We start from the raw sequence: 71,389 nt of genomic DNA, 5'->3' as shown, positions 1-71,389 counted from the left end.
AAGAAGAAGAAAAGGGTGGCTTCCCCCTCAGCCCCAAGTGCAGCCGTAACCCGGATGGTGTTTACCGTAAGTCAAAAGAAGCAGAAGAAGACAACAGCAGCGGCATTACCCCCACTCCCTTCCAGCGGCATTACCATAAATAGAGGCCTCCCACCCCTCATCCAGGTCAGTTCAACGGTAGCAGCTGCAGGACGGCCACCATCGTCATGTCTGCATCGCGTTTAAAAGCCATACTAAAGAAGCGCCTGTCATGTGTAGTCCTTCTGGCGACACCAGCCATGGCTTATTGCGGCTATTTTAGAAACAGACCCCATCGGAACTGATTCAAGCCATCTGTGAATGCGCGCAGAATTTGCATGGAGGGTAACATCCCATGACAGCACACAGAAAAATCAGCGTTAACAAAGCATGGGTCACTGATGCATACGTTGATGAAAAAGAAGGTGTCTGTGTCCAAGAGAGCAGCAACTATTACCTTGAGAAAGGAAGAGATTTCAGGTCTTCTTGTCTGCCTTGGCATCAGTGGTGGGTCCCTTTGGTGTCTCGTCTGTTGGGTAGATGATCCTCAAGGAAGATCCTCAAAGGGAGAGATCATAAATAGAGGACGCATCCCTAGATTGGAGTTAGTTTGCATCTGCACCGTCCTACCACCGCAAGATGAAGCATGCACGGAAGATGGTGATGGTCCCAGAAGAGGTATGGCAAAGTCTGCAAGAAGAAAAAGAAACGTCAACAACATTTGCTCAGAGGTCCAACCTGTTTATTCTTGGAACAGAAGTAGCTGATACCTGCAGCTTCCGCGATAGCGGATAATTCTCGTCCGTGATGACCGCAGTTCCCTTAGGGGACCGAGAGCAACGATATAACACCTTGCTGCAACACACCTTGGCATTTCAAGACCAAGCCGCCGTCAAACCACGACCTTTGTAGGCCAGAGGGCACACTCCCAGGGTGGGCACTCCCAGGCCGGCGTCGGCCCCAGGACTGGACTCTCAGCTCACCGTGCGTCACAGTTCCACTTGCTGAGTCGTGCATCTGCATGTCTCCGCTGGCGTGAGGTCGCCTTCCTAAGAAGGAGAGTCCGCGGACGGTCGGGTCGAAGCAGTGGCTCATGGTTTGTTGTTCTTTTGTTTCAGAATCCGAGGATGTCGGCCATTCTGAATGAAGTCGCAAACGGTTCCCAAAACGCTACAGACCAAGGCCGGAGCAGTTTGATGCCCATTAATTCGCGGCTCATCCCGACTTGGGTTGGAATGAGACGGGTCAATTCGTGGTGGAAGGGGACCCATGCCTGGGACGCATATGGTGGATCTCATATCACGATCTTGTTCGAACCACGCACTAAAATCAGGCCTCCACGGGGTTGGAATATTCTGGGTCAGTATCACCGGCTTCCAGCAACGCACCCCATGAACTGATTGGTAACCCTCTACGTTGGTCCTGGATGATGAAAACCAAAGGGTCATCCAACCAGCTCCTCTCCTGACACCCGTGAAGCGTCCACACATCCACCCGCTAGCTTGTTTTGACACCCCGCATCCAACCTTCCTTCTGGAACCCCAGAAGAAGCAAGAAAGCTGCAGAGTCCCCTCTCCTCCCTCCTCTCAACCGGGTTCGTCAGTGGATCTTCACTTTTAATAAAAGGGAGCAGAGGGTGATGCCAATGACAGTGTCACTCATGAGACGTCCAAAGAGACAACAACAACATTAGCAAAGCACGGCGATTAGCATCATCTCCTGCATGGACACGATGGCTCCACCCTACACCTATTACGATCCCAAACACTCCAGCAGGCTATGGAGGGTGGCTTTGCCTTGTGGCAAGCAGCAGGCCGTCGCTTCAAAGCCAAAGCAGGAGGACTCCAGGAAGGTGGACCCGGGAGTCCCAAGAATGGGGACCAAAGGCCCACCTAACGTCATCAAGGTTCGTCAATGGTTGAAAACTCCAGGACACATTACACCTTGCACAAACCAGCCCGACGCTCGTTTCCCAGGATCATTACCGTGTGGGTGGCGTGGATGAACTGTGGCAAGCCGATCTGGAGGATCTCCTTGCGTATCAGAAAGAGAACCAAGGCAACCGGTATTTGCTGTGCTGTCATCGATGTTTTTTCCAAAATGGCTTGGGTGCAGCCCATGAAAGCCAAGACGGGTACCACTTTGATAGAGGCCTTTCAACGGATCCTGAAACAAGCCAAAGGACGTGCCATCCCAGTTACAGACAGACAAAGGGACTGAATTTGTCAATGCACCTTTTCAAGCCTTCCTCAAGAAACGGGGTATTCATTTCTACACCAGTCAAAACCCAGAAACCAAAGCCTCTGTGGTGGAACGTTTTCAAAGGACGTTGAAAACCGTATGTGGCGTTATTTCACCCAACAGGGAACACGCCACTACCTGAAGGCCTTACCCCAACTGATGCATTCCTACAGTAATCACTTAGCGTCCATCGTACGATTGACAACGGCCCGTGGATGTACGTCCTAACGCCCCTACGATGAAATTCAGGTGTTGGATCACATGGAACGACAGAAGAAGCTGAAGCAGCGCCAACTCAAGACAAAGAAGAAGAAGAAGAAGCACCTCTCTTGTTACCCGGGACCCGTGTTCGTTTGAACAAGACCAAGGGCACGTTTGACAAAGGGTACCTTCCCAACTGGACCACCGAACTGTTCACCGTGGATCGGTGGTGAAAGGGCGTGTTCCTCCTGTCTACCAAGTGAAAGATGATCATGGAGAAGTGCTGCAAGGCACCTTTTACCCACAAGAACTGCAACCCATTCAGAAAACGGATGACGTGTACAAAGTGGATCAGGTCCTGAAACGACGACGTCGTCAAAGAAAGGATGAAGTGTTGGTGAGATGGTCAGGATACCCTGCCAGCTTTGATTCATGGATCCCTGCGGCTCATCTGGTCTTTAAATAGCCTGGCCTCCACTCTCCCACCGTCAGTGGAGCCCCCACCATCATGCAGAGTGAACCGATCTCAAGGTGTAAGGAGGGCGGCAAGTCATCCTCACGCTGGTGCTGCTTTGGCATGGACTTGCCACGAAGTGAAGTGGTGTTTTTCTCCCAAGTGTTTCTGATATATGGCGTGGTCATCATGAGCATGGTTCAGTTGACATTGGACCACGGTGAGAAACAGTTGTGGACAGCCTTGTTGGCCAGTGGCTTGGGGTACTTGCTCCCACAACCCACGTTGGTGTCGTCGTCGTCGTCGTCATCATCTCCGTTGCCTCCCTCCTCGACTACATCTCCAACCCCCTCTGTATCCAGCCTGGTTCCCTAAGAGAGAGAGAGCTAGAAAAGATGTCGGTGTCTGTGTTTTCCAAGCGGGACTTTTACGTGACCTTACCCAGCGATGCGTCCATGGATATTCATCCCAACAACAGAGTGAATCATTACGAAGTCAAACTACCCTTTCCCATTCAAGTGAATCGCCAAGAGTGGGAAGTCGGCGTCAGTGAACTTCATTTTCCCATGACATGGTACAATGTGTCATACCCCTTCAACTGGTTTGTCCTTCATGTGAACTTGGAACGCATGACCCGGACTTACAGTTCAACAGAACAGGATGCGACCGTGACAGAAGAGAACCCAGGCATCATCAGAGCCGTCAGCAAAAGGTCATTATTCCAGAAGGAGTGTATTCCAGTCGCCAACTGGTCCAGAGACTGAACATCCTGCTTCAACACACCTGTGCACGGCTGTTGGAAAAGCATGCGCAAGATGTTTACCAACAGGATGCTCGATGATCGAGGTCGTTTCACCGTCGCCGTGAACTACCCCAAAGAAGACCTCCGATTTGAAATGCGTGGCAAAACGCATGTTAACTTTTATGCTCCCACCCCGAAAGACATGTGCAGAGCCATCACTGGTTCCTCCTGCAAAACCGCAAGCCAACCTGACCACGATGCCTTCAGGTCTGCCTACACCACCCGATTGGTGTTGCCTGCTCCTTTAGTACGTATGCTGGGATTCATACAGCTCCCCATGGTGGACGAAGCAGAAGGAATAAGCCAAGTCTCTGCTCAGCCTGTCCAGGTGGCTGTGTTTGATCGTCCTCTCGTCGTGGGTGAACAGGAAGCACACCATCTGGCTGGTTTTGATACCGTGTACGTCTACTCGGATGCGGTGGAAGATCAAATCGTCCGGGGATACCATGGCTCCCTTTACTGATGTATGTTCCGATGTCGCGCCAGATGATGGAAGACAGCGTCGTGATCAAAACCCCACAGCACCTACGCTTTACATGGGTTTGCGTCAGGGAACCACGGATGCCATTCGAATCTATTTAACGGATGGCGTGGGACGTCTTCGTGCCATTCCAGACTGGGAAGACCATCGTGACACTTCATTTCCGTCCGCGTCGCCTGGGTAATACTGAGACTCCAACATGGTAGGCCACCGGTGTATCAGACACCGCAGCAGCAGCGGCTTGGGTGGACAGCAGCGAGGAGGCAGCTTAACCGTGTACCGAGGACGTATTCATCAAGCGAGGGAGAGGTTTTGGTAACATCTTGGGAAACTTGGGACGTTCAGCTCTCCATCCTCAAGACGGTGGGAAAATCAGCTCTCAAATCAGGCGTCAAGATGTTGCGGGATTGGTGAAAGATATCAGTTCAGGACACGAAGTGTGAGGACAGTTTGAAACATCATGGAAAACAAGCCTTACTCGCCACCTTGCGACAGCAGCACTACCACCACCAGGATCACCCGCTCGCAAACGAAAACGGAAGCAGCCCGTAGGATTCACCAAGAAACGTAAACCCTTGTTTTGAGAGAAAGAGATAAAGACCTGCCCCGATGGGAAAGGAGTTCAGTTCAACACCAGACACCGTACGGTCAAGACCTGTTGTGCAGACCTGTTGTCCAGATCAGCTGTCAAGATGATGCGCCGAGATGCCTGCGAATGTTCCAAGGCCCAACTGGATCTCTTTTCGGTGCCCCCTGTGGTGACGTCCGTCCAAGAAGGTCAGTGGATTCGATACAGCCCTCTGGCACCCCCTTCGGTCGCAGGCCCCCTCCAATTTAACATTGCTAACCCTGTGAATGCCTACATCGATTTGAGCCAGTGTTACCTCCGCATCTGCCTCAAAATCAAGAATACAGATGGTACGGATGCAGTTCGTGATGGCGATGGCGCACTAGCCGTGTCCACGGTGAACAACATGATGCATTCCCTCTTTCGTGAAGTGCGTGTGCAAGTGGGACACAACCAACTGGAAATTACTCCTTCCATGGGTACCTACTCCTACCGAGCCTATTTGGAAACATTGCTGAGTGGGAAAGCAGCCAAAGGGACCCATCTCCAGTGTCCAGGATGGTACACCGATGAAGCTGGAAAAATGGATCACTTTAATGCTGTCACCCAGAATGCCAACGCCGGACTTGTCGCACGACGAGGGGTCATTCTACCCACCCGAGACGTGGAACTGACAGGACGTCTCCACTGTGACCTGTTTCTCCAAGACCGGTACCTGGTGGATGGAGTCCCCATGAAACTAGAACTGATTCGCAGCCCGAATGATTTCTACTTGATGAGTGCTGGAGATGTCGAGTGCCGATTTGAACTGACCAAAGCCGAGTTTTACGTGCGCCAAGTCAACATTGATCCTGCCATGCAGGGAACAACACGCGTGAAACACATGTCACCAGGAGTCACGGCCAAATATCCTTTGACTCGAGTCCAAGTCACAGCCCACGACATCTCAGGAGGAGGACGCGATTTCCACAAAGATCAACTGATTGGAGGCCAACTGCCCAAACGAGTGGTGTTGGGATTAGTGGACAATGATGCTTTTGCTGGCAGCAAGGAAAAGAACCCCTACCATTTCAAGCACAACAACGTGACCAGCCTCAAGCTGAAACTCAATGGGCAAGAAGTGCATGGCACCGAAATCAAAAGCGACTTTCAAAACAACAGTGCCTCGCTCAAACAGTTGTACATGAACCTGTTCCGCAACACGGGACACCTGTGGCAAGAACATCCCTGCAACCTCACCCTGGACCAATTCAGGAACGGATTCACCGTGTGGGTAGTGGATCTGACGGCAGATCTTGGCGCAGATGAAGGGTATAACTACCCACGACAGACGGGCAAGTTGGGACTTGAACTTCAGTTTGCAGAACCCCTACCACGCCCGTCACGCTCGTCTGCTACGAGGAATACGAAAGCGTTTTGGAAATTGATCGGTTCCATAGCGCTCTGATGGTCTAAGGATGGACGACGACGACAGTGGGTTGACGACCAAACACTTGAACGCCTACGTACAACAGGATCCCCTGCTGCGACCCCTCTACCAAGGTACCTTTGCCCGAGATCACTTTGCCACCACCGTGCTGTGTGAACAGCAGGAGGACATTATCCTAAAGCCTACATTGTCAATACGGACCCCAGCCATCTCCCAGGACAACACTGGGTGTGCGTGTATCGCCCAGTACCAGGTGCCATGGACTACTTTGACAGTTATGGACTCCATCCCTATCAACAGCATCCAGACTTTCGGAATGTCATGACCTTCGCCGGATGGCTCCAACAACAGTGGAATGGCCAGTCACTTCAACCCTGGTTCAGTGCCTCTTGTGGGATGTACTGTTTGTATGTACTGGCTCATCGTGCCCGTGGATGGTCTTTTGACGAAGTGATGGAACAGTTTGATCCCTACGATATCCTCGTCAATGAAGAACGTGTAAGACGTTGGTTTCAACCCACACGCCTGACAGACAACAACAACGCTGACCATGATCCACACCCCTGCCAAAGGACACAACCTTATCGTTCTGATGTTCTGATGTTACAGTTCTGATGTTACAGTTATGATGTTACAGTTATGATGTTACAGTTCATACCGTTTGTAAACAAAAGATCAGGGACGCCCCTAATCCTGTCTCTTTTGTCAAAGTGTTCTTGTTAGCGGGGGGAAATAAAACGTTTGAAAAAAGTCAACCTAGTGTTGTTATTATTGTTGTTGGCATTGAAACGAACCTTTCTTTTGGGAGAGATGGATGGCCCTGAAAAGGGCCGTTTTTTTAGAGTGTACCTCACTCAAGGGACCAGAGCTGGCACCTACATTGACAGGGATGAATGGCCATCTTTGTTTTTACGGGGCACTTGCTCCCATGAGTTAAACGCCTGATGTATGTGTCCTTCAAGACAGTGCCACAGTAGACACATTGAAAGGTACCATTGTACTCAATGGAGCCATTGGCGTAGACAGGTAAACAACCATAACATTGCTGACACTGCCATGCCGGTAAGGGGGTTGGTGATGGTGTCTCCAACGACATGAGTTCCAGATCCCAGTTTTCTCCAGACATGATTGCTGATTGTAACACTGCTTCCGCCACCCCCTCTCATCCTATATAGTGAGAGCTCAGCCAATCGAAGACCATGGGGGTGCCACCACCTCACGATCATGACGTCACCGGTGCCACGTCATTACCCTCACGCGCGATCATGACGTCATCGATACCACGTCATCGATACCACGTCATCGACGACACGTCATCGCTGTCTCGTCGCCCATATATAAACTCCAGCATGGATCAGTGAGGGCTATCTTCATGCAACATGGACACAAGAAAAGTGGAAGTCATGCGACCGGCGCCTTACCGGAAAAACTGTGGTAGACGGCTATGTTTGCGGTGCAGCCCTACTTTACAAGGGAAGGCTGACATCAAAATGGAAGAGGCAGCAACAACGGCAGCCTCACCACCACCACCACCACCTATGGCAACAGAAGCAGCGGCAGTCCCACCACCACCACCACCTATGGCAACAGAAGCAGCGGCAGTCCCACCACCACCACCCCCAACAACAACGGCAGCAGGAGACACGGTAGCGCCACCACCACCAGCAATGGCAGCGAAAACATTACCCAAATGGTCATCCAAATGGCAACTGATTATTTGTCCTACCTGTTTTAAAGCGTATCCTTCAAATCGCTTTGATGTCGTGCCAGGAGCAGACTTCTACATATGTCAAGAGAGGGCAGCAACAACACGATGATGTGTGCCCCGGAAAATTTATTTTTCGGGGTCTCCAGCTCCTCTGTGAATGCTAACCTGGCTGACTGATTCACATACCAACGGCCCTTTTCAGGGCCACCCACCTGGCTCGAAAGAATGCTACATCCAATGTTTTTTAACCACACACACACACACTAACACTTGCCTAGCCACGCCATCGTGTCCGCCTCACCCCCTCTCCCTCCTTCCCTCTCCTTTCCTCTCCCTTCCCTTCCCTCTCCGTCCCGTCCCGTCCCGTCCGCCGCTCGCCCGTTCCGCCATCTTGAAAGGCGTCTACGCTCGCGAGATCCCGCGAGACTCCACGAGATCCCGCGAGATCTCACGCGATCCCACCGGATGGGCCCGCCCTCTTGAAACGCGTCCGCCATCTTGGCCCGGAGGTGACGTCATCGTCATGCGCGCGCACACGCCGGAACCGGTCGTGACGTCATCGCGATGCGTACGCACACGCCGGAACCGGAACCCGAGTGATCTCCCCCTGACCGGAAGTGACCGGATCCAAGATGGCGGCGCCCAAGGGGACCGGATGTGCCGCCATCTTGAAAAGGACCCCAGGGTGACATGGCATACTACTGTCAGGGGACATACGAGATGACACTTGACATTATGTTGTCCTTGATGCTTTACGTTTGTGACTGTCCTCCAAACATTTACAATATTTGTACTAACACTCCGGATGTTATAAACCTGGTGAAACGGACTCAAAATCTCCCAAGAATGAGCATGCACAATCTAACCTCAAACGTTGAGGTCTATGAAGCGACATACCTTCCCAGTAGCGAGTGTGTCCACCTTGTGCACCGATACAGGCCTAGCACCTTGGCCTGACTGACTACACTAAGCGTTTATGTGACTTTCGGGGAACATCATTCCATTTCCGAGGACAGATTTGGCGGAGTTTCCTGCAGCACTTTTGGTGGATTCGGATGGTGTCGTAAACGTCGCTCCATTTTATCCGTGGGTGATAAATCAGGGTATCTTGGGGGCCAAGGTTGACCATGTTTTGATTAAGACTTGACCTTGACACTGTACTGCTACACGACTCCATCGTGTGGTCAGGCGCCATCGTGATGAAACGTCAATCAAGGGCCGTTCAGTTGCAAAAACGGTAAAGCAGCCATTTGCAAAATTTGGTCTCCGAACCTCACAACATTCAGGTTTTCGTCTAATACAATCATTGGCGTCCTAGCTGTTGTCAACCCATCCCAGATCATAACGGCTCCACCTCCAAAACGATCCTTTCCAGAAACTACGGTCTCTAGTAGCATGTGTATCTGCTGACACGTGCTCTTCATTACATCTGCTCAACTGAAGGCGTCGACGTCAATGTGCAAAATGTAGTTATTGTGATAAACTATGCATTCAATCTGTTTTAGAGATACGACAGACACCAACAGAGACGGTGTCCAAATACGCCAAGATGAACACAGAAACTCTACACATGATTACTGTGATGTTGAAGAGGGCGAGAGTGGTCCAGTAATAGTGTTCCTCTAGAAGGGGGTCGAGTAAGCCTGGAAACTGAAGCTGAACCGCCCCACATCATGACACTACCGACACACACCATGACAACACACACCATGACACTACCGACACACGCCATGACACTACCGACACACCATGACACTACCGACATACACCATGACACTACCACCACACCATGACAACTCACACCATGACACTACCACCACACACCATGACAACACACACCATGACACTACCGACACACCATGACAACACACACCATGACACTACCGACACACTATGACGACACACACCATGACACTACCGACACACACCATGACACTACCACCACACACCATGACAACCCACACCATGACACTACCGACACACCATGACAACACACACCATGACACTACCGACACACCATGACAACACACACCATGACACTACCGACACACTATGACGACACACACCATGACACTACCGACACACACCATGACAACACACACCATGACACTACCGACACACCATGACAACACACACCATGACACACCGACACTATGACACACACCATGACACACACCGACATACACCATGACAACACACACCATGACACTACCGACACACTATGACCACACACACCATGACACTACCGACACACTATGACGACACACACCATGACACTACCACCACACACCATTACACTACCGACACACTATGACAACACACACCATGACACTACCGACACACCATGACAACACACACCATGACACTACCGAGACACCACCACACACCATTACACTACCGACACACCATGACAACACACACCATGACACTACCGACACACCATGACAACACACACCATGACACTACCGACACACTATGACGACACACACCATGACACTACTCGACCGACACACTATGACGGCCACACACCATGACACTACCACCATGACACACCATGACACTACCGACGCACACCATGACACTACCTGACACACTATGACGCACCATGACACTACCGACCGACACACCATGACAACACACACCATGACACTACCGACACACTATGACGACACACACCATGACACTACCGACACACTATGACGACACACACCATGACACTACCACCACACACCATTACACTACCGACACACTATGACGACACACACCATGACACTACCGACACACACCATGATGTTACCGACCAAACACCGCATGACACTACCGACAATACACCATGATGTTACCGACAAACACCATTACACTACCGACACAATATGACGACACACACCATCACACTACCGACACACACCATGACACTACCGACATACACCATGACAACTCACACCATGACACTACCGACATACACCATGACAACTCACACCATGACACTACCACCACACACCATTACACTACCGACACACTATGACGACACACACCATGACACTACCGACACACACCATGATGTTACCGACAAACACCATGACACTACCGACACACACCATGATGTTACCGACAAACACCATTACACTACCGACACAATATGACGACACACACCATCACACTACCGACACACACCATGACACTACCGACATACACCATGACAACTCACACCATGACACTACCGACATACACCATGACAACTCACACCATGACACTACCACCACACACCATTACACTACCGACACACTATGACGACACACACCATGACACTACCGACACACACCATGATGTTACCGACAAACACCATGACACTACCGACACACACCATGATGTTACCGACAAACACCATTACACTACCGACACAATATGACGACACACACCATCACACTACCGACACACACCATGACACTACCGACATACACCATGACGACACACACCATGACACTACCACCACACACCATTACACTACCGACACAATATGACGACACACACCATCACACTACCGACACACACCATGACACTACCGACATACTCCATGACGACACACACCATGACACTACCACCACACGCCATGACACTACAGACACACACCATGACCATGACACTACCGACACATACCATGACACTACCAACACACACATTGACACCATCGACACACACCATGACACTACCGACACATACCATGACACTACCGACACACACCATGACACTACCAACATACAACATGACAATACCGACACACCATGACAATACACATCATGACACTATCGACACACACCATGACACTACCGACACACATCATGACCCGATTGACACACCATTACAATATCGACACATACCATGACACTACCGACACCAGCATGACACTACCGACACATACCATTACACTACCGACACATACCATGACACTACCGACACATACCATGACACTACCGACACATACCATTACACTACCGACACACACCATGACACTACCGACACATACCATGACACTACCGACACACACCATGACACTACCGACACACACCATGACGCTACCAACATACACCATGACACTACCGACACACCATGACTACCAAATACACATCATGACACTACCGACACACACCATGACCCGATTGACACACCATTACAATATCGACACACAACATGACCCTACTGATACATACCATGACACTACTAACACGCACCATGATACTACCGACCCACACTTTGACACTTCCGACACACACCATGACACTACCGACACACACCATGAGACTACCGACACACATCATGACACTACCGACATATCCATGACACTACCGACACATACCATGACACTACCGACACATACCATGACACCATCGACACACACCATGGCAATACCGACACACATCATGACACTATCGACACACACCATGGCACTACTGACACATACCATTACACTACTGACACATACCATGACACTACCGACACATACCATGACACTACCGACACACACAATGACACTACCGACACATACCATGACACTACCGACACACACCATGACACTACCGACACATACCATTACAATATCGACACATACCATGACACTACCGACACACACCATGACACTACCGACACATACCATGACACTACTGACACATACCATGACACCATCGACACACACCATGACACTACCGACACATACCATGACACGACCGACACACACCATGACACTACCGACACATACCATGACACTACTGACACATACCATGACACCATCGACACACACCATGACACTACCGACACATACCATGACACTACCGACACACCATTACAATACCGACACATACCATGACACTACCGACACACACCATGACACTACCGACACATACCATGACACTACCGACACATACCATGACAATACCGACACATACCATGACAATACCGACACATACCATGACACCATCGACACACACCATGACACTACCGACACACACCATGACACCATCGACACACACCATGACACTACCGACACATACCATTACACTACCGACACATACCATGACACTACCGACACATACCATTACACTACCGACACATACCATGACACTACCGACAGACGGCATGACTCTACCGACACACAACATGACCCTACTGATACATACCATGACACTACCGACACATACCATGACAATACCGACACATACCATGACAATACCGACACATACCATGACACCATCGACACACACCATGACACTACCGACACACACCATGAGACTACCGACACACATCATGACACTACCGACATATCCATGACACTACCGACACATACCATGACACTACCGACACATACCATGACACCATCGACACACTACCATGGATACCGACACACATCATGACTATCGACGCACACACCATGGCATCTACTGACACATACCATGACTCTACTGATACATACCATGACACTACCGACACATACCATGACTACCGACACATACAATGACACTACCGACACATACCATGACACTACCGACACACACCATGACACTACCGACACATACCATTACAATATCGACACATACCATGACACTACCGACACACACCATGACACCATCGACACACACCATGACACTACCGACACATACCATTACACTACCGACACATACCATGACACTACCGACACATACCATTACACTACCGACACATACCATGACACTACCGACAGACGGCATGACTCTACCGACACACAACATGACCCTACTGATACATACCATGACACTACTAACACGCACCATGATACTACCGACCCACACTTTGACACTTCCGACACACACCATGACACTACCGACACACACCATGAGACTACCGACACACATCATGACAATACCGACACATACCATGACACTACCGACACATACCATGACACTACCGACACATACCATGACACCATCGACACACACCATGGCAATACCGACACACATCATGACACTATCGACACACACCATGGCACTACTGACACATACCATTACACTACTGACACAGATCGTGATACTACCGACACACACCGACACAAACAATCACACTACCTACATACATCATGACTCTACCGACCAACACAATGACACTACCGAGACACACCGTCACACTACCAGAGGGTGTGGTCATTCTTTAAGCATGTAACTAGCTCAACTGCATTACTGGTTGTGACTTGTAATGGTTTTGTTTTTTTTGTTGGTCTTGTCAAATAATGACAAAAAACAGTTGTATATTAATAAAGAGATGAATTATCACTGCCTGTAATGTTGTGTTGTATGACAATGATACACATTGTTTCAGCATGTCCCAGCATGGTTACATTGGAGTGTCTCAGTGGGTGTAACAAACCCAGGCCTTCGGTATGATGAGCCAACGTTATAAACAACATGCTATTCCGCCGAACCCACCTTGAAGTGGACTGGTAGCCATTCGACGAAATACATCACACAAATACATTCACATATGATCAACCAGAGAAAATTATCTGTGTCTATAATATTCAAAACCACAAAAGTCCAATCTACCTAAAAGAAATAATTCCTCAGTGCGTGGGCTCTAAGACGAATTATAATTTAAGAAATTCCGGCAATATCTGCTGGCCAAAAACAAGAATTAAAGTTTCTCACGAGTCGTTCTAGATTGCGGAGCAATGTATCTACAGAAGTAACAATTTGTACTTCTCTATCAACATTCATATTGAACATAAAAATATCCTATAACTCAGGAACCTTATAACACTCCATACGCTAATACGTCATAGAGCTAGCAGATTAAGATACGATCTGTACAGAGTAGGGCTAACCACAGGTCACTCATACGCTAATACGTCATAGAGCTAGCAGATTAAGATACGATCTGTACAGAGTAGGGCTAACCACAGGTCACTCATACGCTAATAGGTCATAGAGCTAGCAGATTAAGATACGATCTGTACAGAGTAGGGCTAACCACAGGTCACTCATACGCTAATACGTCATAGCGCTAGCAGATTAAGATACGATCTGTACAGAGTAGGGCTAACCACAGGTCACTCATGCGCTAATACGTCATAGAGCTAGCAGATTAAGATACGATCTGTACAGAGTAGGGCTAAACACAGGTCACTCATGCGCTAATACGTCATAGAGCTAGCAGATTAAGATACGATCTGTACAGAGTAGGGCTAAACACAGGTCATTCAGAAGTGAGGAAGTGGAGAAAAGCTAAATTAGTTGTACATCGTCAGATATATCAGTCACTTCGCAATAAGGTCTCAAAGACGATAGAGCAGAGTAAGAAAGAATTCTACAGACAGAAAATCTCCAGTCTCCAAGGCAAACCACGTGAACTTCAAAAAGTTCTGAATTCTATTCTGGGCAAAAAAGGTGAAGATATACTTCCAGATATATTAGATCCTGTTACTCTCGCCGAGTCGTGTAATGAGTTCTTTAAAGACAAGATCCTGGATATCAGAGGACGTCTGTCCTGTCGTGTCACCGATCAGCTGCAAGACCGACAACCTGTGTTCCAAGGATCGACTCTCCTTGATTTTCAACCCTTTTCTTCATCTGATGTGAGATCCCTTATCATGGAATCCGATAAGACCACTTGTGCCTCTGACCCTATGCCAACGCGGCTTGTTGTGGATCATTTAGATTGTCTACTTCCTGTCGTCACAGATATCATAAACTCAAGTATTTCAACTGGCACATTTTCTCAATTTTTGAAAAATGCAATAATCAAGCCTCTGATTAAGAACAACAAATTGGATAGTTCAGAACTGAAAAGCTACCGACCTGTGCCGAATTTTTTATCATTTCTGTCGAAACTCATTGAAAAGGCTGTAGCAAAGAGGCTGATGAAACACCTCTCATCACATGACCTACTCAATAGATTCCAGTCGGCATATCGTCCACATCATTCCACAGAAACCCTTCTCCTAAGATTGATAAATGACTTGAGAAATATTCTGGACTCCGGGAATTTGGCTGCCCTTGTGTTGATCGATTTGAGTGCAGCGTTTGACACTGTAGATCACGAACAGCTATTAGAAATCCTAGATTTGCAGTTTGGAGTGAGAGGAATTGCTTTGAGATGGTTCCAGTTATATCTGAGTAGTCGGAGCCAAGAAGTGTCAGTTAAGGGTGTTACTTCATCAAAACTTGAGTTAACCTATGGAGTTCCTCAAGGGTCGGTCCTTGGACCGATTCTGTTCCTGCTTTATGCGAACTCACTACCAGCAGTTATCAGCAAGCATGGTTGCAGCCACTATGGATATGCAGATGACACCCAGCTCACTACCATCTTGAAACGGAGCTCACTTCTGACAGACATTCAGATTGTGGATGACTGTGTGTCTGACATAAAGAGATGGATGACGTCTAGAATGCTGAAGCTCCATGACAGTAAGACTGAACTGTTGATAGCCGGCAGCCATAGGCACCTGCAGGGAGTTTCAGTCTCTGGTGTCAAGGTGGCATCCTCTGTCCTTCAACCTTGCTCTGTTGCCAAGGACCTTGGTGTGTACATAGACTCTAATCTCTCACTTGATGCCCACATTAACCATCTACGTAAGGTCTGCCACCACCATCTCAGAATCATTAGCTCAATCCGTAGGATCTCTTGTCCTTTCTAGACTTGACTATTGCTTGACAGTGGCCCTTCCCACAGCGGCCCTTCCCACAGTGGCCCTTCCCACAGCGGCCCTTCCCACAGCGGCCCTTCCCACAGCGGCCCTTCCCACAGTGGCCCTTCCCACAGTGGCCCTTCCCACAGCGGCCCTTCCCACAGCGGCCCTTCCCACAGCGGCCCTTCCCACAGTGGCCCTTCCCACAGCGGCCCTTCCCACAGCGGCCCTTCCCACAGTGGCCCCTGAACACTTAAGTGTTCCCACACTGGCTTCTCTTAATCCAATCAGCTTAATTACCAACAGTGTTGGACTAATTACGGACTCATGATGCTTTGAAACAGTTCTGAATACCATGATGAAAAAGCAACACAACAAACCAAAGACTGTTTTACAATACATTTACATTATTCATGTCCACGGCTTTACACATACATATCAAGTCATATCACAAGTCACATATCACGTGTCAATACACATTGCCACTTGATCCACAAGCTAACAAATGGGAAGCCATGTCCCTCTCGCACATCATGTATGCTGGTCCAAGCTGGTAAATCTGATTGTTCACTCCTGTAACACGTCGACGTGTTAAGCCTGTTGATGTCCACCTTGGAGAAGATATGTTTGTTTGAGCGTTCTTCTTTGAAGAGTAGGGTCATTTCATACAGGTTCTGGTGTGGTTCCATGCCCATTTACTCACAGTAGCAGATTAACGCTTTGTTTTGACAACTTATAAGTTGTCCCACACTGGTCCCCACAGACAGAGGGGCAACTCTGCGAATACACCGTTTATAACGGTTGCCACCGGTGGAGCACGATACGTTTCATAGTGATTCATAAACACATGCCCTGTCATCGTATCGCATGGCGACAAACAAGGGATTATCTGGTCCAGACTCGATTTGTTTACAAACAACATCGTACAGTAACACTCCTGGAACAAATATCTGCACATGATATAACCTCAATTGAACAATCGACTCTGCATTTAGCAGAGGTTTCTTGGGGATGTGGGAAGAGTTTTGTCGCTTTTATTCTATACACCGTTAGTATGATATCATTTCCAATTTTCCTCTAGGTCTGTTTCCAATGATTGCTTCTGCTAAAAATGTTATCATAAATATCCTTGGACAGGTTTTTTTAAAGTTGTAATTTGTAACTTTGTGAACAAAATCGTCAGGACTAAAAGTTAGCGATCTAACCCACTCAGCCAACGTGGCTTCCACAAAACTGAAAATCTGACAACTGAACTAGCGGGCAAAAGAAAGTATAGGTCCTCTTTCAGTATCACTAAAAGACAAACGAAAGCCGATATATTGGTGAAGTGAAGGTGATTTTATCCAGTCATAAAAAGACAATAATCAACACAAAGAAACACCATTGGATTGTTTCAACATCAGTCATAACTTTGAATGAAACGTAACGGATTGATGAATTCATTTTTACTCTATGGTCACTGTTGGTAACACGGTGCACGACCATAAAGCTCTACTATTGTTAATAACGTGTGTGACCTCCTGCCACGTCAACACAGGCCCGGACACGTCTCCTCATCGACGCGGTCAAAAGTCGAATGACGTCAACAGGTATGCGGTTCCATTCCTCTCTGAGCGCACGTCCCAGCTCTTGACGGTCATGTGGAATGGGTATGCGGCGCCTGATTTGCCAGTTCAAGTGATCCCATAAGTGCTCAATGGGATTCATATTCGGAGAACGGGCAGGCCACGGCAGAACATGAACGTTGTTTTGCTGCAAGACGTTGATTGTTGCTTTTGTTGTGTGGGGCCTCGCGTTATCATGCTGGAATATGACACCCTGTGGCTGAGTTTGCAAGAATGGCAAGACAACGGGCTGCAGAACCTGTTGAATGTACTGATGTGCATTCAGATGTCCATTTATCAGCACCATTGGAGGTTTTTCCGTCACCACAGATACCGCCCCATACCATCACACCCCCACCAACTTAAGGATGAACTTCTTGGATGCATAAACGTTCACCACGACGTCGTTACACACGCTGTCTGCCATCATTACGGTACAGGCTGAATCGGCTTTCGTCTGTGAATAGGACTCGTCGCCAATTCCGTATTTGCCACCTGTAAACTTGTCGTGCCCACTGCAGTCGATTACGCCGATGGTGAGGGGTCAAGGCCATGCCACGGAAGGGCGAGTATGCTCCGAATTCCTGCTGCAAGCAATCTTCTCGACACTGTACGTCGACTGATACCATGACCCAGTGCCGTTTCCGTTGTTGCCGTTTCTGTCATAAAACGGTTGCGCAGGTGAATCGTCCGGATGTAGCTGTCTTCTTGCGGCGTTGTGACACATCGTCTTCCACTCCTGGGTCTGTCTTTGGTCCGACCAGTCTGCCTATACCGTTGTAAAAGCCTGGACACTGTCAATGGTGTGCAGCGGAACGTTTGGGCAATATGAGCTTGGGTAGCTCCCATTTCGGCCATTTCAATGGCTCTCTCTTTCTTCGTGGGTCAGTCGTGGCATTCCTGTACTGTGTTTTCACTTGCTGTGATACTGCAGCATTCGGCAACCCCATTAAAACCACATTTCTGTACGTGCATTTCATGGAATTGAACTTAACCACGATTCACACTGTTTCCGCGTTTTAGACCTCCAGCACCACAAGAGGCGTGTCTGTGATATGTACAATACTTTTGGAACGTATGCAGCCATGTCTATAACAACTCACATTTGGTTTTCTCAAAAAACGCTCACTTCATAAGAATTTGAAAAACCTATACTTTCTTTTGCCCGCTAGTGTAGTAATCTCGTTCACGTACATTGTGTAAATGGGCAGGGCTCCTATAGCCGAATCTTTAGAGAGTAAGCCAAACTTATTGACTGCTGATGTATATCCCTGTATTATTATTAATGGTGATATGTTTGGCTTACACAATAGATAAATAATCGCTTGTTATGTAAAGGTTGTAGATTTTATTAGTAAAGTAAACCTTGTTATAGTCACGATGTGGATGAAACACTAAGATGTGACTTTAAATATTCAATATTGAACAAACTTTATGGATAACAGCTTCTTGTATTTCGTCTTGGTCGTTGTCGAGCAGGAATGTAACATGATGATGATGATGATGATATTTGCCAGAAGTTGTAGGGGGATATTTGTCTTATGTTAGCACTAGTTGTCTATGTGGGATTACAAGCGATCTAAAAGGCCAGTTGTGATAAGAGACATGCCTCAGGCTTTGACGGTTTGGGTGTTATTTAGTGGTCTTAGAACTGTCTGTTGTGTTAGGTGTGTGGAAATGTCCACTGAACTCTGGAGCACCATTCTGTGTTCTTGGTGTTGTATGCAGTGTAGCAGGGTGTGTTCGGGCGTGTCTGTTTGCTTCCCGTGTGCCCGTTTGTCTGTTTACTGTTTTTTTTACAGATGGGAATTTAAATTTGTGTGACCTGTTTATAATTTGGTTATCGCTCTGTCAATATTGTTGGATATATAGGACGTTTTAGTCTTTTTGTAGCTTTTGGAGTATATGTTTTAGTTTAGAATATGAATTTTGGTAGTTACTTTGCCACTTTTGGAAGTATTTATTATTTTGATAGGCATTGTATTTCGTTTTAAGATAAGGGTATGTTTAAGTTAACTTCTGGGGATTTTAGTGCCGCTTTGGCTGCTTGGCCGGCATGTTCGTGCTTGCCTTCAGTAAGTCCTATCCAGCAGCTTCTAAACAGACAGCATTACAAGTATTCTATACCACGGTGCCAGTACTCTGTCGCCTGTAGCATGAACCGCTAACCGCTCAGCCTGTCCATCACGTTACGAGCTGTGTGGCAGTACACAACATGCACAGGTTTTGTTCATGACACTCCCTTGACTTGCATATCGTCGCCAGCTGCACATACAGAGCGAGTAGAGAGCTATAAATAAACACGTCAGGTCGTACAGCGTCGTATCGGCTGGGACATTAGGTAACAACACTTCGTCATTAGTCTGGATGTGTGTCATTGTGAAAGTAAACATGGTGTCCTACTGTATGATGTCTGCTTTTTTGTAGACAGAAGACAGATCAGCCATACGGGCAGACAGGTATCACGTACAACATCACTCTCAGGTATGTATTCTACTTCACCGTCTCTCCGTCTACACCACACACACACCTCAACGCATATTATTTGAATCACGGTTGTCAGCCTTATATGGTTATGCTGTTATTTAAGGTTCCCGCCAACTCAATGCTGCTTGACTATCTAGTGCACTGTTTTAATTGTTACAGAATTCTTACTTTCGATAATTCATAATATACAATGTATCTAATAATAGACATTAAAATAATAAATACCACAGGTAAGTCAAGTGATGGTAAACATGCACTTAGAGTTCAGATGTTATTCCAGTATAATGAAGTTGCCTATAGTGACAGATATTTCAAATGTCTGAATATCTCAACGAACATAATATAACAATACTAAATTGCCACATAATTTATGAACAACCGGATTATACAAATGTGTGACTAATATATTTGTCTAGTGCCCTTGTGAACCGGAAATGAGAGAGAGAGAGAGGGAGAGAGAGAGAGAGGGAGGGAGAAAGAGACAGCACCTACATACATACATATATATATATACATATATATATATATCCAAACATTCACATGCATGCAAACATGCATACATACATGAAAACGCTACATACTATTAAAATAACACAAACAAAACACACAGAAACATACATATATATATATATGGGTCATTTTCAAAATTGGTAGGATTTTCAATTCTTTATTACAGTAAAATCAAACTCCTCAAAATTGATTTAATTTTTATTCAAATAAAACAAAAATTCAACCTCAAACACTTAATTATTCAAAAATACAACCATGCAGACTGAAATGTACTAATTGACCCTTTAATTGATACATAAGTAATTACAAGGGTGGGGGGCTGTCCTGACCGTTACCACTTCTTAGTCAGAATATGGATTTTGAACTATAATTCATAAAAATCTTTTAAAGATGGCAGACACAGTTTTTACACAGACTAAATCAAAATTGAAGGTAAAAATTATCATCATGAATCTTGAAAGTGTTATTTTGTATCTTTCATTTATTTACTACAAAATGATAGCATTTTTCTAAAACATTATTATGTATATAGCTTTCAACGGGTGGAATTGTCTAAAATAAACATTTGCTACTAAGCCCAGAACATCTTTTGATGACACCAGCATAAAGAGGAGTGTTTCATGTATTATCATGAATTAATTAGAGCAGTCAATTAACACCAGTAACGCTTATGACAATAGTGGTAACGGTTTGGACAGGAATGGTAACGGGCTGGACATAAACCTTAAACAATTTAATTCAACATAGAAACAGGTAACATGAAGGGAAAGAAATGATATCATTTACTTGAACTGCTAACCCTATTTTAGACAGACAGTGAAATGTGTAATAGAATTGTAACTCGTAACTAATATGTAATGTTTTCTTCCATGCTGTGGTAACGGTTTAGTCATTTGTTATATCAATATAAAACTTGTAAATGAATTTAGGCTTTTGAATAAAAACAAACTGTACCTTCTAAAGAATAGAAAAACATACCTGTCTAGATTGAAAACCACTTATAATCCAAAGAAGAGTGCAATTGGGGAACGAAAATTGAATGAATAGTAACGGTTGTGACATTATTGGTAACGGTCAGGACATCAGTGTAACAGACAAATGTCATCCCTCTAAAAAGTTAAAAAAGATTAAATTCTGAAAGGTGCTGCAATAACAATGATACTGTACACATGATCATGCTACACAGACCACTGCATACATATCATTTTGCTGTTGATATTATGGTGCAATATTAGTCTCCACGAAATATACTTCTTTCATTCACTTGGATATATGTTTAACTTTTGTTAATAGTGTGATGGTAACACATATTCATCAATTACAAAGGCCAACATATTAGCACCTATCAATATTCTAAGTAAAAGGTAGTCTTACATATCTCAAAAAGTCAAAACAGACTACAGCAAAACAATCATTAAAGGTAGGAATACAATAAAGTTGTTTACCGTTACTACATTTTGTCCTAACCGTTACCTTTAATTCATAAAGACTATATATCTTATAGAAAATAGAAACTTAACGTGATAAATTCGTTTTGGTTTTTATTATTAAAAGCAAGTAGATAAGTAAATAGAAGTTTATCATCACACCATAGAACATATTCTTCAAAATTGAAATTTATTAAAGATATGTCCAGACCGTTACTATTATTTGTCCAAACCGTTACTAGAGACTGTGTTTTTTATGCTACTACATCAAAACTCCTTTGAACAGTACAAGTCCATGCTTAAACTATCTTAACTCTTAAAGAAATTATATAGTTGTTCTACTTCAAATATTAATGAATAACTTTTTGAAATGGAAATCATTTTGTCCTGACCGTTACAAGGACTGTCCAAACCGTTACTTTGCAGAATGGTAACGGTTTGGACAGTAACGGTCAAGACAATTTGTAGGTAAATCTTAAATAAAAAAATGAATGATTCCTAAAAAATGTCAAAGGACATGCCTTCCACCTCTTCCATTTCTGGGCACCATATCCATTGAAATTTTAAAAAAAAGAGATACATATTTGACACAAAATACATTGGTAACGGTCTGGACAATTAAGGTTGACACATAACATTTATACTTATTTGACGGGTCAATTTTCTTCAAAATGTATTGAATCTCTTTATTTCATCTGCTGTCATATCCACAGGGGCTAGCTCAAACAGACACAGGAAGCAGTATTACAATCCAGCTCCAGGGAGATATTATTGCAGGAATTTCATACACTGGTAACAGTCAGGACACAGAATCACAGGACAAGCATGTTACAATTTGTAGAAAAAAACTTTTTAAGTTAAAAAATAAATAAATGCATTCTGAGTGTGCTTCATCAATCCTAATTGGCATAATATGAATTAATTTGTTTATTTGCATATATATTTACATTATTTGTGAACATTGATATTAGGACCGTCACTTCCGGACGGAGCAAATCTGCCAAATTTGACCCAAAAATGTGGTTAAGTATAAATTTTAAAAAGACAAGACTAATGATATACCTCATTTACTGACTAGTAAACATCTAAATATGTTTTCTAGAACATAAAAATCCTTTAAAACTCACAGATTTTTAAAAAAGAAAATTCTACCAATTTTGAAAATGACCCATATATATATATATATATATATATATATATATATATTTATATATATATATATATATACATGCAATACACTAAGTACAGCACACTCACTCAGCTTGCGCTTTGTTACACGTTGTATACTTTCCATACACACCATACTTAACATGAATAAACACATTAAATATTATGATAACAAAAAATGAAGTTCTTCTTTGCACCATGACACTGGGGATTTTGCATTAAACACATATTTTTCTTTTGAGTTTTTTCTGCATAAAAGTATCATCCATATTCAGAGCAAATTTTAAAACGTCGTACATGATATCCGAGTAGAGTGGGCACGTGATGGCGAAGTGGCTTCGTCCATGAAATCCAGCGGACAGAGTGGGCAGACTCTGTCATGGAGTGGGGTAGGCAGATTAGAGAATCTACCAGTCTCCATGCACAGGGGGAGACTGCAGGCTCTCAGTCTTATAAAGGATTTGACATCGTGTTGGTCACATAAGGTTCAGAGCGTAAATCCTTCTTAAACAGGCGATAGGTCCTCAGCTTATTTCAATTTCTTACCTTACTTTTATCGCTCCACAAATCAGTAAAACATTTCTGTTTATCCAAACTATTCAGCGTATAACTGGAATTATAGATTTGTCTAACTGTAGGTATTGTTCCAAACCTAAAGATTCACTTAGTTTTTTAACTCTGTGTTCCCAGGTTCTCTTCCGGTCGAGAGACCACTTTTGCAATATTATGCGTGAGTCTGGACTCTGGCATGTGACGTACGCTCATCCACAATCTGAATACTTCAAGACGTATTTTGGTAACACACGAGGACCAGCCCATATCACCTCTGCTGCCGATATTAGTCGATTTACTACTGGCTCCAAGGAAAAAGCGACAGACTCGATTCTGAACAGCATTGAGAACTCTGTGTACGCAAATCCCCCAAATACCCGCTCATTATGTGAGCAAATCTGTTATAGTAATGCATCGTACACCATGCCACCTGCATCAGAAACCTCCGTGCAGAGAGCACGCAGAGCTCAGCCAGCCGATTTCTCTAGTTGATTCACAGCTGTTTTAAAGACCAAATGTTCATCATACGATAGGGCGAGGTACTTGTTGGACTCCGTGCAATGCAATGAATTATTGCCACAAGCAAACTTGAAGCAGTAGCAAATTCGTCATCGGGGTCTAAAATGAACGATTTTAGACTTTTCACCATTTTACTCCAATCTCCAATTGAGGCACCACTTATGAACCTCATCCAGCATAGACTGTAACTGCTCTTCCGTTGGTGCAAGTAACACAATGTCATCTGCATCAAGAAGAATACTAATATTTTCTCAATTCACATCAACACCACTTTTGATATTCCGTACACTGCGGGCCAAGTCATCAATGTTGATGGCGTATAGGGTTTGTGTTCCTCAACTAATAAGTAGTTGTCCTCGATGAATCTTGTCAAACTGTTACTCAGAATGTTACAATACACTTTGCAAGAGACCGATAGATGCCTCTGTAGATTAAGGGTTGTCTGAAATCAGTCGTGCTGGGTTTTACAATGGGGTTGATAATGCCTTGTTCTAAGCCTCGTGGACGTAGCCAACTGTTTGATCAAAACATGAAGAATGTCAATACATACATTATTCTTGATTCCTTAAGATGAGATTGAATCAATACCTGCAGTCTTTCTCAGCTTAGCTCGAATAACAAGGGTTTTAGTGACAAGAGAAACAAATTCATCGTAGGCCTAGTTAATATCATGTTGTGTATAGAGACTGTGTTTAATACGTTGTTTGGTAGCCACAACAGCCTCGGAGTCTCCGTCCAGTCGTAAGTCACCCGCTCCGTATATGCTCACCCCCTGCAGGTTGTGTCCCCCTGCCATCCTCGGTGCCAGAGACTCCAGGTACATCTGCTACCCATTCTAATATAGAATGATCAGGTATTGCGTCGGGTACTGCAAATAATTATTGTCTTTTACATATCAGAAAAACATGTACATAGAGGTAACTGCGCATGAGGCACAAACACATAGATAATAACAGACTTACCACGAGTTGACATGTACGTGGAAGTAAATTTTGCCGGTACGGCCACAAGAAAGTCAATCATTCCCTGTCCATGTGCATTGTATGTGTGGTCTATGACAGAGCGTGCTGGTACTTTGTCAACCCCTTAAATATAATCATTGTCAAACATTTGTGTGTGGTAAAATCCGTTTTCTGAATCAACACCACACAGGGCGCATGTGTTAAATCGTTCCAATATCTGTGTAGATGGCATAGCTTCTCACCGCACTCGAGGCATACACGTTATGTCACATATCTGTTTCCAGGTGCAGATTTCTCCGAGTCGTTTTGATCACTTCACTTTCATACACAGACTGATGTATCTTCAGACAATAAGGGGAAGGCAGTCCCACTCAGCAATGTTGACCCTCTGCATTATTCTGCTGAGATGTGGTGAGTAAAATAGTGTCTGAAATTTACTCCTTACAGAAGATATAACCGAGACGTAGGAATAACAACTTTATATTGGTCCTTTAGCTTGCAGTATTGACGGTGGACAGGAGTATCGTCCATGTTTGAGGGTTTTCAACGTGACGTCATTTGACATAAGTACATGGAAGTGATGCAAAACAAATCATCTTCCCATCTCTTGAGCAACAGTCAGGGGACAGTGGGGTATCCTGGTTGATTCAAGCGTGTTCTAGGCACGCTAAACTTGTGTTTACATGAGTGCAAAGTTTGAATCGCGTGCTACTGCTGGGACATTACTAATAAAGGCGTAAAATAACACTCTCTCACTTACTCACTCACTCCAGATTGTTGGCATATATGTTTACTGTTTATCAGTACAGCTTGTATGTGGCGAGGAGTGTCCTCTGGGGTGGTATGGAGGAAGATGTCAACACGAGTGTCCCAGAGCGATGTGCCAGTGTTCTGGACACAGACGACGTACACTGTGACAAGTTGAGTGGAAGCTGCTCCTCGGGGTGCCTCGCAGGCTGGTATGGAGATAGGTGCAACTCTCAGTGCAGCACACACTGTGTCAACATGACCTGCAACCAACGAAACGGACACTGCACGCTGGGGTGTCCACACAACAGGGAGGGGCATTTCTGTGAAACACTCAAAGGTGAATATGTTAGAAATATTCATGTAGGAATGAGTCTCATACTTACAGTCAGTACGTAAGAAATAATCACGATGGAATGTGCCTGTTACTTACAGCCAGCATTACCACGGACACTGATAAACACGGAGATGGTATATAGTTGTGAAGGAATTATAAAACATAAAACTGAGTTGATTCAGAGAGAGGGGGTACATGCACAGGGGCTGAGAGTGTCGGTAATCCTTCAGTGGTACAGAGCTAGTTTTATTACAAGTTTACAAACTTGAAACACTCACGTGATATATGACGATTTATGTGTACATTTAATAAATATACAGTGGATCTACAGAATGATGGATTAGCTTGTGTGTTATACAGTGACAGAAGCTCCCCCGGCAGGAACGTCCACGACGACGGAGTCGCCAGCAGCAGGGCCGGCCGTGATTGTCGTCCCCGTGTGCGTTGCTGTAGTCGTGGTAGCAGCCATCATCATTGTCGTCATCCTGTGAGTAAACGTAACTGTGATGTAGACGTTTGACGTTTCTGGTAAAATGGCCTTGCACAAAGGCAACTTGTAGCTTAGTTCAATACTGGAACATTTAGCACAATGCAAGTGAATGTGTAAAAACAGCATACGGCTCATATTGGTTGTAACATTTGTTTCATTATTAGTTACAGGAGGAGGAAAAGACAGCCAAAAAGGTGATTCCACATTTTCAGTTCGTTTTATGATTGTCATCCCAAAGCAGCATTCCACTTTCTACAAATTTTACATAACGTTATTTCAAAGCACCTTTACACTTATTCCTAGAAATAAAGAAATGTTTTGTTGGCAAAAGAGAAATGAATTCAGCGAATTAGGTAGACTTAACTAAGTCAACTGACTTCAATACATTTGTTTTATTTCTTGCAGAATCCTGAACACTCGTGAGTATGAAACCGGCAAACATGTCTCATCTTCTAGTGTTAGGGGTGATGGGGTAACCTAGTGGTTAAAGCGTTTGCTCGTCACGCCGAAGACCCGGGTCGAATCTTCACATGTGTACAATGTGTGAAGCCCATTTCTGGTGTCCCCTGCCGTGATGTTGTTGGAATATTGCTAAAAGCGGCGTTAAACCAAACTCAGTCAGTCTTCTACTGTTATCTGGGCTGTCGGAAAATAACGTGGAAAATTATTAGAAAGCCTAATAAATGCAGGGAAGATTGGTGTTTGGGTGGTGAGGAGATGTCTACCATGATGTGTTAATATTCCGCGAAACTCATTGGTTGCTGAATTCCACAAACACATTTGTTCTGACTGTCCAGAGACGGACAATATCGGATCTTGAAACTCTTCAGTTATATTCTCATATATGAGAGATCCAGATTAATTCATATACTGTATGAACGTATCTAAAACTGTGGTTTTCAGGAACATCTCCAGAGGAAGGAATGCTTCTGTGCGAAGGTAAAGAGATCATTCATCACTTCAAGTATAAAGTCAGCATGTGTTCTAACGTGTTATATTGTATCTGCAACTATTGGTGCTAGTGACACATCCACACAGGGTACATAAGTAACATGTAGCTAATTTACCATATCTGCTTTGACAGATCTTCGCCATGCGAGCCTTGTGGGTGATGTTGACGTCGTCGAGCAGATATTGTCTGACAAGAACGAGGATGTCAACTGTACCGGGGAGGATGGCAGGTCCCCCGTGATGTGTGCAGCCTCCCAGGGACATGGAGACGTAGTGACCTTGCTGGTGGAGGAAGGAGCTGATCTGTCACTAGTGGACAACGAGGGGGAGAACGTCCTTCACGTGGCCTGTCTGGGGGGTTATGAGGACATTGTGAAGTATCTCCTGACACTCGACACCGTCGACATCCACAGTAAAGGATGTTATGGTAGGACGCCAGTGATGAAAGCAGCCGAGAAGGGACGTAGGGAAGTGTTTGAACTGCTTATTGGGAGGGGAGGTGATGTGTCATCACTGGATGGCAAGGGCAACAACATCCTCCACGTCGCCTGTATTGGAGGATATGCGGAAATGGTGAAGCACGTCCTCTCATTAGGGATTGTGGGAATCAACAGTAGAGGACAGTATGGGAGAACACCGGCGATGATGGCTGCAGGCTGTCGACATAAACAAGTTGTTGAGGTTCTTAAGAATAACGGAGCAGATCTATCAATGGTGGATGATGACGGTAACAACATCCTTCACATGGCCTGCATTGGAGGACATCCAGAAGTGCTAAAGTTTGTCCTCTCCTTGAACATAGTGGACATCAACACTAAAGGGCAGCATCAGCGAACTCCAGTTAGAATGGTGGACTTTAGGAAACACAGAACTGTGTTTAACTTACTTGTGAGTAAAGGAGCAGATCTATCACAAGTAGATGACAGAGGTGAGAACATCCTTCATGTAGCTTGTCTGGAAGGTCATCTGGACTTGGTGAAGGAAATCGTCACAAATCACAGGGTGGACGTCAACAGCAGAGGACGGTACGGGAGAACACCGGTGATGAAGGCAGCAGAGAAGGGTCATAAAGATGTGCTGGGCCTACTTAAAAGCAAGGGAGGTGATGTGACGTCAACAGATGACAACGGCAACAACATCCTTCATGTTGCCTGTATTGGAGGACATGTGGAAATGGTGGAGCTTGTCATCTCACAACACATGGTTGACATCGACAGCAGAGGACAATATGGGAGGACACCGGCGATGATGGCTGCAGGTTGTCAATACATTGAGGTGGTTCAGCTTCTCGTGGAACAAGGAGCAGACCTTTCACTTACGGACAACGACAGTAACAACATCCTTCACACGGCCTGCATTGGGGGACACCCCGAAGTCGTGAAATTTTTCCTCTCCTTGAACATTGTTAACAAAAATAATAAAGGAGCAGATCTATCACAAGTAGATGACAGAGGTGAGAACATCCTTCATGTAGCTTGTCTGGAAGGTCATCTGGACTTGGTGAAAGAAATCGTCACAAATCACAGGGTGGACGTCAACAGCAGAGGACGGTACGGGAGAACACCGGTGATGAAGGCAGCAGAGAAGGGTCATAAAGATGTGCTGGGCCTACTTAAAAGCAAGGGAGGTGATGTGACGTCAACAGATGACAACGGCAACAACATCCTTCATGTTGCCTGTATTGGAGGACATGTGGAAATGGTGAAGCATATTGTGTCAAACAAAATGGTGGACATCAACAGCAGAGGACAGTACGGAAGGACTCCAGTACTGATGGCTACAGGTGCAGGTCACGTGGAGGTGGTTGAATCACTTGAGGGAGGTGGAGCTGATATAACCTTAACGGATGATGATAGCAATAACATCCTTCATGTGGCCTGTTATGGCGGATATTTGAATATTGTCAAGTATGTTATCTCACTCAATATTGTTGATATCGCGGAGGAAAATATGCACGGATTAACATCAATAAAAATATCAAAAGAACTGAAGGATACGTCTCTGTATAGATTTCTTATGACACAATCAAGGTGATAATGGTATATTGCTAGCACCACCGATAGACTACTTCGACTTGGATAAGCAAGTAGATGCCGGCTATCTGTGGACAAAAGAGAACTTTTTCCACCGTGCATTACGTGACACTGTTCCAATACTGTTATATTCCTGAAACGATGGTTGAATGCATATTTACCCGTATTACAGGAACGAAATTCTCAAGTCTAGAGTTATTTTTCTCATGTCAGACAACACGGGAAGAAACTGTTAGAGTCTTGGTCGTGTCATAAAGACTGTGACTGTCAGAAAGGGCCTTGTCAGATTAGTTAGTGTATATACTGCAGTGTTGCGTCCTGTGGACAAACTGTGTCTCAATGTTACTGTGATGTGGCATGAGACCAAGTTCTACAAAGTGATAAAAACGCATTGTTTCAAATTTCAAGTGTACAATATGCAGTGTAGCAAAGTTTCAAGTGTACAATATACAGTGTAGCAAAGTTTCAAGTGTACAATATACAGTGTAGCAAAGTTTCAAGTGTACAATATACAGTCTAGCAAAGTTTCAAGTGTACAATATACAGTCTAGCAAAGTTTCAAGTGTACAACATACAGTATAGCAAAGTTTCAAGTGTACAATATACAGTGTAGCAAAGTTTCAAGTGTACAATATACAGTATAGCAAAGTTTCAAGTGTACAATATACAGTGTAGCAAAGTTTCAAGTGTACAATATACAGAATAGCAAAGTTTCAAGTGTGCAATATACAGTATAGCAAAGTTTCAAGTGTACAATATACAGTGTAGCAAAGTTTCAAGTGTACAATATACAGTGTAGCAAAGTTTCAAGTGTACAATATACAGTATAGCAAAGTTTCAAGTGTACAATATACAGTGTAGCAAAGTTTCAAGTGTACAATATACAGTATAGCAAAGTTTCAAGTGTACAATATACAGTGTAGCAAAGTTTCAAGTGTACAATATACAGTGTAGCAAAGTTTCAAGTGTACAATACACAGTGTAAGTTTCAAGTGTACAATACACAGTGTAGCAAAGTTTCAAGTGTACAATATACAGTGTAGCAAAGTTTCAAGTGTACAATATACAGTGTAGCAAAGTTTCAAGTGTACAATATACAGTGTAGCAAAGTTTCAAGTGTACAATATACAGTGTAGCAAAGTTTCAAGTGTACAATATACAGTGTAGCAAAGTTTCAAGTGTACAATATACAGTGTAGCAAAGTTTCAAGTGTACAATATACAGAATAGCAAAGTTTCAAGTGTACAATATACAGTATAGCAAAGTTTCAGGTATACAATATACAGTATAGCAAAGTTTCAAGTATACAAATTGCTTTGAAGGATTTGGTCATTGTTTGTTTGGGTTTGTCATATTTGTTGCATCGCACAATTAAGAGGCCGGGTGTAGTGTCTAAAAACAAGTGTATTTACTATATTTATCTGTATATTGTTTCCTGTTATGGTCAGTTTGGACCAGAAGGGTTAATAATGTATTGTGTGTGCTTTGTTTGATGTCAGACATGCGTAACTTTGTTATTTATTTCTGTTTAGTAAATGTGCTCTATTAAACTATGGGAGATTTGGAGATTGTCAAAAAAAACGCTTGAATTCACGTCCACAGAAACAAACACGGAACATCTCAGTAGGCATTGCTTGTTCAGATGTCTCTTGTCAAGGGTATACAGTGATGGGACATCTCATCTATTCAGTCCAGTAATTCTAATGAATCACATGTAGAATGGCTAGTTTTTAAGATATTTATGATAGGCACATTTCCCTTTGAACATTTAAATGTATGTTTCTAGTCATTGATCTAACTCAGTGTAACAAGTCTTAAGTTTTGTCACACTTGAAAGTTAGGGACGTTTTCGAAAGTTTTGTATGAAGTTTTTCTTACAGTGAATATGTTAGAAATAATCATGAAGGTATGCGTCCCTTACTTATAGCCAATATGTCAGAAATATTCATAAAGCAATTCGTTAGTGACTTAAAGTCAATATATTACAAATATTCATGAAGGAATGCTTCTGTTACTTACAGCCAATATGCTAGAAATAATCACGAAGGAATGCTTTTGTTACTTACAGCCAATATGTTAGAAATAATCATGAAGGAATGCTTCTGTTACTTACAGCCAATATGTTAAAAATGTTCATAAAAGAATGCTTCTGTTACTTACAGCCAATAAAGCACTATATTCGTGTGAGTTGTTTTCTGTATTAGATGGTCTGGTTTTAATAAAGTAATGGTGTGAATTCAGTTTTGTAGATCAACAGTTACAATATAAGGCTCGGGAAGAGGAGTATTGGGATTCAAAAGGCGGTTTTCATATTGCCTTCATATCATAACAATGAAGTCAGATCGAGGGAACTGCTTGTGGAGCTGGTCACGTTAACCTGGAACTGCCGGTTGTTGTAAATCATTGAACAGTTAATGTTGAGGCGTGTTATATGACCATTGATCACAGTGACTCATACTGAATACAGAATACTGAATATAGCCTCCCAGTCGTTGGATCAATCGCAAGGTCACTCTGACCTCGGGAGGGGTAAAACAGAGTCCACGGTATAGAAAGTAGAGAGATACCATCAGCGTTCCATCAGTTACTGTAATGGGCACTTAAATGGCCATCTTCCTCATCGCTACAGAAGACAAACGCTGGACTGATCTTTTCACCTGTTCTCCATATTTTTTTCCATTTGCGTTCAACGTAACACCTGTCTGTCTCACACTAACGTTGTGTTCACATTTCACTACATGAATTTGTACCAACAAGAAAATGTTGATACTGTGCATATAGAAATCCGCTACTGATCCGCTCAGTTGCTACACCTTGGGGGAAACCATGTTCCTCTTGCATGTCTCAGTGTCGATTCAGATGCCAGTGTGGAGCACATGGTATATACGTCTGGGATTGTGTGTATTGTCGATGGTATATATCTGGGGTTGGGTGTACTGTCGATGGACGAAGCAACAAAAGTGCATCACATTTAAACATTTAGTATTCAAGTATGTCGACGGTTGGTTCAGACTTCATACCTGTGCACACGACACCAGCCTGGAACGCCACACCTCCTGACCCATTACATTGTACAGCTGTCACCTTGCAGACAGGCATTGTAAATCGACGCACATAGGCTCAGTGTCGATACTGGGATTCCCCTGTCAGTGGCGCTTCCTGTACAGCTTTCCATGGCCTGCCTTCGGGAACACAACCCACTGCACTGCCTTAACAGGTGAGACAGACAAACTACAATATATTTTGTATTACACCAGTTGCAAGTTGTAACCCTGTTTTAAAACTTGTATCTCTGTCTGTGCGTATGTGTGTGTGCGTGTGTGTGTGTGACAGTGAGCTTGGTTTCAGGTGATCAAATACTCTATGGTTGATTGATAGTGTACACTTGACAATAGGGATTATAAAGTCACGTGGACGCCTATCGTCAGATGTAGAATATGCGTTTCTCTTCTTTATCAGATGTAGATTATGGTTTACTATTGGTAACTGTTGGCCTAGCGGATACATCGCACAATATTCCCCGGGATCCCGGATTACAACAAGGTTAACTCTTGGTATATCTGTAAAACATCTTCTCCGGTATATGTTGCGAGTACATCCACGGACATCTCGTCAGCCGACAACGCGAATGTATTCAGAATTACTTCCCTTGAATTACACGAAATCGCATTTGACAGGCGCGAGTTATTTATAAGCAAATAATCATGATGCAGCCAGTGTTGTATTGTAGCCGACAATTCTTATGAAGGAACTGGCCGCGTGGCTACTATTTGCTGAAAGGGAAACGGTACAGAAGGTGACAGCCGATGACCTGTCATGAGATGTTATATGTTACTTGAGATTAATATGTTTGTTTAGTGTGGTATTTTTTGTATACGGTAACCTATCTGACAGGTGTACCTACCTGTATAATGGAGCACCTATCTGACAGGTGTACCTACCTGTATAATGTAGCACCTATCTGACAGGTGTACCTACCTGTATAATGGAGCACCTATCTGACAGGTGTACCTACCTGTATAATGGAGCACCAATCTGACAGGTGTACCTACCTGTATAATGGAGCACCTATCTGACAGGTGTACCTACCTGTATAATGGAGCACCTATCTGACAGATGTACCTACCTGTATACTGGAGCACCTATCTGACAGATGTACCTACCTGTATAATGGAGCACCTATCTGACAGGTGTACCTACCTGTATACTGGAGCACCTATCTGACAGATGTACCTACCTGTATAATGGAGCACCTATCTGACAGATGTACCTACCTGTATAATGGAGCACCTATCTGACAGGTGTACCTACCTGTATAATGGAGCACCTATCTGACAGATGTACCTACCTGTATAATGGAGCACCTATCTGACAGGTGTACCTACCTGTATACTGGAGCACCTATCTGACAGATGTACCTACCTGTATAATGGAGCACCTATCTGACAGGTGTACCTACCTGTATACTGGAACACCTATCTGACAGGTGTACCTACCTGTATAATGGAGCACCTATCTGACAGGTGTACCTACCTGTATAATGGAGCACCTATCTGACAGGTGTACCTACCTGTATAATGGAGCACCTATCTGACAGGTGTACCTACCTGTATAATGTAGCACCTATCTGACAGGTGTACCTACCTGTATAATGGAGCACCTATCTGACAGGTGTACCTACCTGTATAATGTAGCACCTATCTGACAGGTGTACCTACCTGTATAATGTAGCACCTATCTGACAGGTGTACCTACCTGTATACTGGAACACCTATCTGACAGGTGTACCTACCTGTATACTGGAGCACCTATCTGACAGGTGTACCTACCTGTATACTAGTGCACCTATCTGACAGGTGTACCTACCTGTATAATGTAGCACCTATCTGACAGGTGTACCTACCTGTATACTGGAACACCTATCTGACAGGTGTACCTACCTGTATACTGGAGCACCTATCTGACAGGTGTACCTACCTGTATACTGGTGCACCTATCTGACAAGTGTACCTACCTGTATACTGGAGCACCTATCTGACAGATGTACCTACCTGTATAATGGAGCACCTATCTGACAGGTGTACCTACCTGTATACTGGTGCACCTATCTGACAGGTGTACCTACCTGTATAATGGAGCACCTATCTGACAGGTGTACCTACCTGTATAATGGAGCACCTATCTGAGAGGTGTACCTACCTGTATAATGGAGCACACATCCACACTGTCACAATGTCCTGGTATTTTCAGTCCGAGACCGTCCCTCCTCACCGACCCACGTGACCTGTTGGCATGGCACATCGTACGTCAGGTGAGCGTGACGTGATACGTATCTCTGTGTAGTGGAATACAGCATTAACCTGTTCCATCTTTGACTGACATGCCGTAATCACAAATTTAGTTATTGATTCAACACAAGTCATTCCTACAAATGAAAAACCCCTAAACAAGATGTTGATTCAACACAACTCCTTCCTAGATTGATTAAGGGTGGCGGGGTAGCCTGGTGGTTTAAGCGTCCACCCGTCACACCGAAGACCCGGGTTCGATTCCCCACATGGGTACAATGTGTGAAGCCCATTTCTGGTGTCCCCCACCGTGATATTGCTGGAATATTGCTGAAAGTGGCGTAAAACCATACTCACTCACTCACTCACTCCTAGGCTGATTAAGATTGAAATGAGATTTTAAAACTGTTTAAACTTTGTATTTTTATTATTGTGTACATATGTCTATACACATATGTCTCAGATCATCTACGCTGTTTTATTATTGTGTACATATGTCCACACACATATGTCTCAGATCTTCTACGCTGTTTTATTATTGTGTACACATGTCCATACACATATGTCTCAGATCATCTACGCTGTTTTATTATTGTGTACATATGTCCATACAAATATGTCTCATATCATCTACGTTGTTTTATTTTTGTGTACATATGTCTATACACATACGTCTCAGATCATCTACACTGTTTTATTATTGTGTATATCTGTCCATGTCTCAGATCATCTACACTGTTTTATTATTCTGTATATATGTCCATACACACATGTCTCAGATCATCTACGCTGTTTTATTATTGTGTACATATGTCCATGTTTCAGATCATCTACACTGTTTTATTAGTGTGTACATCTGTCCATACACACGTCTCAGATCCTCTCCGTTGTTTTATTATTGAGTACATATGTCCATGTCTCAGATCATCTACGCTGTTTTATTATTGTGTACATATGTCCATACACATATGTCTCAGATCTTCTACGCTGTTTTATTATTGTGTACATATGTCCATACACATATATCTCAGATCATCTACGTTGTTTTATTATTGTGTACATATGTCCATACACATATATTTCAGATCATCTACGTTGTTTCATTATTGTGTACATATGTCCATACAAATATATTTCAGATCATCTACGCTGTTTTATTATTGTGTACATATGTCCATACACATATGTCTCATATCATCTACGTTGTTTTATTTTTGTGAACATATGTCTATACACATACGTCTCAGATCATCTACACTGTTTTATTATTGTGTACATCTGTCCATACACACATGTCTCAGATCATCTACGCTGTTTAATTATTGTGTACATATGTCTATACACATATGTCTCAGATCATCTACGTTGTTTTATTATTATGTACATATGTCCATGTCTCAGATCATCTACACTGTTTTATTATTGTGTACATCTGTCCATACACACGTCTCAGATCCTCTTCGCTGTTTTATTATTGTGTACATATGTCCATGTCTCAGATCATCTACACTGTTTTATTATTGTGTACATATGTCCATACACATATGTCTCAGATCATCTACGCTGTTTTATTATTGTGTACATATGTCCATACACATATGTCTCAGATCATCTACGCTGTTTTATTATTGTGTACACATGTCCATACACATATGTCTCAGATCATCTACGCTGTTTTATTATTGTGTACATATGTCCATACACATATGTCTCATATCATCTACGTTGTTATATTTTTTTGTACATATGTCTATACACATACGTCTCAGATCATCTACACTGTTTTATTATTGTGTACATATGTCCATACACATATGTCTCAGATCATCTACGCTGTTTTATTATTGTGTACATATGTCTATACACATATGTCTCAGATCTCCTATGCTGTTTTATTACTGTGTACATATGTCCATACACATATGTCTCAGATCATCTACGCTGTTTTATTATTGTGTACAGATGTCCATACACACATCTCTCAGATCATCTACTCTGTTTTACAGAATCTCCACGCAGGGTGGTACATACTCGCACTCGTAAGTTGACATTTTAGTTTTTCCTATATAGAAGTGACACTGATTAAGCTGTCGCTCATCTTGTCATGGCGGAATATAACACTTGCAGTATTGTCATAAAGATTCTCTATCACCTGTTCCGTCCATATAAACCTACTCGGTGTATGCAAATGTTTCCGAGTGAACTGTTATGTAAATGTCCCTAATGTTTGTATTGCAGAATCAATGTCTCCACCGAGAGTGCCTGAACAACGAACTCGTAAGTCCATGTTGAATCTTTGTACAATTACAAAATATATAACTAGTTATGTTACGTCCATGTTGATTCCCTGTATTCAGTATTACACAACTAGTTCTGTTACGTCCATGTTGATTTCCTGTATTCAGTATTACACAACTAGTTCTGTTACGTCTATTTTGATTCCCTGTATTCAGTATTACACAACTTGTTCTGTTACGTCCATGTTGATTTCCTGTATTCAGTATTACACTAGTTCTATTACGTCCATGTTGATTCCCTGTATTCAGTATGACACAACTTGTTCTGTTACGTCCATGTTGATTTCCTGTATTCAGTATTACACTAGTTCTATTACGTCCATGTTGATTCCCTGTATTCAGTATTACACAACTAGCTCTGTTACGTCCATGTTGATTCCCTGTATTCAGTATTACACAACTAGTTCTGTTAGGTCCATGATGACTCCCTGTATTCAGTATTACACAACTAGTTCTGTTACGTCCATGTTGATTCCCTGTATTCAGTATTACACAACTAGTTCTGTTTCGTCCATGTTGATTCCCTCTATTCAGTATTACACAACTAGTTCTGTTAGGTCCATGATGACTCCCTGTATTCAGTATTACACAACTAGTTCTGTTACGTCCATGTTGATTCCCTGTATTCAGTATTACACTAGTTCTATTACGTCCATGTTGATTCCCTGTATTCAGTATTACACAACTAGCTCTGTTACGTCCATGTTGATTCCCTGTATTCAGTATTACACAACTAGTTCTGTTACGTCCATGTTGATTCCCTGTATTCAGAATTACACAACTAGCTCTGTTACGTCCATGTTGATTCCCTGTATTCAGTATTACACAACTAGCTCTGTTACGTCCATGTTGATTCCCTGTATTCAGTATTACACAACTAGTTCTGTTAGGTCCATGATGACTCCCTGTATTCAGTATTACACAACTAGTTCTGTTACGTCCATGTTGATTCCCTGTATTCAGTATTACACAACTAGTTCTGTTTCGTCCATGTTGATTCCCTCTATTCAGTATTACACAACTAGTTCTGTTAGGTCCATGATGACTCCCTGTATTCAGTATTACACAACTAGTTCTGTTACGTCCATGTTGATTCCCTGTATTCAGTATTACACAACTAGTTCTGTTACGTCCATGTTGATTTCCTGTATTCAGTATTACACTAGTTCTGTTACGTCCATGTTGATTCCCTGTATTCAGTATTACACAACTAGTTCTGTTACGTCCATCTTGATTCCCTGTATTCAGTATTACACAACTGGTTCTGTTAGGTCCATGTTGATTCCCTGTATTCAGTATTACACAACTGGTTCTGTTACGTCCATGTTGATTCCCTGTATTCAGTATTACACAACTGGTTCTGTTAGGTCCATGTTGACTCCCTGTATTCAGTATTACACAACTAGTTCTGTTACGTCCATGTTGATTCCCTGTATTCAGTATTACACAACTGGTTCTGTTACGTCCATGTTGATTCCCTGTATTCAGTATTACACAACTGGCTCTGTTACGTCCATGTTGATTCCCTGTATTCAGTATTACACAACTAGTTCTGTTAGGTCCATGATGACTCCCTGTATTCAGTATTACACAACTAGTTCTGTTACGTCCATGTTGATTCCCTGTATTCAGTATTACACTAGTTCTGTTACGTCCATGTTGATTCCCTGTATTCAGTATTACACAACTGGTTCTGTTACGTCCATGTTGATTCCCTGTATTCAGTATTACACAACTAGTTCTGTTACGTCCATCTTGATTCCCTGTATTCAGTATTACACAACTGGTTCTGTTAGGTCCATGTTGATTCCCTGTATTCAGTATTACACAACTGGTTCTGTTACGTCCATGTTGATTCCCTGTATTCAGTATTACACAACTGGTTCTGTTAGGTCCATGTTGACTCCCTGTATTCAGTATTACACAACTAGTTCTGTTACGTCCATGTTGATTCCCTGTATTCAGTATTACACTAGTTCTGTTACGTCCATGTTGATTCCCTGTATTCAGTATTACACAACTGGTTCTGTTACGTCCATGTTGATTCCCTGTATTCACTATTACACAACTGGCTCTGTTACGTCCATGTTGATTCCCTGTATTCAGTATTACACAACTAGTTCTGTTAGGTCCATGATGACTCCCTGTATTCAGTATTACACAACTAGTTCTGTTACGTCCATGTTGATTCCCTGTATTCAGTATTACACTAGTTCTGTTACGTCCATGTTGATTCCCTGTATTCAGTATTACACAACTGGTTCTGTTACGTCTATGTTGATTCCCTGTATTCAGTATTACACAACTGGCTCTGTTACGTCCATGTTGATTCTCGGTATTCAGTATTACAAAACTAGTTCTGTTACGTCCATGTTGATTCCCTGTATTCAGTATTACACAACTAGTTCTGTTACGTCCATGTTGATTCCCTGTATTCAGTATTACACTAGTTCTGTTACGTCCATGTTGATTCCCTGTATTCAGTATTACACAACTGGTTCTGTTACGTCCATGTTGATTCCCTGTATTCACTATTACACAACTAGTTCTCTTACGTCCATGTTGATTCCCTGTATTCAGTATTACACAACTAGTTCTGTTAGGTCCATGATGACTCCCTGTATTCAGTATTACACAACTAGTTCTGTTAGGTCCATGTTGACTCCCTGTATTCAGTATTACACAACTGGCTCTGTTACGTCCATGTTGATTCCCTGTATTCAGTATTACACAACTAGTTCTGTTAGGTCCATGATGACTCCCTGTATTCAGTATTACACAACTAGTTCTGTTACGTCCATGTTGATTCCCTGTATTCAGTATTACACAACTGGTTCTGTTACGTCCATGTTGATTCCCTGTATTCAGTATTACACAACTAGTTCTGTTACGTCCATGTTGACTCCCTGTATTCAGTATTACACAACTAGTTCTGTTGCGTCCATGTTGATTCCCTGTATTCAGTATTACACAACTAGTTCTGTTAGGTCCATGATGACTCCCTGTATTCAGTATTACACAACTAGTTCTGTTACGTCCATGTTGATTCCCTGTATTCAGTATTACACAACTAGTTCTGTTACGTCCATGTTGATTCCCTGTATTCAGTATTATACAACTAGTTCTGTTACGTCCATGTTGATTCCCTGTATTCAGTATTAAACAAAACTGGTTCTGTTACGTCCATGTTGATTCCCTGTATTCAGTATTACACAACTGGTTCTGTTAGGTCCATGTTGATTCCCTGTATTCAGTATTACACAACTGGTTCTGTTACGTCCATGTTGATTCCCTGTATTCAGTATTACACAACTGGTTCTGTTAGGTCCATGTTGACTCCCTGTATTCAGTATTACACAACTAGTTCTGTTACGTCCATGTTGATTCCCTGTATTCAGTATAACACAACTAGTTCTGTTACGTCCATGTTGATTCCCTGTATTCAGTATTACACAACTAGTTCTGTTACGTCCATGTTGATTCCCTGTATTCAGTATTACACAACTAGTTCTGTTACGTCCATGTTGATTCCCTGTGTTCAGTATTACACAACTAGTTCTGTTACGTCCATGTTGATTCCCTGTATTCAGTATTACACAACTGGTTCTGTTAGGTCCATGTTGACTGCCTGTATTCAGTATTACACAACTAGTTCTGTTACGTCCATGTTGATTCCCTGTATTCAGTATTACACAACTGGTTCTGTTACGTCCATGTTGATTCCCTGTATTCAGTATTACACAACTGGTTCTGTTACGTCCATGTTGATTCCTGTATTCAGTATTACACAACTGGTTCTGTTAGGTCCATGTTGACTCCCTGTATTCAGTATTACACAACTAGTTCTGTTACGTCCATGTTGATTCCCTGTATTCAGTATTACACAACTTGTTCTGTTACGTCCATGTTGATTCCCTGTATTCAGTATTACACAACTAGTTCTGTTACGTCCATGTTGATTCCCTGTATTCAGTATTACACAACTAGTTCTGTTACGTCCATGTTGATTCCCTGTATTCAGTATTACACAACTGGTTCTGTTAGGTCCATGTTGACTCCCTGTATTCAGTATTACACAACTAGTTCTGTTACGTCCATGTTGATTCCCTGTATTCAGTATTACACAACTAGTTCTGTTAGGTCCAGGTTGACTCCCTGTATTCAGTATTACACAACTAGTTCTGTTGCGTCCATGTTGATTCCCTGTATTCAGTATTACACGACTAGTTCTGTTAGGTCCATGTTGACTCCCTGTATTCAGTATTACACAACTAGTTCTGTTACGTCCATGTTGATTCCCTGTATTCAGTATTACACAACTGGTTCTGTTACGTCCATGTTGATTCCCTGTATTCAGTATTACACAACTAGTTCTGTTAGGTCCATGTTGATTCCCTGTATTCAGTATTACACAACTGGTTCTGTTACGTCCATGTTGATTCCCTGTATTCAGTATTACACAACTAGTTCTGTTACGTCCATGTTGATTCCCTGTATTCAGTATTACACAACTAGTTCTGTTGCGTCCATGTTGATTCCCTGTATTCAGTATTACACAACTGGTTCTGTTACGTCCATGTTGATTCCCTGTATTCAGTATTACAAAACTAGTTCTGTTACGTCCATGTTGATTCCCTGTATTCAGTATTACACAACTAGTTCTGTTACGTCCATGTTGATTCCCTGTATTCAGTATTACACAACTAGTTCTGTTAGGTCCATGTTGATTCCCTGTATTCAGTATTACACAACTGGTTCTGTTACGTCCATGTTGATTCCCTGTATTCAGTATTACACAACTAGTTCTGTTTCGTCCATGTTGATTCCCTGTATTCAGTATTACACAACTGGTTCTGTTACGTCCATGTTGATTCCCTGTATTCAGTATAACACAAGTGGTTCTGTTTCGTCCATGTTGATTCCCTGTATTCAGTATTACACAACTAGTTCTGTTACGTCCATGTTGATTCCCTGTATTCAGTATTACACAACTAGTTCTGTTACGTCCATGTTGATTCCCTGTATTCAGTATTACACAACTGGTTCTGTTACGTCCATGTTGATTCCCTGTATTCAGTATTACACAACTAGTTCTGTTACGTCCATGTTGATTCCCTGTATTCAGTATTACACAACTGGTTCTGTTACGTCCATGTTGACTCCCTGTATTCAGTATTACACAACTAGTTCTGTTAGGTCCATGTTGATTCCCTGTATTCAGTATTACACAACTAGTTCTGTTACGTCCATGTTGATTCCCTGTATTCAGTATTACACAACTGGTTCTGTTACGTCCATGTTGACTCCCTGTATTCAGTATTACACAACTAGTTCTGTTACGTCCATGTTGATTCCCTGTATTCAGTATTACACAACTGGTTCTGTTAGGTCCATGTTGATTCCCTGTATTCAGTATTACACAACTAGTTCTGTTGCGTCCATGTTGATTCCCTGTATTCAGTATTACACAACTAGTTCTGTTAGGTCCATGTTGACTCCCTGTATTCAGTATTACACAACTAGTTCTGTTACGTCCATGTTGATTCCCTGTATTCAGTATTACACAACTAGTTCTGTTACGTCCATGTTGATTCCCTGTATTCAGTATTACACAACTAGTTCTGTTACGTCCATGTTGATTCCCTGTATTCAGTATTACACAAGTGGTTCTGTTACGTCCATGTTGATTCCCTGTATTCAGTATTACACAACTAGTTCTGTTACGTCCATGTTGATTCCTGTATTCAGTATAACACAAGTGGTTCTGTTACGTCCATGTTGATTCCCTGTATTCAGTATTACACAACTGGTTCTGTTACGTCCATGTTGATTCCCTGTATTCAGTATTACACAAGTGGTTCTGTTACGTCCATGTTGATTCCCTGTATTCAGTATTACACAACTAGTTCTGTTGCGTCCATGTTGATTCCCTGTATTCAGTATAACACAAGTGGTTCTGTTACGTCCATGTTGATTCCCTGTATTCAGTATTACACAACTAGTTCTGTTACGTCCATGTTGATTCCCTGTATTCAGTATTACACAACTAGTTCTGTTGCGTCCATGTTGATTCCCTGTATTCAGTATTACACAAGTGGTTCTGTTACGTCCATGTTGATTCCCTGTATTCAGTATTACACAACTGGTTCTGTTACGTCCATGTTGATTCCCTGTATTCAGTATTACACAACTGGTTCTGTTACGTCCATGTTGATTCCCTGTATTCAGTATTACACAACTAGTTCTGTTAGGTCCATGTTGATTCCCTGTATTCAGTATTACACAACTAGTTCTGTTACGTCCATGTTGATTCCCTGTATTCAGTATTACACAACTAGTTCTGTTACGTCCATGTTGATTTCCTGTATTCAGTATTACACTAGTTCTGTTACGTCCATGTTGATTCCCTGTATTCAGTATTACACAACTAGTTCTGTTACGTCCATGTTGATTCCCTGTATTCAGTATAACACAACTGGTTCTGTTACGTCCATGTTGATTCCCTGTATTCAGTATAACACAACTGGTTCTGTTACGTCCATGTTGATTCCCTGTATTCAGTATTATACAACTAGTTCTGTTACGTCCATGTTGATTCCCTGTATTCAGTATTACACAACTGGTTCTGTTACGTCCATGTTGATTCCCTGTATTCAGTATTACACAACTAGTTCTGTTACGTCCATGTTGATTCCCTGTATTCAGTATTACACAACTAGTTCTGTTAGGTCCATGTTGATTCCCTGTATTCAGTATTACACAACTAGTTCTGTTACGTCCATGTTGATTCCCTGTATTCAGTATTACACAACTAGTTCTGTTACGTCCATGTTGATTTCCTGTATTCAGTATTACACACTAGTTCTGTTACGTCCATGTTGATTCCCTGTATTCAGTATTACACAACTAGTTCTGTTACGTCCATGTTGATTCCCTGTATTCAGTATAACAGAAGTGGTTCTGTTACGTCCATGTTGATTCCCTGTATTCAGTATTACACAACTGGTTCTGTTACGTCCATGTTGATTCCCTGTATTCAGTATTACACAACTAGTTCTGTTACGTCCATGTTGATTTCCTGTATTCAGTATTACACTAGTTCTGTTACGTCCATGTTGATTCCCTGTATTCAGTATTACACTAGTTCTGTTACGTCCATGTTGATTCCCTGTATTCAGTATAACACAAGTGGTTCTGTTACGTCCATGTTGATTCCCTGTATTCAGTATAACACAAGTGGTTCTGTTACGTCCATGTTGATTCCCTGTATTCAGTATAACACAAGTGGTTCTGTTACGTCCATGTTGATTCCCTGTATTCAGTATTATACAACTAGTTCTGTTACGTCCATGTTGATTCCCTGTATTCAGTATTACACAACTGGTTCTGTTGCGTCCATGTTGATTCCCTGTATTCAGTATTACACAACTAGTTCTGTTGCGTCCATGTTGATTCCCTGTATTCAGTATTACACAACTAGTTCTGTTACGTCCATGTTGACTCCCTGTATTCAGTATTACACTAGTTCTGTTACGTCCATGTTGATTCCCTGTATTCAGTATAACACAAGTGGTTCTGTTACGTCCATGTTGATTCCCTGTATTCAGTATAACACAAGTGGTTCTGTTACGTCCATGTTGATTCCCTGTATTCAGTATTATACAACTAGTTCTGTTAGGTCCATGTTGACTCCCTGTATTCAGTATTACACAACTAGTTCTGTTACGTCCATGTTGATTCCCTGTATTCAGTATTACAAAACTAGTTCTGTTAGGTCCATGTTGACTCCCTGTATTCACTATTACACAACTAGTTCTGTTGCGTCCATGTTGATTCCCTGTATTCAGTATTACACAACTGGTTCTGTTACGTCTATGTTGATTCCCTGTATTCAGTATTACACAACTAGTTCTGTTACGTCCATGTTGATTCCTGTATTCAGTATTACACAACTAGTTCTGTTACGTCCATGTTGATTCCCTGTATTCAGTATTACACAACTAGTTCTGTTACGTCCATGTTGATTCCCTGTATTCAGTATTACACAACTAGTTCTGTTACGTCCATGTTGATTCTCTGTATTCAGTATAACACAACTAGTTCTGTTACGTCCATGTTGATTCCCTGTATTCAGTATTACACAACTAGTTCTGTTACGTCCATGTTGATTCCCTGTATTCAGTATTACACAACTAGTTCTGTTACGTCCATGTTGATTCCCTGTATTCAGTATTACACAACTAGTTCTGTTACGTCCATGTTGATTCCCTGTATTCAGTATTACACAACTGGTTCTGTTACGTCCATGTTGACTCTCTGTATTCAGTATAACACAACTAGTTCTGTTACGTCCATGTTGATTCCCTGTATTCAGTATTACACAACTAGTTCTGTTACGTCCATGTTGATTCCCTGTATTCAGTATTACACAACTGGTTCTGTTACGTCCATGTTGACTCTCTGTATTCAGTATAACACAACTAGTTCTGTTACGTCCATGTTGATTCCCTGTATTCAGTATTACACAACTAGTTCTGTTACGTCCATGTTGATTCCCTGTATTCAGTATTACACAACTAGTTCTGTTACGTCCATGTTGATTCCCTGTATTCAGTATTACACAACTAGTTCTGTTACGTCCATGTTGATTCCCTGTATTCAGTATTACACAACTGGTTCTGTTACGTCCATGTTGATTCCCTGTATTCAGTATTACACAACTAGTTCTGTTACGTCCATGTTGATTCCCTGTATTCAGTATTACACAACTAGTTCTGTTAGGTCCATGTTGATTCCCTGTATTCAGTATTACACAACTAGTTCTGTTACGTCCATGTTGATTCCCTGTATTCAGTATTACACAACTGGTTCTGTTACGTCCATGTTGATTCCCTGTATTCAGTATTACACAACTGGTTCTGTTACGTCCATGTTGATTCCCTGTATTCAGTATTACACAACTAGTTCTGTTACGTCCATGTTGATTTCCTGTATTCAGTATTACACTAGTTCTGTTACGTCCATGTTGATTCCCTGTATTCAGTATTACACAACTGGTTCTGTTACGTCCATGTTGATTCCCTGTATTCAGTATTACACAACTGGTTCTGTTACGTCCATGTTGATTCCCTGTATTCAGTATTACACAACTAGTTCTGTTACGTCCATGTTGATTCCTGTATTCAGTATTACACAACTAGTTCTGTTAGGTCCATGTTGATTCCTGTATTCAGTATTACACAACTAGTTCTGTTACGTCCATGTTGATTTCCTGTATTCAGTATTACACAACTAGTTCTGTTACGTCCATGTTGATTCCTGTATTCAGTATGACACAACTAGTTTGTTCTGTTACGTCCATGTTGATGTTTTCCTGTATTCAGTATTACACAACTAGTTCTATTACGTCCATGTTGATTCCCTGTATTCAGTATTACACAACTAGTTCTGTTACGTCCATGTATTCAGTATTATACAACTAGTTCTGTTACGTCCCTGTTGATTCTGTATTCAGTATTACACAACTAGTTCTGTTACGTCCATGTTGATTCCCTGTATTACGTCCAGTATTACACAACTAGTTCTGTTACGTCCATGTTGATTCCTGTATTCAGTATTACACAACTAGTTCTGTTACTGTCCATGTTGATTCCATTCAGTTGACAACCTGTTACGTTCATGTTGATTCCCTGTATTCAGTATTACACAACTAGTTCTGTTACGTCCATGTTGATTCCTGTATTCAGTATTACACAACTAGTTCTGTTACGTCCATGTTGATTCCCTGTATTCAGTATTACAACAACTAGTTCTGTTACGTCCATGTTGATTCCTGTATTCAGTATTACACAACTAGTTCTGTTACGTCCATGTTGATTCCTGTATTCAGTATTACACAACTAGTTCTGTTACGTCCATGTTGATTCCCTGTATTCAGTATTACACAACTGGTTCTGTTACGTCCATGTTGATTCCTGTATTCAGTATTACACAACTGGTTCTGTTACGTCCATGTTGATTCCTGTATTCAGTATTACACAACTGGTTCTGTTACGTCCATGTTGATTCCTGTATTCAGTATTACACAACTGGTTCTGTTACGTCCATGTTGATTCCCTGTATTCAGTATTACACAACTAGTTCTGTTACGTCCATGTTGATTCCCTGTATTCAGTATTACACAACTAGTTCTGTTAGGTCCATGTTGACTCCCTGTATTCAGTATTCAGTATTACACAACTAGTTCTGTTGCGTCCATGTTGACTCCTGTATTCAGTATTACACAACTGGTTCTGTTACGTCCATGTTGATTCCTGTATTCAGTATTACACAACTAGTTCTGTTAGGTCCATGTTGACTCCTGTATTCAGTATTACACAACTAGTTCTGTTACGTCCATGTTGATTCCCTGTATTCAGTATTACACAACTGGTTCTGTTATGTCCATGTTGATTCCCTGTATTCACTATTACACAACTAGTTCTGTTACGTCCATGTTGATTCCTGTATTCAGTATTACACAACTGGTTCTGTTAGGTCCATGTTGATTCCCTGTATTCAGTATTACACAACTGGTTCTGTTACGTCCATGTTGATTCCTGTATTCAGTATTACACAACTGGTTCTGTTGCGTCCATGTTGATTCCTGTATTCAGTATTACACAACTAGTTCTGTTAGGTCCATGTTGACTCCTGTATTCAGTATTACACAACTAGTTCTGTTAGTTCTGTTGCGTCCATGTTGATTTCCTGTATTCAGTATTACACAAGTGGTTCTGTTACGTCCATGTTGATTCCCTGTATTCAGTATTACACAACTAGTTCTGTTGCGTCCATGTTGATTCCTGTATTCAGTATTACACAACTAGTTCACGTCCATGTTGATTCCCTGTATTCAGTTCTGTTCTTACGTCCATGTTGATTTCCTGTATTCAGTATTACACAACTAGTTCTGTTACGTCCATGTTGATTCCTGTATTCAGTATTACACAACTAGTTCTGTTACGTCCATGTTGATTCCCTGTTCAGTATGCGTCCTGTTACGTCCATGTTGATTCCTGTATTCAGTATTACACAACTAGTTCTGTTACGTCCATGTTGATTCCCTGTATTCAGTATTACACAAGTGGTTCTGTTGCGTCCATGTTGATTCCTGTATTCAGTATTACACAACTAGTTCTGTTACGTCCATGTTGATTTCCTGTATTCAGTATAACACAAGTGGTTCTGTAACGTCCATGTTGATTCCTGTATTCAGTATTACACAACTAGTTCTGTTACGTCCATGTTGATTCCTGTATTCAGTATTACACAACTAGTTCTGTTACGTCCATGTTGACTCCCTGTATTCAGTATTACACAGCTAGTTCTGTGACGTCCATGTTGATTCCCTGTATTCAGTATAACACAAGTGGTTCTGTTACGTCCATGTTGATTCCCTGTATTCAGTATTACACAACTAGTTCTGTTACGTCCATGTTGATTTCCTGTATTCAGTATAACACAAGTGGTTCTGTTACGTCCATGTTGATTCCCTGTATTCAGTATTACACAACTTCTTCTGTTACGTCCATGTTGATTCCCTGTATTCAGTATTACACAACTAGTTCTGTTACGTCCATGTTGACTCCCTGTATTCAGTATTACACAGCTAGTTCTGTGACGTCCATGTTGATTCCCTGTATTCAGTATTACACAACTGGTTCTGTTACGTCCATGTTGATTCCCTGTATTCAGTATTACACAACTAGTTCTGTTACGTCCATGTTGACTCCCTGTATTCAGTATTACACAGCTAGTTCTGTGACGTCCATGTTGATTCCCTGTATTCAGTATAACACAAGTGGTTCTGTTACGTCCATGTTGATTCCCTGTATTCAGTATTACACAACTAGTTCTGTTACGTCCATGTTGATTTCCTGTATTCAGTATAACACAAGTGGTTCTGTTACGTCCATGTTGATTCCCTGTATTCAGTATTACACAACTTCTTCTGTTACGTCCATGTTGATTCCCTGTATTCAGTATTACACAACTAGTTCTGTTACGTCCATGTTGACTCCCTGTATTCAGTATTACACAACTAGTTCTGTTACGTCCATGTTGATTCCCTGTATTCAGTATAACACAAGTGGTTCTGTTACGTCCATGTTGATTCCCTGTATTCAGTATTACACAACTAGTTCTGTTACGTCCATGTTGATTTCCTGTATTCAGTATAACACAAGTGGTTCTGTTACGTCCATGTTGATTCCCTGTATTCAGTATTACACAACTTCTTCTGTTACGTCCATGTTGATTCCCTGTATTCAGTATTACACAACTAGTTCTGTTACGTCCATGTTGATTAGCTGTATTCAGTATTACACAACTAGTACTGTTTCGTCCATGTTGATTCCCTGTATTCAGTATTACACAACTAGTTCTGTTACGTCCATGTTGATTTCCTGTATTCAGTATAACACAAGTGGTTCTGTTACGTCCATGTTGATTCCCTGTATTCAGTATTACACAACTGGTTCTGTTACGTCCATGTTGATTCCCTGTATTCAGTATTACACCACTTAGTTCTGTTGCGTACATGTCCATGTTGATTCCCTGTATTCAGTATTACACAACTAGTACTGTTTCGTCCATGTTGATTCCCTGTATTCAGTATTACACAACTAGTTCTGTGACGTCCATGTTGATTCCCTGTATTCAGTATGACACAACTGGTTCTGTTACGTCCATGTTGATTCCCTGTATTCAGTATTACACAACTTCTTCTGTTACGTCCATGTTGATTCCCTGTATTCAGTATTACACAACTAGTTCTGTTACGTCCATGTTGATTCCCTGTATTCAGTATTACACAACTAGTTCTGTTACGTCCATGTTGATTCCCTGTATTCAGTATGACACAACTAGTTCTGTTACGTCCATGTTGATTCCCTGTATTCAGTATTACACAACTAGTTCTGTTACGTCCATGTTGACTCCCTGTATTCAGTATTACACAACTAGTTCTGTTTCGTCCATGTTGATTCCCTCTATTCAGTATTACACAACTAGTTCTGTTAGGTCCATGTTGACTCCCTGTATTCAGTATTACACAACTAGTTCTGTTACGTCCATGTTGATTTCCTGTATTCAGTATAACACAAGTGGTTCTGTTACGTCCATGTTGATTCCCTGTATTCAGTATTACACAACTAGTTCTGTTAGGTCCATGTTGACTCCCTGTATTCAGTATTACACAACTAGTTCTGTTACGTCCATGTTGACTCCCTGTATTCAGTATTACACAACTAGTTCTGTTAGGTCCATGTTGACTCCCTGTATTCAGTTTTACACAACTAGTTCTGTTAGGTCCATGTTGACTCTCTGTATTCAGTATTACACAACTAGTTCTGTTACGTCCATGTTGACTCCCTGTATTCAGTATTACACAACTGGTTCTGTTAGGTCCATGTTGACTCCCTGTATTCAGTATTACACAACTAGTTCTGTTAGGTCCATGTTGACTCCCTGTATTCAGTATTACACAACTAGTTCTGTTACGTCCATGTTGACTCCCTGTATTCAGTTTTACACAACTAGTTCTGTTAGGTCCATGTTGACTCTCTGTATTCAGTATTACACAACTAGTTCTGTTACGTCCATGTTGACTCCCTGTATTCAGTATAACACAACTAGTTCTGTTAGGTCCATGTTGACTCCCTGTATTCAGTATTACACAACTAGTTCTGTTAGGTCCATGTTGACTCCCTGTATTCAGTATTACACAACTAGTTCTGTTACGTCCATGTTGACTCCCTGTATTCAGTTTTACACAACTAGTTCTGTTAGGTCCATGTTGACTCCCTGTATTCAGTATTACACAACTAGTTCTGTTACGTCCATGTTGACTCCCTGTATTCAGTATTACACAACTGGTTCTGTTAGGTCCATGTTGACTCCCTGTATTCAGTATTACACAACTAGTTCTGTTAGGTCCATGTTGATTCCCTGTATTCAGTATGACACAACTGGTTCTGTTACGTCCATGTTGATTCCCTGTATTCAGTATTACACAACTTCTTCTGTTACGTCCATGTTGATTCCCTGTATTCAGTATTACACAACTAGTTCTGTTACGTCCATGTTGATTCCCTGTATTCAGTATTATACAACTAGTACTGTTACGTCCATGTTGATTCCTGTATTCAGTATTACACAACTGGTTCTGTTACGTCCATGTTGATTCCTTTGTTATGGGTGATGAAACATATTTTGCAAATATAATGTACAGGTTTAGATAGTGATGAGTATACTTGGTGTAATTAGTTTTAGCTTGGGGTGAGGGGCCTTCGCTTGAGCGAGAAATTGTTATGTAACTAGTGGTACAGCTTGGGGTTTGATGAATTCAGCTTTGGTCAGTTAATTGAATGTGGCCAGCCAGCTTATAGGGAGAAGCTCGGTGATTCTGATCTAGTTGGGATGTTTCTTGAGGACGGGATTTTTGCCAGTTGTGGTTGTACCTATAATGTGAATTTACAAACTTGCACCCATGTCGGGACTGTGTCAAATATGGAAACTAGGAAATCAAGGTGTACAGGAAGGATTTAAAAATGAGGTGACTATGCCATATTGCTTTGCCCATAATATATCTAAGACAATTCCCTCTTCACTTTCCACATTTGTAAATTGGTAACCTGTATCAGCCTTTTGTTAGGATAGAATAAATAAATCTTCCTCAATTAGTCAGATTGTTGTGTGATCCATTTTCATTGTTACGGGTGAATTGGTGTCATATACCCCTTTATCATACCTTCACTCGTAACAAAATGGGGGCTCGTCCGGGATCTTTTTTTCATAAGGGGTTAAACATCAAGAGGGAGGCATATTTGCATTTGTGTTATTCAGTTGTATCTTATGAAAATTAAACTTTGCTTATTGCTATAAAACCTTTGGAAAGCACAACAATCCTGTTTCGCATAGTACTAGTCATCATCGTTACACGCATGTGTAGAAGTTCTGTTGCATTATGTCGTTTGAAGTTGGAGAGTTTGTGAAGTCCATGACCAGGACAAATATTCTAAATTTGTCAAAAGTAGAACTGTGTCAGATTGCTGACTATTACAGTATTGAAATAGACAGTTCAGCTAAGAAAGGTTTCATTCAGAATATTGTATTGACTCATTTAACTGAAAAGAACTTAGTAACCTTGGATAGCATTTCAGACATACAAGTTGAGGAGAAATGTGATAGAACTCAATTAGACATTGAGAGAGAACGAGAGAGACAGTTTGAGTTGGAAAAGCTAAGGTTAGAACAAGAGGGAGAACGTGAAAGGAGAGAGTATGAGCGAGAAGAGAACGAAAGACGGAGACAGTTTGAGTTGAATAAGTTAGAACTTGAGAGGAGATATGAGTTAAACAGACCTAGATCGCAGCAGCCTGAGGTAGATCTGTCCAAATTCATAAGGTTTGTACCTTGTTTTCGGGAAAATGAAGTGGATACATATTTTGACCATTTTGAGAAAACTGCAACTAACTTGAAATGGCCGAGAGAGTGTTGGACTACTTTATTACAAAGTGTGCTAGTTGGTAGGGCTCATGAGGTGTATGCAGCTTTATCTTTGGCGGATAGCGCAAATTATGACCTGGTTAAGGAACGCATTTTGAAAGCTTATGAGTTGGTACCCGAGGCTTACAGACAAAGGTTCAGGAATTACAGAAAATATGACAATCAAACATATGTGGAGTTTGCTAGGTTCAAAGAGACAGCATTTGACAGATGGTGTACATCTAAGGAGGTTGTACATGATTATGACAAACTGAAACAGTTAATCTTGGTTGAGGAGTTTAAAAGGTGTAGTCCTACTGAAGTTAAAGTGTACTTGGATGAGCAAAGAGTGAATTCTTTGGCCGAGGCAGCTAGACTGGCAGATGACTATACGCTTACTCATAAAAGTTTGTTTTCACGAAATGCTCAATCTAGAGGTGGTTTCAGCGGAGTTCAGGGCCGTGACAGTACTAACAATACGTCAGGTCGATATAGTTCAATAGCAAACTATCAGTGGCGTGGTAGTGGTCCATCATCCTATGGTCAATCATCCAAGGGTCAGTCAAACTACTATGCTGATGGTAATGATGGACAAGGTCATGGTCAGCCTAGGAACTATTATCAAGATCATAATGATAAGCCAGGTAATCATGGCAGTGGAAATTCAAATAATAGTTCAGGGTTCCAACAAAACAGGTCCAGTACTTCCACGGGTAGAGACTATACAAGTAGTGGTAGGAACAATCACACTTTGTCTAAGAGTCCCCAGGGTCATGGTTGCGCCACAGTGTTTGATAAACCAACACAGGGTTCACTTGCAATTAATGTTCCAGTGGAGCCCAAGTGTGATGTGGAATTAGATAGGTGTCTTTCAACCTATGATCCTTTTATATCTAAGGGTGAGGTTTCATTAGACAACACTGATCCCAAACCTGTCACTATTCTTAGAGATACCGGAGCTCTGCAGACACTTATATTGGAAGGCATAATTCCTTTGTCAGAAAGAACTTACACAGGAACAAGTATACTCATGCAGGGTATAGAATGTGGTGTTGTCACGGTTCCTCTTCACACTATTGAACTTAAGTCTGAACTTGTATCAGGGACAGTGATTGTTGGAGTTAGAGAAAAACTTCCGGTTTCTGGTGTGGATCTCTTATTGGGAAACGACTTAGCGGGAAGTGAAGTCAAAACAAAGAATTCCAATGTTATTGTTGACCCAGTTGTCTGTGATGTACCAGCAGTCAGTATTGAGATATCAGATGAAGGTTTTGATCAGGTGTTTGTGGATGGGGTTGGAATATATCCTGCATGTGCTGTTACAAGAGCTAGAAGTAGGGCAGAAGATCAATCAGAGGTGATAACCTTGCCAGAGGAAAAGATCCATGATTGTCCATGGGAATATGATTTGTCAGATACATTCATGAGTGAGTTGGATAAAGTCAAACCTCCTGAAGTTGGCCAGACTGTGATGAAATCATACAGTGGTGATAGTTTTGATGGGGTATGGTCCAAAGAAGAACTTATCAGGAATCAGAAAGTTGATTCAGAAGTACACCAGCTTAGAAATAAAGTTTTAGCAGAGGTTGAGATTGAACAAGTACCAGTTGGATATTACTTGGACAATGATGTTCTTATGAGAAAATGGAGACCGCCAGATAGTTCTGTAAATGAATTTTGGCAGGTACAACATCAAATTGTAGTACCACACTGTTATCGTCAGGCCATTATCAGCCTAGCTCATGATTCACTATTAGCAGGTCATTTAGGAGTCAACAAGACTTATCAAAAACTGTTAAATCATTTCTACTGGCCAGGCTTACAAGATGATGTCAGGAAGTATTGCAGAACATGCCATACGTGTCAGATCGTAGGGAAACCTAATCAGACAATTCACAAGGTTCCCTTACAACCTATCCCAGCATTTGAGGAGCCTTTCAGTAGAATTCTGATTGATTGTGTGGGACCATTGCCTAAAACTAAGTCAGGACACCAGTATTTGTTGACCATCATGTGTACTTCTACAAGATTTCCAGAGGCTGTCCCTTTAAGAAATATTAGGGCAAAAACTATTGGTGATGCATTGACTAAGTTTTTCACTGTTTTTGGATTACCCAATTGTCTTCAGTCAGATCAGGGTTCCAATTTTATGGCAAACGATTTTCAGGATCTCATGCGAGAGTTAGGAGTAAAACAGTTTAAGTCTAGCTCATACCATCCAGAATCACAGGGTGCCTTAGAAAGATTCCACCAAACACTGAAAACTATGCTAAGAGCATATTGTCAGGACCATCAAAGGGATTGGGATAAGGGTATTCCCTATGTACTTTTTGCAGCCAGAGAATCTGTACAGGAATCGTTAGGATTTAGTCCTTTCGAATTAGTGTTTGGCAGACAAGTGCGGGGTCCATTGAAATTACTGAAGGAGAAGTGGTTGGAAGAAAGAGAAAGAAACAAATCTATTACAGTATGTATCAGATTTGAAAGAACGAATGGTGAATGCTGGTGAGTTAGCAAAGACAAACTTACAAGACAGCCAGGTACGAATGAAAGAGTGGTACGATAGAAAAGCTATCAAGCGTGAGTTCAAGGCAGGTGAAAAGGTACTACTATTACTACCATTACAGGGTCAGCCACTACATGCAAAGTATTTTGGACCATATACTGTACTAGAAAAAGTCAGTGACACAAACTATGTGATAAGTACTCCAGACAGGAGAAAATCTAAAAGGTATTGTCACATTAACATGATCAAAAAGTATCATGAAAGAGAGCATGACAGCATACCGGTGTGCATGGTAAATGTCCAAGCAGATACTTGTACTAATACACAGGGGCAGGAAATACATTTCGAAGGGGCAGAAGTGCCTAAGACAAAACTAAACAATTCAGAAATACTGGACAATTTGAATGACAAGTTGCAGCATATGTCTGAATGTGAAAAACAAGAGCTGATAGACTTAATTCATGAGTTTGAACAGATATTTCCTGATACGCCATCACGCACTGATATGATAGAACATGATGTGGACGTCGGTGACGCTAGTCCAATTAAGCAACATGCTTACAGATGTAATCCACTCAAGCTAGAGCTATTGAGAAAAGAAATAGATTACATGCTAGAAAATGACATTATACAGCCTAGTTGTAGTCCATGGAGTTCCCCATGCATTCTCGTGCCTAAGAATGACGGAGGTGTACGTTTTTGTACCAATTTCAAGAAGGTCAATGCTTTATCTAAGACTGATTCTTACCCTTTGCCTGTTATAGATGACTGTGTAGATCGCATAGGGCATGCAAAGTATGTGACTAAGTTTGATCTTTTGAAAGGTTATTGGGGCATACCATTATCCTCTAGGGCAAAGCAAATATGTGCATTTTGTACACCAGAAGGCTTGTATGAATACAATGTCATGCCGTTTGGACTAAAGAACGCACCAGCAACATTCCAACGCTTGATCAACAAAGTCATTTATGATGTTGAACATTGTTACGCATACATCGATGACATCATCATTGCAACAGATTCATGGAGAGAACATATGCAAGTCATGCGACACCTCTTTGAGAAGTTGTCACGAGCTCAACTTACAATCAACTTGAGCAAGACAGACTTTGTTAAGGCAACGGTAACCTACCTGGGTCACGTGGTTGGACAAGGACAGGTAAAGCCAGTCCAGGCCAAAGTAAAGGCTATATTGGAATTTCCTGCTCCCAAGAACAGGAAACAGATCATGAGTTTCCTAGGAATAGCAGGCTACTACCGCAAATTTTGTAAGAATTTTGCACAGGTTGCAGCCCCATTAACAAGTCTCTTGAAGAAAAATGTACCATTCCAATGGAAGAATGAACATGAGGACGCTTTGCAGAATATCAAGAATATCCTGACAAATTCGCCAGTACTGATGACACCAGACTATCAGAAACAGTTCATACTTCATGTGGATGCATGTGATATTGGTACAGGTGCAGTCTTGCAACAGGAAGATGCACACGGGATTGAACACCCAATATGCTATTTTAGCAGGAAATTCGATCAACACCAACGGAATTATTCCACCATAGAGAAAGAAACTTTGGGACTGATACTGGCATTAGAACAGTTTGACATCTACGTGTCAACAACAAAGTGGCCGGTACTTGTATTCACGGATCATAATCCACTGGTGTTCGTGAATAAAATGAAGAACAAAAATCAGAGACTCATGAGATGGAGCATTGCTTTGGAAGCATTCAACTTGGAAATAAAACACATCAAAGGAACACAGAACGTCATCGCTGACGGCCTTTCAAGAGGTTTCATTTCATAGATAGACTATGTATACTGTGTACAAGAACGGTGATCATGGTAACACTTGTAATGCCGCTGAATGTGAACACATCAAATTTCACTATATGATCTGTATTTGATATTTGTATTTGATCTGTATTTTGCATTGTGAATATCATCATTATAACTAAGAAGTTTTCCATAATTTGTAATTATGAAAAACATTCTTTTTTGTAAGGGGGGGAGTGTTATGGGTGATGAAACATATTTTGCAAATATAATGTACAGGTTTAGATAGTGATGAGTATACTTGGTGTAATTAGTTTTAGCTTGGGGTGAGGGGCCTTCGCTTGAGCGAGAAATTGTTATGTAACTAGTGGTACAGCTTGGGGTTTGATGAATTCAGCTTAATTGAATGTGGCCAGCCAGCTTATAGGGAGAAGCTCGGTGATTCTGATCGAGTTGGGATGTTTCTTGAGGACGGGATTTTTGCCAGTTGTGGTTGTACCTACAATGTGAATTTTACAAACTTGCACCCATGTCGGGACTGTGTCAAATATGGAAACTAGGAAATCAAGGTGTACAGGAAGGATTTAAAAATGAGGTGACTATGCCATATTGCTTTGCCCATAATATATCTAAGTGTCAATTCCCTCTTCACTTTCCACATTTGTAAATTGGTAACCTGTATCAGCCTTTTGTTAGGATAGAATAAATAAATCTTCCTCAATTAGTCAGATTGTTGTGTGATCCATTTTCATTGTTACGGGTGAATTGGTGTCATATACCCCTTTATCATACCTTCACTCGTAACAATATTAACATACGAAAATATAATCAAATGCAAATTGACCCATAGTTATTGCTAAGAACAAGGGTTCGATTCTGACCAATATCAGCGCTCAAACGCACCTCTTGACAACTTTGCATCGAAAACAGCAAAATGCACGTGTTTGCACGTAAGGGTAAAATGCTCGTGCATGCATGGTATAAAATCACCCCACAGCACAGAGCAGATCGTTCTTCAGCAGAAAACCACTTAACAATGTCAAGGTTAGCTTCAGCAGAGCGAGAGAGGGCCATCAGAATGCTGCAAATGGGCGCTACAACCGGTCACGTTGCAAGAACCTTCAGTTGCTCCGTCGTGACCGTCAGGAACTTTCGTCGGCGTTACCAACAGACTGGTCAGACCTCAGACGGGCCCCAGACAGGCCCCAGACAGGCAGCCCCCGGGTGACAACTGCGCAGGAAGAGCGCCACCTGAGGACGTTACACCTTAGAAACCGCTTCCTGACGGTAACGTCATCAGCGTCAACAGCACTCGGTCACCCTGTGAGTCGAAGGATAGTGTCAAGGAGACTACGGGCCTATGGTATCAGGGCCTACCGACCGTACCGAGGGACGCAGCTGACAGGCAGACATGGTCGCTCGAGTTGTCCAGAACTTCTTTCACGCCAACAACGTCAACGTCCTGCCATGGCCTGCACGCTCTCCTGACATGTCGCCAATCGAGCACGTATGAGACCACCTTGATAGAGTTACACAACGGGGACAAAATCCACAAGTTACAGTACAGCAAATGACTCAAGCCCTTGTCGAGGAATGGAGGCGAATCCCAGCTGACGTCATCAGACGCCTCACAACTTCAGTCAGAAGAAGTGTGTTTGCATGTATTCTATCCAGAAGTTGACAAACTCGCTTTTAGAGACTTCTGTTCACGCTTTGCTGTTTTTCCCGAATGGACCCACTGATCGTGAATTCTCTAGTTTGACCCCATGTCCACCATAACCTGTTCAATAAGTTATCAGCCGTGTTAAAAATCGAACGTTTGTACTTAACACGAGCCTATGTCATTGCTTCACAAATTATGAATTGCAAATTTCGATATCTTGTTGTTGTTTTTAAGTGAGATCAAATTGAACGAGGAGAAAGTTTCTTTTGCCCGTCAGTATAGATTCAATCACGAAAGTTATGTTCTTAAATGTTTCTTTCACGACTTTGCAGAATCCAAGTCCCCGCCTAGACTGTCAGAGCAACGAGCTCGTGAGTGTGAAAACAAGTAGTCTCTGTCGACCTTTCGCCCCACAGTGGTTATGTGCCTCTTGTGGTCAGAGTCTGACGACCTATCGGCCAGCAGTGGTTATGTCTCTCTTGTGATCAGAGATTTTGTCAACCACTGCGCCTGTTGACCATAAGCTGCAGATATATGTCATATCTATATGTGGATACTTAAATGTCAACTGGATTAAAGTGTATTTATTAGCATGCATTAACTGTCTGTCCACCAACTTGATGTTGAGCATAGACTAAGGAATATACATACAACACCGATACTAAACATCAGATGCGTGCATGCATTTCTTCATGTTATTTCCTTATGGTTTCACAGAATCACAGTCCCCACCCAGAATGGATTTCTATCGAACAAGTAAGTCAATGCTGAATCAACTTTTACATCAGTGTTTAAGACGACCCTCCGAATGGTGTTTGGCTATTTTCTGTTTGTGCACATAAACGTATGTAAGACTTGAATGTATCTGCTAATATGCAAACTTGTCATTCGCTGTTCCTGCTTGCAGAGTCCAAGTCTCCACCAAGACTGAAAGAACAGCGAGCTGGTGAGTCAGCGCTCAAGTGATTTATACCTCGTTCTGTTTTGTGTTACCTCGCAATGACCTCCCAGTCAATAAGTAGCATTCTATATATTTAAATTACATTTGTGACGTCATTCCATTGTCTGTTCGCTTCATTACTTTTCAGGAATGGAGCGATGTGTACCAGTTTCAAAATAACACCTTCATTTCGTCACTTTGACATTTAATTTTGATAACAGAAATATTACCAATACTTTGAAAGTAATGTAAGTAGGGTAATATCCTCGTAGCTCTCCCGGACATTACCCTCTACACAGTGTGCAATACTGGAAGGGAAATTGTCGCGTTGCCGCCCTCTCAAAAACAAGATGAGGCAAAATTAACCAAAGCGCGACAATGCGACAACGCGACATTTCGACCATTTGTCGCATTGTCGCATGTCGCATTTTGAATAATAGTTTTCTGTTCCTCCAAAGGGCGACAGTGTGACAACACGACAATTTTCAAGGTCAAAATATGTCGCGTTGTCGCATTGTCGCCTCATCTAAGATGTGTAAAGGAAAGCCTAAAAATGCGCGACAACGCGACAGTGCGACAACCCGACAATTTCCCTTCCATATCCATAGTGTCAGCCTTCACCTTGTGTCAACCGAACCACAAATATGTGTTCAAATGTGTTCAACTGTATGTTCTAACGTCAGCAGCACAAAATGACTTCACTTAACACTGTCAACTGTTTAATTAAATTTCTAGGATATGAGATTGCACACTGCAATATATTCTTCTGTGATGTTTAATGGTATACCAATCTCTCTCACGTTCTATTGTTCATGGTCCACCTAACACCATGTTCATGTTCACATATTGTGTCTCCCATACATTATTTAATGTTCTATGATTTAATGTTCATGGTTTTACAGAATCCAAATCCCTGTCGAGACTCCCAGAAGACAGGGCCCGTGAGTATTGGTTACAAAGTCATGGATCAGGCTGAGGTGTGTCCTTTGGTTACGTGTAGCGCAGTCAGCCACACTGTACACTTACCAAAACACATGGAACAGTAACTGTTAGATCTGCAGACTCAGTATGCCTCGACTTGGAAGGTCAACGTGTTCTCTGTACACAAGACAAGGCTGCAGAGATTGTTCTGCCTGCTCTAGCGGAGAGATGACGGGGAAGGATGAACAACATCATTATCACAACTAGGGGTGGCGTTACGGTGTAGGGTGTAACACAGTTATATAGCATATGGCTGAAAGGACGTGCGAGGATGTGGCGTTACGGTGTAGGGTGTAACACAGTTATACAGCGTATGGCTGAAAGGACGTGCGAGGATGTAGCGTTACGGTGTAGGGTGTAACACAGTTATACAGCGTATGGCTGAAAGGACGTGCGAGGATGTGGCGTTACGGTGTAGGGTGTAACACAGTTATACAGCGTATGGCTGAAAGGACGTGCGAGGATGTAGCGTTACGGTGTAGGGTGTAACACAGTTATACAGCGTATGGCTGAAAGGACGTGCGAGGATGTGGCGTTACGGTGTAGGGTGTAACACAGTTATCATACATTTAACAACGTATGGCTGAAAGGACGTGCGAGGATGTGGCGTTACGGTGTAGGGTGTAACACCGTTATCAAACATTTTACAACGTATGGCTGAAAGGACGTGCGAGGATGTGGCGTTACGGTATAGGGTTTAACACAGTTATACAGCGTATGGCTGAAAGGACGTGCGAGGATGTGGCGTTACGGTGTAGGGTGTAACACAGTTATCATACATTTTACAACGTATGGCTGAAAGGACGTGCGAGGATGTGGCGTTACAGTGTGGGGTGTAACACACTTATCATACATTTTACAACGTATGGCTGAAAGGACGTGCGAGGATGTGGCGTTACGGTGTAGGGTGTAACACCGTTATCAAACATTTTACAACGTATGGCTGAAAGGACGTGCGAGGATGTGGCGTTACGGTGTAGGGTGTAACACAGTTTATATAGCGTATGGCTGGAAGGACGTGCGAGGATGTGGCGTTACGGTATAGGGTTAAACACAGTTATACAGCGTATGGCTGAAAGGACGTGCGAGGATGTGGCATTACGGTGTTGGGTGTAACACCGTTATCAAACATTTTACAGGGTATGGCTGAAAGGACGTGCGAGGAATTGGCGTTATGGTATAGGGTGTAACACCGTTATCAAACATTTTACAGCGTATGGCTGAAAGGACGTGCGAGGATGTGGCATGACGGTATAGGGTGTAACACACTTATCATACATTTTACAGCGTATGGCTGAAAGGACGTGCGAGGAATTGGCGTTATGGTATAGGGTGTAACACAGTTATGATACATTTTACAGCGTATGGCTGAAAGGACGTGCGAGGATGTGGCGTTACGGTGTAGGGTGTAACACACTTATCATACATTTTGAAGCGTATGGCTGAAAGGACGTGCGAGGAATTGGCGTTATGGTATAGGGTGTAACACAGTTATCATACATTTTACAGCGTATGGCTTCAAGGACGTGCGAGGAATTGGCGTTATGGTATAGGGTGTAACACACTTATCATACATTTTACAGGGTATGGCTGAAAGGACGTGCGAGGATGTGGCGTTATGGTATAGGGTGTAACACAGTTATACAGCGTATGGGTGAGAGGACGTGCGAGGATGTAGCGTTACGGTATAGGGTGTAAGACAGTTATACAGCGTATGGCTGAAAGGACGTGCGAGGATGTGGCGTTACGGTATAGGGTATCACACAGTTATACAGCGTATGGCTGAAAGGACGTGCGAGGATGTAGCGTTACGGTATAGGGTGTAAGACAGTTATACAGCGTATGGCTGAAAGGACGATGCAGTATGTAGCGTTACGGTGTAGGGTGTAAGACAGTTATACAGCGTATGGCTGAAAGGATACAACACTGGTGGTACTGTGGGTGATACAACACTGGTGGTACTGTGGGGTGATACAACACTGGTGGTACCCGCTTCTCTGTGGGATGATACAACACTGGTGGTACTGTGGGATGATACAACACTGGTGGTACTGTGGGGTGATACAACACTGGTGGTACTGTGGGATGATACAACACTGGTGGTGATACAACAATGTGGGTGTGGGGTGATACAACACTGGTGGTACTGTGGGGTGATACAACACTGGTGGTACTGTGGGGTGATACAACACTGGTGGTACTGTGGGTGATACAACACTGGTGGTACTGTGGGTGATACAACACTGGTGGTACTGTGTGATACAACACTGATGGTACTGATACAACACTGGTGGTACAACACCGGTGGTACTGTGGGCTGATACAACACTGGTGATACAACACTGGTGGTACCGTGGGGTGATACAACACTGGTGGTACTGTGGGATGATACAACACTGGTGGTACTGTGGGGTGATACAAACACTGGTGGTACTGTGGTATGATACAACTGGTGGTACTGGGGTGATACAACACTGGTGGTGGCACTGTGGGGTGATACAACACTGGTGGTACTGTGGATGATACAACACTGGTGGTACTGTGGGATGATACAACACTGGTGGTACTGTGGGGTGATACAACACTGGTGGTACTGTGGAGTGATACAACACTGGTGGTACTGTGGGGTGATACAACACTGGTGGTACTGTGGGTGATACAACACTGGTGGTACTGTGGGGTGATACAACACTGGTGGTACTGTGGGGTGATACAACACCGGTGGTACTGTGGGGTGATACAACACTGGTGGTACTGTGGGGTGATACAACACTGGTGGTACTGTGGGGTGATACAACACTGATGGTACTGTGGGGTGATACAACACTGGTGGTACTGTGGGGTGATACAACACTGGTGGTACTGTGGGGTGATACAACACTGGTGGTACTGTGGGGTGATACAACACTGGTGGTACTGTGGGATGATACAACACTGGTGGTACTGTGGGGTGATACAACACTGGTGGTACTGTGGGGTGATACAACACTGGTGGTACTGTGGGGTGATACAACACTGGTGGTACTGTGGGATGATACAACACCGGTGGTACTGTGGGATGATACAACACTGGTGGTACTGTGGGTGATACAACACTGGTGGTACTGTGGGGTGATACAACACTGGTGGTACTGTGGGGTGATACAACACTGGTGGTACTGTGGGATGATACAACACTGGTGGTACTGTGGGGTGATACAACACTGGTGGTACTGTGGGGTGATACAACACTGGTGGTACTGTGGGGTGATACAACACTGGTGGTGGTGGTACTGTGGGTGATACAACACTGGTGGTACTGTGGGGTGATACAACACTGGTGGTACTGTGGGGTGATAGAACACTGGTGGTACTGTGGGATGATACAACACCGTTGGTACTGTGGGGTGATACAACACTGGCTGTGGTGTGGGGTGACACAACACTGATGGTACTGTGGGGTGATACAATACTGATGGTACTGTGGGGTGATACAACACTGGCTGTGGTGTGGAATGATACAACACTGATGGTACTGTGGGGTGATACAACACTGGTGGTACTGTGGGATGATACAATACTGGTGGTACTGTGTGGTGATACAATACTGGTGGTACTGTGTGGTGATACAACACTGGTGGTAACAGTGCTAGGTCTATGTGGTTCTGTCTGTATACAACACTGGTGGTGAAGGCAAATGTTTGCTATATTTTCCTGTGTTTTCTATCACAGAATAAGTTTTTGATATTACAAACTCTAATTAATGATATTATTAAAATAATAATTGTCGATTTCATAAAGTATTTATTGATGCCAAATTTAAGTTTTTGATACTCAAACCGTGTCTTATTCCCATTTTTTACACATATTGCTCCTTGTTTTGGTTTTTTAAAACATTCCCTAACTCACTCAAATGGCGGCAATTTGTAATAATATTGTGCAGGACATGGTTTCTGTGACGCTCGCTGCCATGAATAGCGAGAGGAACCATATAGCACCTTAACCCCTGCCACAGCTACAGGTCATGCAGTCCTGTTTGGGGTGACAGCAGGGTACAGTGGTTGTCAGGCCACGTCATAAGTTGTGACTGACAGCTGTATAATGTACATACCCGGGTATCCATCGATCAGTGTAGGAGATAGGCGTGGTTCTGTTGTCGAGCACATTAAACACTGGACGACTGCAGACTTTCTGTCTGGTTCATGTGTAGTGTAACCCGGCGGCCAATACAGAGGCGGAAGTAAGGTCAAAAGAAATTTTAGATAAGGAATCGAATTTTGTTAGTTAAAAACACGCGCACAAATACATACATACACGCACGCACACAGATTAAAGTATACACACCAAATTAATTGTCTGTCTGTTTGCCGTTGAGGACTTTGTGTCACCTGGCGCTACAGAGTCTACCATTGCAATGATTCGGCTAGCCTGGTTCCCTGGTAACACTGCGCTGCCGCTCTTCGGTCGCTGCTACATTTCTTCAGCATACTAACAGACAAGTATGTGCCAAGGATCTCGTCACCTGGCCGCGCTGTGGGGACGTTCTTTCTTTGCTATTGGACAATATACACTACACCGTGGATTCAAGTCTTTTGCTATGATTCCTCTAAGAGCATTTGCCCTATGTATGTTTGTATATCGGAAACAAGTACGCGTATTTTCCTGGACCGACACGACCAAAGCATGACGAAATGTTCGTTCTCTCAGGAGTACTGCAGTACGCGTGTATTTACACGTCTATCACGAGATGGGGCGAGATGTTCCATTGTGGCAGCAGAGACAATATACATGGAATGACTTATTGTGTGCTATCTGGTGGCAGTGAGGTAGAAATATGTATGTATTTGGTCATCTTGTGATCTTTTGCTATTTCTTCCTGAACTGGTCGAAAGTAGGGTTTAATATGTTTATGTTCTACAAATATACTCATGCCAATAATTGTTGTCACACCCTTCAATTTTTTTAATTGGAGAGGGGGTGTGGGGTGTGTGTGGGGTTAGGGTGGGGAGGGGAGGGGGGTGACAACCATTATTGGCATGAGTATATAATGTTTTACACGAAATGGTTGACGTTTCGGAGATGATGATGTTTACCTGTAAATATAAACACGATGGTAAAATTTGTTGTCCCTATGTATTTCCAATCTGGTGTGGTCTATTCTAAATTTCATATACATTAATTCACTCAGTTAAACTTTGCATAGCTATGTGGCAGAAATCAACATATCCTATTGTGTAGGAAGTTGTTTTCATGTCTCTTTGTTGTTTAACGTGGCACTCAGCCATATTCCAGCTATATTCCAGCGGTCTGTTCATAATCGAGCCTGGACCAGACAATCCAATGATACACAGCATGAGCATCGATACGATGACATGTGTCAACCAAGTCAGCGAACCTGACCACCCGATCCTGTTAGTCGCCTCTTACGTTGTTGAAGATGAATTCTAACATGGCCCTTCACGGGTCGAAGTTGTTCTTAAGAAACGATATTAGATAATGATTTGAACTGATTCATGTGTATTAGTAACATGCCATTAGGTACCCGGTTCCCCAATAATTTATCCCCATGGTTGTGGAACACATCTTCCCGTGTATAATCACAACCGTCATGAAGTATTACGCTGCATTTTATGTGTTCATGAGCATAGAGACAAACTGATTGAAACGACATAGGATAAGTTCATAAAATAGTTTTGTTTAATTGGCACATTGTTTGAGTAAGGCATGTCTGTTTAACACTATATGTCTATACATTTCTCTCAATTCGTCTGTTTCATTTTCTAGCAATATTTGTTTTGTGCGTGATTCGCGGAAGTCACTGACAATCTTGTTGACAAGTAACATAAACATTTACTGTACTATGTCTTGAAGAGATAATTCATATTTTTCATGAACTTCGGAGTGAATTTTTGACATTGGAAAATTGATATCTCGCATCAACATTTCCTTTTTAGTATAAATAACTTATTTGGTGATTTCTAAAAAAAATACATAGGTTTTACCTCTGACATCAATGAACACAGCTGTTGATGAATTATTGATGACATAACATCTGGAATAAATAGTTAAATGGCGGCTGATGGTGTAATCTGTTCAAAACTGAGTGTGGAAATCAGGTCTGCGGGTCAGGGATTCTACACGTTGTCTTAGGTTTAGCTGTTGTGAGATGAGAGACAGTGAGACAGCGAAGGGTGATGAATATTTAGATTGGCGGTAAATTCTTGGGTCCCAACACATACTAGTAGTACATATAGTACGCTAAATACAAAATTGCTTCAACGTAGCGACCCGCGAAAACACACACTACTGCTTGCCTCGTACACGTCATAGTGACGTCATGTAGCTGTAGGGAAGCGTCGCGCAGTCCCAACACGCCGGGGTTTCTCAGCTCAAGGACGGACGTATGTCGTGTGTGGATCGTGTGGCGGTGAGTACCGTGGCTAGGTCGTCACTGTGTATTGTGTGCCATGTTTCGGGCATAGTAAATAGATTCATTAGCATGCATATTTCAGTGAAACTTGTTTTCTTGAACACATCTCATTCAATATAACATCGTAAATGAAAAAAACCCCACGGTCTCATACATTTGCTTAATTTGGATTGGAAGACGTGATTATACATGACCGAAATGACGGTGTCTCACTGACAGAGGCTCCTGAGGTAAAGTTATCCTTAATTAAGTATGTGAATATTTTTGTTGCAAATACAAATGTACCGTTTTTCAAGTCAACAATGCATCAGAATTAAAATGCTTACTACTTATTTCAGTGAAAAACATATTTCCATGATTATGTGCAGCGTCGTCTGTTGCCTTTAAAAGTGACGGGTGTACTGTCTAGTCTGTGCAAAAATAACTGAAAAATATGTGTGGGGTCTACACATCAACATTTGAACGTCGTGCTCACTGTTGTCACTTTACTCCTGTGTGCAGTTGTAACAACTTCCTCTCAGATAAACTGGGGACAGCCATAGTAGCCATAGTAACATACCCAGGATAGCTCATGGAACAATCTCGGGGGAATTACAGATAACAGATGCTCCGTTTAGATGAACACCAAAGTGAATTTTCGCAGTCGTATTAAATGTATAAAGTATTGTTTTAAATGTAAACATTACGTGAACCGTTCTCATCTGAACTGTCAAATAACACTGAAGTCAGTGGCAGACCGGCCTATGTGCAGCACATACAGACCCGTGCAAAAAGTATTCGGACACTTGACGTAATTTCCACAGACTTACATGTTATTTCCGTGTAGCTTAAATCATTTTCATGAAGTGAGTTTAGGATGGGTTTTTGTAAAATTTGACAGGCAAATTTGAAATCATCTCTGTTCTGCGCACATAAGTTCAGTTCCGACCATTTTAACTAATGACATCACATAATCAACTAACGTTTGGTTCCACAATGCACAATCCCATAGGCCGCCATGTTAAAGGAGTTCACGGCACACATGTTGATTAAGTTGCTGCCATTCGATAAATAAGCAACGGAAAATTAACAAAATTATGTGGTTGTAGGTGAGATAATTCCTCACAAATGTGCAAAATTTGACTTGGATCTTACGAAAATTAAATTCATGAAAATTATTAATGCCGCACTAAATGAACATGTGGAAGTCTATGGAATTATGTCAAGTGTCCAAATACTTTTTGTTATGTTATGTGATGTTATGAAAAGTTGTAATGATGGTTGCATCACGGCTGTCTATAAACCAAAACTAAGCCCGCACAATCCGGTGTCAGACCATCATGATTTACACAAAAATGTCTGAAAATACGTATAACACTGTGTTAAATGTAAAATTGACAGATCACAATGTTGATCCCTTGAACATAACTTTCTGCTTAAAATTACTTAAATATCTGTCCATTTTGTTAATGACAGTATATTGAGTATAATGATATTTGCAAATTGAGACATAATGTTTCTACATCGTTACAAAATTTATATCTAACATCCAGTCACAGTCGTAAAACATGATCCGACTTGACACTGTAGAAAGGGAACATGGGAGGTTTGAGTAACTAGTCTACACAGCACAGTATATCAAACACTGTATCACACCTGCACAGTTACCCTCCCCACCACCCTCCACACCACCACCCACCACGTACCACACACACCCACCACGTACACACCACCCACCACGAGCCACCACCCACCACGTACACACCACCCACCACGTACACACCACCCACCCACTATGAAGCATACAAATGGGGTTATGGCAAATTGTCTCTGTGGCGGAATACATATCTAAATTTACAACTGGGAATTTAAAATAACATCCTGATCAGTGTTAGTGATGACACGAAGCCAGAGAAATGCCAGAAGTTATGGTTCACGTTGATGTGTTTACTGTTCCTGTCCTTGTCTCATTGTCAACGTTTTGTCCACAGACTCCAGACCCCCAAGTCTGCCTTGAGGGAGAGAATGCAGAACTCAGGGAGGACAAGCGGAAAACCCAGACGAGGTGACACATCTCAGATAACATGGCAGTCAAAACTCTGTAGATTCTAGCAGCTCTTAGATTCCATTTGCTAGTCCAACTCGTGTTTTGTACAAATGGTGTGTTCAGGTGTGGATCTACTAAGTTCACAGTTAACTAGTAACAAGGTCAACATATAGGTGTAAACCGTTCATTAACACTGTAGAATGTATATGATGCCCAGCATGTGTACAGAGTCTACCTATTCTGTCTCACAGTCCCTAGATGAAGCAAGTCTAGTTTTCCCCAGGTTCTGATCATGAATCTCTGGTCTCCCTGGGTATCCTTTTCAATTTAAATGGGTTTATTTGTTACAATCAAAATCATATATATATATATATTAAGCGTTAGTCTAAAAGTTGACCCTGTGTTGCAGCTACACCGACCCCATCACAACGAGCTGCCCCGGGAGAGTTCGACCTCGACGCTGCCTGCTGGTCGGGGAACATGGCCGAGGTGAAACGTCTCCTGTCCAAGGATCAGTCCGACATCAACCGTGAAGAGAGGGACTGTGGGGCATGTCACCGGTGTTGATGGCTGCGTTTGAGGGACAGAGATTTGGTGGAGCTGCTTGTGAGTCAAGGTGCTGATGTGTCACTGGTGGACGATCACGGTAACAACATCCTTCACTGCGCCTGTGAGGGAGGAGACAGGAAGACAGTGGAGTTTGTCCTGTCTCTGGACGGGGTGGACATCAACAGTAGAGGAGAGGAGGAGCAGGACACCGGTGATGTCGGCAGCACGGTTGGGGACACAGGGATGTGGTGGAGCTCCTTGTGAGTCGAGGTGCTGATGTGTCACTGGTGGACGATGTCGGTAACAACATCCTTCACTACGCCTGTGAGGAGGAGACAGGGAGACAGTGGAGTTTGTCCTGTCTCTGGACGGGGTGGACATCAACAGTAGAGGAGTGGGGAGCAGCACACCGGTGATGGTGGCAGCAGTGTGGGGACACAGGGATGTGGTGGAGCTCCTTGTGAGTCGAGGTGCTGATGTGTCACTGGTGGACGATGACGGTGACAACATCCTTCACTACGCCTGTCTGAGGAGGAGACAGGAAGACAGTGGAGTTTGTCCTGTCTCTGGACGGGGTGGACATCAACAGTAGAGGAGTGGGGAGCAGCACACCGGTGATGGCGGCAGCACTGGGGACACAGGGATGTGGTGGAGCTCCTTGTGAGTCGAGGTGCTGATGTGTCACTGGTGGACGATGACGGTGACAACATCCTTCACTACGCCTGTTATGGGAGGAGACAGGGAGACAGTGGAGTTTGTCCTGTCTCTGGACGGGGTGGACATCAACGTCAGGAACAACGACGGGGAGACAGCGGCCGACGTGGCGAGAGACTGTGGACATCGTCAACTGTCGGATCTCCTGGTGTCACGTGGTACACAGTGAAGTGAATGTAGTGTTGATGTAGACAGTGATGGAGGGCATGTCGTTACTGACACTGACGTTGTGCATGCCGTTCACGTCGTCGCGTTGTTTATAATTCAGTATGAAGGTGAGAATATTTGTTGTGTTTGAGGAGAAATAAAACTTGTTGAGAACATTTTCAGACATTTTGTTGTTTATGGAACTTTACAGAATCAGGTAAGGATATTGTTGA

The 71,389-nt window shown here is 42.6% G+C and overlaps 4 protein-coding genes across 10 annotated transcripts; 3 read left to right on the top strand and 1 right to left on the bottom strand.

The window, feature by feature from the left end:
* The first annotated feature begins 11,364 nt into the window (after positions 1-11,364).
* Positions 11,365-14,184, top strand: LOC124286687 (histidine-rich protein PFHRP-II-like). The gene is made up of 3 exons (XM_046723095.1): positions 11,365-11,661; positions 13,515-13,949; positions 14,023-14,184. The coding sequence occupies exons 1-3, from the start codon at positions 11,365-11,367 to the stop codon at positions 14,086-14,088; spliced, it is 798 nt and encodes a 265-aa protein (XP_046579051.1). The 3' UTR covers positions 14,089-14,184.
* A 2,339-nt stretch (positions 14,185-16,523) lies between these two features.
* Positions 16,524-18,580, bottom strand: LOC124286686 (keratin-associated protein 5-1-like). The gene is made up of 2 exons (XM_046723094.1): positions 18,516-18,580; positions 16,524-16,794 (listed from the first exon to the last, which is right to left on the bottom strand). Exons 1-2 carry the CDS (start codon positions 18,578-18,580, stop codon positions 16,524-16,526), a joined length of 336 nt encoding a protein of 111 aa, XP_046579050.1.
* Positions 18,581-20,499: 1,919 nt separating this feature from the next.
* On the top strand, positions 20,500-32,516 carry LOC124286666 (ankyrin repeat domain-containing protein 50-like). Of its 6 annotated transcripts, none has more exons than XM_046723068.1 (10): positions 20,500-20,637; positions 26,062-26,188; positions 26,579-26,864; positions 27,222-27,348; positions 27,516-27,545; positions 27,757-27,770; positions 28,255-28,304; positions 28,435-29,230; positions 29,756-31,300; positions 31,607-32,516. In XM_046723068.1, the coding sequence occupies exons 3-9, from the start codon at positions 26,621-26,623 to the stop codon at positions 30,334-30,336; spliced, it is 1,842 nt and encodes a 613-aa protein (XP_046579024.1). In that variant the 5' UTR covers positions 20,500-20,637; positions 26,062-26,188; positions 26,579-26,620; the 3' UTR covers positions 30,337-31,300; positions 31,607-32,516. The 6 variants fall into 6 exon arrangements, with proteins under 6 accessions (XP_046579024.1, XP_046579023.1, XP_046579022.1 ...); XM_046723067.1 differs by having other exon boundaries at positions 20,501-20,612; positions 26,582-26,864; XM_046723066.1 differs by having other exon boundaries at positions 20,501-20,637; positions 26,582-26,864.
* A 775-nt stretch (positions 32,517-33,291) lies between these two features.
* On the top strand, positions 33,292-70,876 carry LOC124286658 (BUD13 homolog). Of its 2 annotated transcripts, XM_046723061.1 has the most exons (10): positions 33,292-33,552; positions 35,586-35,646; positions 37,630-37,662; positions 37,862-37,900; positions 59,723-59,761; positions 60,108-60,146; positions 60,298-60,336; positions 61,233-61,271; positions 69,691-69,764; positions 70,156-70,276. In XM_046723061.1, exons 2-9 carry the CDS (start codon positions 35,628-35,630, stop codon positions 69,714-69,716), a joined length of 273 nt encoding a protein of 90 aa, XP_046579017.1. In that variant the 5' UTR covers positions 33,292-33,552; positions 35,586-35,627; the 3' UTR covers positions 69,717-69,764; positions 70,156-70,276. The 2 variants fall into 2 exon arrangements, with proteins under 2 accessions (XP_046579017.1, XP_046579016.1); XM_046723060.1 differs by lacking the exon at positions 60,298-60,336 and having other exon boundaries at positions 33,389-33,552; positions 70,156-70,876.
* The last annotated feature ends 513 nt before the right edge of the window (positions 70,877-71,389 follow it).

The sequence above is a fragment of the Haliotis rubra genome, unplaced genomic scaffold (assembly GCF_003918875.1).
Source record: "Haliotis rubra isolate DU_JTF1 unplaced genomic scaffold, ASM391887v1 Scf39, whole genome shotgun sequence".
NCBI lineage: Eukaryota > Metazoa > Mollusca > Gastropoda > Lepetellida > Haliotidae > Haliotis > Haliotis rubra.
The sequence above is the reverse complement of the archived record's forward strand: the minus strand, read 5'-3'. Positions and strand labels throughout refer to the sequence as shown.

Bases quoted from the DNA above. Each gene is read 5' to 3' on its own strand.
- LOC124286658 (XM_046723060.1), top strand. From the start codon at position 33,509: ATGGCCTGCCTTCGGGAACACAACCCACTGCACTGCCTTAACAG. The intron at 35,647-37,629 runs GTGAGCGTGACG...TCTGTTTTACAG, and splicing joins CATGGCACATCGTACGTCAG to AATCTCCACGCAGGGTGGTA. The intron at 59,762-60,107 runs GTGAGTGTGAAA...ATGGTTTCACAG, and splicing joins ACTGTCAGAGCAACGAGCTC to AATCACAGTCCCCACCCAGA.
- LOC124286666 (XM_046723068.1), top strand. From the start codon at position 26,621: ATGGAGGAAGATGTCAACACGAGTGTCCCAGAGCGATGTGCCAGTGTT. The intron at 27,349-27,515 runs GTGAGTAAACGT...TTTCATTATTAG, and splicing joins ATCATCATTGTCGTCATCCT to TTACAGGAGGAGGAAAAGAC. The intron at 29,231-29,755 runs GTGAGAACATCC...TAGATGACAGAG, and splicing joins ATCACAAGTAGATGACAGAG to GTGAGAACATCCTTCATGTA.
- LOC124286686 (XM_046723094.1), bottom strand. From the start codon at position 18,580: ATGGCAGACAGCGTGTGTAACGACGTCGTGGTGAACGTTTATGCATCC. The intron at 16,795-18,515 runs GTTGGTGGGGGT...TTAAGTGTTCAG, and splicing joins TCCAAGAAGTTCATCCTTAA to GGGCCACTGTGGGAAGGGCC.
- LOC124286687 (XM_046723095.1), top strand. From the start codon at position 11,365: ATGACGACACACACCATGACACTACCACCACACACCATTACACTACCG. The intron at 11,662-13,514 runs CAACATGACAAT...GACACACACCAT, and splicing joins ACCATGACACTACCAACATA to GACACCATCGACACACACCA. The intron at 13,950-14,022 runs GATCGTGATACT...TCTACCGACCAA, and splicing joins ACCATTACACTACTGACACA to CACAATGACACTACCGAGAC.